The following is a 71782-nucleotide window of genomic DNA, read 5'->3' as shown; positions in this document are numbered from 1 at the left end:
AGCTTATCTAGTTACAGTTGACATCCTAATGTTTCCAACTAAAGCTATTTAGTGCAAAGTTGTTAGCATGTTCACATGTTTGTGCAGTCAACCTGTTTTTATAAGAAAAAAATTGGCAGTATTAGCCATCACTTCCTATTGGGACATTTCCTGTAGGTTTTACACTTTAGACATTTCATCTCTTGGAATCATCACTACGTGTGATCATGGAGAATGGGTCAAGAACCAGCTGTTGCAAGCCTGTGTATAATAGCTAAATACAGAAATAGTTCACTTTTTTTTTAAGGTTTGATTTTAGGGGTTTAGGTTCAGGTGACATTCAGCATCCTGTCACCATTCTGGTTTTATTTACTTCCTGACTTTTATCCATTCTGTTGGATATTTAGAACATCCTGTTGTGATTTGAATTCACCTGTAGCACAGGCTGAATTCTAACCTTGTTCTTCCTGCTTTAGCCTTCGCATTGCAGGGATTACAGACATGAGCCTGAATATGATAGTTATAATTTTATTTGGTATGCTGGTATTTAGGAGACGGAGACAAGAGGATTGCTATTAGTATGAGGTAAACTTAGACTTTGTAGTAATAACAGCAATAATAATTTTCATTTTGCAGTTAGCAGATGGTGCTGATCATCTTTCATGAACCTCTCCAGAAGAGTGCAGGCTCAACTATGTATCTTCTTCACTGAGGCATTTTGCCTGTGGTATCACTTGCCTATTATGAGAAACTACGTATCGATTGGGGTGATAAAGTGCTCACTGGACAAGTATGAGGATCAGAGTTTGGCTCACCAGTACCTAGCTGTAAAAGCTGGATGGACTTAATGACCTACTTGTAATCCTAGTGCCCTCTGTAAGTCTTATCACAGGAGTTCCCCAAGGCAGGCTTGGTAGCTACCGAAATTGACAAACTCCAAGCTCAGAGAGTCTTGTATTAGAAATGGCTTGGCTAGATCCTAAGAGTAAGGCAACTATCTAATCTTCAGCCCATTGAAGGCCTGAGAAGGGAGATAATATTATTTGAGTAGGCAGGAAATGCAGTCAAGCAGCTTCCAAAATGTGCAGTAGAAGACAGAGACAACTGGCTACCTGGGCAGTCACCCACAAGTCTCATTTGCAGTGTTGAAGCAACCAACTTTGGCTAAGGCCTAGTGTAACTGACAGACCATTTTTGGAGGCAGGAAAAATCTTCAAAGCTGTCTTACACGCAAACTCCAAGTGGAGTGTCTTTGATGCTCAACATTCTCTTGTGAATAGATGGGTGTTGCCAGGAGCAATCACTCCTCACTCACTCAACAGAACCCCAAGTTATTTAAATGCCCTGTTTTCTGTCCTACAGATCTGGTAGAGGCTGTCTCACTCCGTCCTCTCTGAAAAGACTCTAAAGCCTGTTCCCACGGCTGTAACTCTGTTTTCTCTGCTGAGGCTCTTGGGTTCTCATTATGTACATAAATTTGTAGAAGCTTCTTATCTCCCATTAAAGGAATCTTATGTGACATTGTAGGGGTTCCTTTTATCCTTTGAGATATTTTGGCCTTAAAACATATTCAACATAAGTTACAGCCTCCTCCCTCCTTCCCCAACTCCCAGCACATTGCTTACAAATTATCTTTTTCTGCTTTTATCTACCTCTAGATAATGTTTTACATTCACTCACTCAATCTGGACGCCTTTTTCATTTTTAGTACTTAAGTTTGATTTCTTACTCAACTACACTTATCTTGGTCTTTTTGTGGTAACAAGCTTCCAGGAGCTGGACAATTTAGAAAGAATAGAAATTTTATTTCTTAGGTTTTTGGAAATTAGAAAGTCCAAGTCAGTGACTTTCCAGCAGAGCCCAGTCAAGTTCTCTGCTTCCACCTGTCTGTTCAGGGTGGAGGGTAGAAGGGTCACTGGCACTAGTCTCCGTGAGACTTCTATCCTTTTGATCTGAAGGCTGCGTTTCCTGGCATCTGGGTTAGGGACAAGGACCAGGTGTCTAACAAGAATTTTATAAGACACACTTAGACAAGACTGTCTTTGTGTGTGTTTCTTCGTTTGTTCATATGTTCATTTCATTCTTGTTATGTAGCCTAAGTTCATCTGGAACTCACTGAAGTTTTTCTTCTCTTTATTGGATTATTTTTCTACCTATAAATTTGGAAATTGTATACTATCGCGGTTTTCTTTGGATTTAGCTGACTTTGCGGTTCAATGATGTTAAACCCACCGAAGCCTATCTTTACATGAGGAGGTGATGATGTAGCGATCTCTCCAGACGTAACTGGACACTCCCGTCCCCGTCCTCCAGGGTTTCTTCCGCGGTGTCCAGTTCTGCTAGCAGTTGTTTTTTCACTTCAGCTTCCACTGAGACTTCTAATGAAATCCACGACATGTTTGGAGTTCTTGAAAGCTGCTTTTTCTGAGGTAGTTTACTCATCATGACACTTCTCTTGTCCTGTTACTAATGCTATGTAATTCGATCTGTAATCCGTAGGTAGCTCCAGGCATGGTGTAAATGGGGACTGACCTCTGAGTTGATACTTTTTCCAGGAGCTATTCCTCAAGATGCTCAGGCAACCTTTGAAAAGAGAACAGGAGTCCTAAGCAGATGAAATGTTTTCAACCTCTAGGAGATCAAACCGGTCAGTTTAAACAGACACAGCATCATCAAGATAAATGCTGACGCCGGGCGGTGGTGGCGCACGCCTTTAATCCCAGCACTCGGGAGGCAGAGGCAGGCGGATCTCTGTGAGTTCGAGACCAGCCTGGTCTACAAGAGCTAGTTCCAGGACAGGCTCCAAAGCCACAGAGAAACCCTGTCTCGAAAAACCAAAAAAAAAAAAAAAAAAAGATAAATGCTGACATCAGTGGTCTTCAGTGGGTACTCTTGCCTGGAGGTGAAAGGATTGTGTGGATTATCTCAGCTCCAGGTCTTTGATTTGTAATGAGGAAATAATGCCGTCTGTTCAGCTGAGGCTAGTTAGATGTTCTGAATAAAATAACATTCAAAATAAAGCACCATGTAATGTAATTTGAAATGGATCGTTAAACCTCACTCATTGACCTAAAGGGGGTTGGGAAGCTGTCATTAATTATAGTTGCTAGTGTGTGCTGTTCACTTGGTGTGTGCTGCTTGCTTTCCATACAGCCCAGTTCCTGTAACTTTCCTAAAGGTTTGGAACACAATGATCACGTGTCTATCCTCCCACCCCAGATTTGTAGATGAAAAGACAGACACATTAGTTTTTCTTGCTCACCCTTTTAGCCATCAAATAGTGGATTGTTTGAGCCAACCGGTGAAGAGCTATTGGAGGTTAAATTTATGTCCATGGGCTCCATATGTTGCAGACTTAGAGATGCCTTCCTTCCTTTTTGTTAGCTTACCTTATCTAGTTGAAGAGATAGGACACCTATACTTAGTGAAACATAGGCCACAGCAGACCAAATGCAGAGAAAACAGTGGAGAAATTTCACCTCAGGTTTTTTTCTCTGCCCGAGGTACACCCTTAAAAAAACTAGAAACTATGTATCCTTCAGAATGCACTTTGACCTTTCTCTGTGATTGGAGCTCTTGGTTAGGAATGGTTGTCTGGCACTGACTGATGACAAATTTCAGATGCTCTGCTGCTCTGTGTTTTGTGACTAAGGGCAGCATTTTGAACCAGACAAATTATCAGTCCAAGTAGAGATACATTTTTATCTTCAACTAAGCATTCTCTCTCTGTTTCATTCTCTTCTACTTTTAGGCATGTATATGGACATATTCTTTAGAATATAGTGCTCATTAAAAACATTAATCACTGGGCATTGGTGGCGTACGCCTTTAATCTTAATCCCAGGAGGCAGAGACAGGCATATCTTTGTGAGTTTGAGGCCAGCCTGGTCTATAAGAGCTAGTTCCAGGACAGACTCCAAAGTTACAGAGAAACCCTGTCTCGAAAAACAACAACAAACCACATTAATCTTCTAGTAGTGGGGGTATAGAGCCTGGAATGGCCATCTTCTGTAACCAAGCAAGGCTTTCAGTGGAGGGATTGGGACACCAACGCAGCCACCAAGCCTTCAACTTGTAATTTGTCCTGCCTGTAAGATGTGCTGGGATAAGGAGTGGCCAACCAAAGACTTGTCTAACTTGAGACCCATCAAAACACAGGGAGCCGATACCTAATTTGTATGGAGGGTCAGGAACCAAAGAATGGATAGCCCATCCTTGGATAGAACCAAATGTCGGGGGGGGGGGGTCCAATGAAATGATTCTTAAGATACTCTGCTATGTTTGTAGATCAGAGCCTAGCATAGTCATCATTAGAGAGGATGTAGCAACTGAGCAAATGCAGAGATTCACAGCCAAACATTAGGCGGAGCTCAGGAAATCCTTTGGAAGTGTGGGGGGGAGGAGCCAGAGGGGCCAAGGATACTGCAAAACACTGCCCACAGAATCAACTTATTAGGGCTCTTAAGGGCATACAGAGACTGAACCAACAGTCATTGAACCTATATGGGCATGACCTTTGTCCTCTGTGTATAAGTTTTGATTGTGCAGCTTGGTGTTCTTCTGGAACACCTTACAATGGGTGGGTGGAGGCTGCCTCTGACTCTTTGCCTGCTTTTTGGGATCCCTTTACTCCTACTGGGTTGCCTTGTCCAGCCATCATATAAGAGGATGTACCTAGTCTTATTGCAACATGATATACCATGCTTAGTTGATATCTCCGGAAGTCCTGTCCTTTTCTGAAGGGAAATAGAGGAGAAGTGGATCTGGGGAAGAGGGGAGGGATGGGGGAAGGACTAAAAGGAGAGGAGCGAGGGGAACTGCCATCGGGAAATAATAAATGAAGAGAAGAATGAATTACAAGAAGGAAAGAAAGCACCCCCTAAATCCGATCACAGGTTTGCATTAGTCAGAATTCATTGAGTTCATTTCTATTCATGTCAAAATATTTTTCATGTGCTCCCAGCCTTAGATCAACATCACAGAGTAACAGTTTAAAAGTACTGTGATTTCTGTGTTGCATCTTTTACCTTCCATCTTTTATCTCCTGACTGATGGTAAAATGTATGATTTCTGCTGATCACAAATGAACATTCTGCACAAGAAAAAAGAAAAAGGAATCCGAGACTTGTTTTTTCCTCCATCTGAAAGAATTTGCTAGAAGTTCAATGCAAATAGCTGGCTCTTTGAAATAGTGTTGAAGCTTACAGTAAAAATTTGATTTTTCTAATTTTTAAGGGATCATAGATACCATATATACATAATAATTATAATTTAAGCCTTTGTCATGTGACATATTACTCTTGGATTTTTGAGGGGCCATCTACTCAGCTCCCAAATGAATCACACACAGAGGCTTTTTCTTAGTTATGAATGCCCAGCCTTAGCTTAGCTTGTTTCTTGACAGCTTTTATTAACTTAAATTATCCCGAATACCATTTGCCTCTGTGCTTTTATCTTTCTCTATTTCTGTATACCTTTCTTTCCTTCTTTCTCCATGGCTTGCTGTATAGCTGGGTGGCTGACCCTGACACCCTCCTCTCCTTGTTCTGTTGCTCTGCTTTGTCTCATTTCTCCCTCTGTTTAGACTCTGCCTGCCAGCCCCGCCTGTCCTTGCTTCTACCTAGCTATTAGCCGTTCAGCTCTTTATTAGGCCTTCAGGTGTTTTAGACAGGCAAAGAGTCACAGTTTCACAGAGTTAAACAAATGAAAAGCAAAAGAAATATTCCCCAATACTTTGTGGCATTTGATAGGAGTTCATTTTGGTTTTTTCTTCTTCTCTCACTTCCCATTTGGGAGTGAATCACTGCAGAAAGCCATTATGAGTAAACTAAAGTTTGGTTGTCTTAGTTTTGCTTCTGTTACTGTGATAAAGTTACCCCTGACTAAAGGAATTTTATGGAGAAAAGGTTTATTTGATACCCAATTCCAGGTAATATTCCCTCATGATAGAGAATGGCTATATTATATACATGTGCAGTCAGAAGATGGGAGTAATAGCTGCATACCTACTGTTGGCTCAGATTATTCTCTCATTATGAAATGTGTCATTCACCTCCAATTCAAATTCTTCATGAAAATGGAGACATGACTCAGGTCAAAGAACCCGTTTCTCTTGACAAAGGACATGAATATAGTTACCAGCTCCCTGACGTGGCAGCTCACAACTGCCTGTAACTCCAACTCCACACACATGTACACATACACAGAGAAACACAGAGTTTTGTTTTTAATACTTTACTGTGTACTTACTGGCCAAACTAATCTAGACAATTTGTTATTGATACTACCTTCCCAGAGGATTCTTCATGTGATAAAACTAGCCAGCACAATTCTATATCTTTTCTCAGTTCTTTAACATGAAATTGTATGTTCTGTGGAATAGTATTTTATTTTGATTATAACAAGGAATGCATCTGTTTGGACCAATAAATATACATACGGATCATGAAATACCACATTGGCGTGGGAGAATTGTCTATATTCTGTCAATTAAGCATTTAAATAAATGCTGATTGGCCAGTAGCCAGGCAGGAAGTATAGGCAGGACAACCAGACAGGAAGTAGAGGCGGGACAATGAGAACAGGAGAATTCTGGGAAAGAGGAAGCCCATTTTTCCCCAGTCCTGTCCAGAAACCGAAGAAGCTAGATGAGATATGTTCTGTTTCCCTGAAAAAGGTACTGAGCCATGTGGCTAACATAGATAAGAATAATAGGCTAATGTAAGTTATAAGAGTTAACAAGAAGCCTGAGCTAATGGGCCAATCAGTTCATAACCTCTGTGTGATTTTCTTTGAGACTTGTCAGCTGTGGGTTACCAGGTGGGACAGAGTAACATGTGTATTGGTGTTTTGCTTACATGTATGTCTGTGTAAGTGTGTCAGATCCTCTGGGACTAGAATTACAGACAATTGTGAGCTGCAGTGTGGGTGCTAGGAATTGAACCCACATCCTTTGAAAGAGCAACCACTGCTCTTAACTACTGAGTCATCTCTGCAGCCTGGGAATAAAAATTCTTAAGTGTCAGCTTGTACTTAGGGATTTATCTGCCTAGTTTTGGTGAAGCTTCAGAAATGTGGTAGAAGGGAAATTTTAAAAAATCAAAAGCATATTTTTCTTAGCATTGTGGGATGAAAGAAGAGAAAGATAGTGGGATAGATGAGTATTACTATGAGGGTAGTGCAGGAAGTTGCTACTTGGTAGTAGCGTCTCTGTGCTGCAGTCACCGTTTCTTTGCTTGTGCTGGGATATCCCAAGGGCACTTGTGCTGGGATATCCCAAGGGCACTTGTGCTGGGATATCCCAAGGGCACTTGTGCTCTAAACTGCACCAATGTTTACTTTTCCCTTCTCATATATCAGAAAAAAATGAATCTTATTTTTAAAGATTATAGAAATATATTTTGAATTCCAAGCCCTGAACTGTTGCTCTGCCTTTCCAGAAACCTATGGTTTTCAGTTGATACCTTGGCTTAGGCGGACTGCTGTACTTTCTCTTCTATCAGGTTATGACTTGTGTTTGTAGACTTGCCTCTTCACAGCTGCCTTGAGCCTTAACCGAGTTGCTAAAAGCTTGAAAGGACTGTATCTGGGGAGACCAGTGAAGAACAAACTGTTGGAGTCAGAGTGGGCCCAGTAATTGGCCATTGTTTTTTTTTCTGTAACATTTTAGTACAGGATTATGAATCCAAAGGCCCTGTTTTACAGCTTTGTGGGTGTGTCATTATGCAGATGATCTGACATATGTGGGACTTGAGACTGCATTTGTCTTCATGCTATTGCTCCGCTGCACAATGATGTCTAGAGGTAGTGTAGGCTGGAGAGAGGAGGGATTGGTGGTGATCTGTACTTTCCTCTGGAAATGTTCTTATTTTTTTTAATGCCATTATCCTCTACTTGCAGTTTTCAGAAATCAGCTGGTGTCACTGCACATATGCTTAGAACTGTTGCTATAGCGACAAGCCTGGCAGCCCACACAGCCCTTCTGGAAGGCCTGGGTGCTGCTTGTGGCATCTGTTCACAGGAGGACACACATCCCTCTGACCTGTGAGAATCTGCCAATTACCGTGTTTCATCTTAAAGCATCTGCTTTCTTTTGATTCCTAGCTATTTTTACCTAGTCAGGATGCCTTGCTTTGTATTTAGTTGAGTGAGAAGCAGAGCCATGAGGATGATTTTGATTCTCTACTTTCTACAGTTGCAGCAGAATCAGTGTTGTTCGTTAGTTTGTGTCATCCAGCCATCAGTGAAAAACTGGATTTGAGCCCTTTACCATGGAAACCTTAAATTTTGGGAGCAATATTTCGTATAAACAACATTTTCTTCAAGTTACTCGGTTATGAGTTACAATTTCCTGGTATATATCAGAAAAGTTTGGAGTCATATTATATCTATCTGTATATTAATAAAACATGATCTATATGAAATTGGATTTGTAAAGCAAATTGTTCTTTCTGTACTTCATTTAGCTATCATCTAATTTCTGTCACTTAGCTACACAATTTAAGAAAAATAGAATGATTTTTTAAAACTTTAATTTTAAGCTCCCTGAAAATTGGGTAAAAGCTGTTGGTCCATCCCGGATGGAAGGCTTTGTATCTTTGGGTGGGGGTTGGGAGACATCAGGGTCTCTCTGTAATGCTGGCTGTTCTGGAACTTACAGAGATCCACCTGCCTCAGTTCTCAAGTGCTAGGAAGCCTGCGCCACTACATCCCACTTGGAGTATCCTATTTAATTTGGGTGTTTTTAGAGCTCTATACTCTGACCCATCCCTCTTTATAGTTGTTATTTTTTCCATAGATAGTGCTTCACTTGAATTTTTGATTATATTTAAAATTGTTCATTATTATTTCTCTGATCGCGTTTCACAGAAGAGCATGTTATATGCAGAGTTCCATGTCCTATTGCTCAGCTAATACCACCTGCCCTCAGGTTTCACTGGTGTTTCTGAGGCTGGCTTAGAATCCAGGCTGTGTCAGTATTGCTACGTTGCTCCTATCTCAGTATCTTGAGTGCTGGGATTGCAAGCTAGAGGTTTCCAATTATCTTGATAATTTTATAACAAAAGACACCTGTTCTGAAGTGGAGAAGGTGTTGTGAGTGATGGTCAGAATGGAAGAAGAGTTTTCCTTAGCTGTGGGCTCATGCAGTCCAGAGTAGCCTTAAACTTATTTTGTAGCCCTCATACTCAGTTTTTATGTGCTAGGGATCAAATCCAGGGTTTTGTATTGCTATATAAGCAGTCTCCCAATGAGCTACACACCTAATGAGTTTCATTAGAATTTTAAAAGCATGTGTGATTCTAATTTCTCTCTATGAAGTGTTTGCCTATATCATCTGAGTGAAAATTGTTGGTGAACAAAATTTTGTGCATGCAAGGTATGGTTAATTAATTTGAAAGTATAGTACTTATTTTCTGTAAACAAATCAGATTATATGAATTGATATGTTTAGTAGAAGTACTGACGTGCAAATAAGCATGACCTCCCTCCCCCCCCCCCCCTTTCCTTTTTTTCAAGACCGGGTTTCTCGGGTAACAGAAACTGCCCTGGAATTCACTTTGTAGACCTGACTGGCCCCAAATTCACAGAAATCCACCTGCGTGCTGCCTCCTAAGTGCTGGAATTAAAGGCGTGCGCTACCACCGCCCAGCATAAGCATGATTTTTTTTAAAAGTTACTTTCTTGAGTCAGTATGCAGTCCCACCTTAATAGTATTGCTTCCTCCCAAAGATAAAGTCCCACCCCCACCCCCCCACCCCCCGTTTTTTGAGACAAGATTTCTCTGTGAAACCCTGTCTGTCCTGGAACCCTCTGTAGACCAGGTTGGACTAGAAGTCAGAAATCACCCGCCTCTGCCTTCCAAGTGCTAGGATTAAAAGCACTGGGCAACAAACTCTCTTTGAAGTATGATTGATTGTTAAAGATTTAAAAAAACCCTCCTCCAGTGCTGGCGGCACGTGCCTTTAATCCTAGCACTTGGGAGGTAGAGGCACACGGGTCTCTTTGAGTTCAGTGTCATCCTGCGCAGCACAGAGAAACCCCATATTCTCCCCCCCGCCCCCACAAAACAACAACAACCAAAAAAAGTAGATAAAGGGCTCTCCTCTAGTCCTGTCTCCCTGACTTTGACTAGACTACAGGGTTCTGGCATACATGACAGTCCAAAGAACCCACTCTCTTGTTTTTGGAATCTGATATGTTGTAGTGAGCCCCTGCCATTGTCGATCCATTATTCTGCACGCTACAAGTGGTAAATGAGGAGACTGGGTCAGCATAGTAGTAAAGGCAAGGCTGCTATATGGAATAGGGAGTAAAAGTTTCTCAAGACAAACATCTTAAACTTCATTCTGTCTTGGAGCCTCAGTGAAGTTGAGGCCAGAAGTCTAGCAGCATTAGTAACTTACACACTAGATGTCAGTTCCTATCCTAATTCCAGCCTGAAAGACTGGATGTAAGGGTCACTGATCAGCACTTATACAAGATGAAGATATAATGGGCCCTGATCCACTTTATTTCTGTATTTTATTGATAGACCTAAACATTTCTGACTACAAATCAGCCATTGTTTCTGAAAACCTGTATCTCATAATGAGAAAAATATTGTCTCTGCAGTACAGCACACACAAGCATAAGTCTACGCAAGCAACACACTAACAGAATGACATTCTTCAATTGATGGATTTATGTTTTCCAGTGTTTCCTATTCTGTTAATTCACTTTTGAGAAAGGGCTTTTCTTCATAATTGCCAAGATTGGAAGCAGCCAAGATTCAGTGGTTGAATGGATAAACACAGCCAGAAAATAGAATATTATTCATTGCTTAAAGCAAACCAGTTTTAACCAAGGAGAAACCACACATACATATTACAGAGTGAAAGAAGCCCATCTTAGGAGCAGTAAGATCATGACTCTGTAGTCTTGTCACCAAGACTGACTTAAGCTGAATCTCCATTACCTATAGTAGAAGAAAAGAACTGACTTCTGATCCCCACATGTGTGCAGTGGCGTGTGTGTGCACCTCCAACACATACACAAGTAAATCAACAAAAAATAAATAAACCTGTCTTGAGAAGCAACATGATATAGAATTCTAGTTCTGTGACATTCTGAGAGAGAAAGAAACTGTTCCACGGCTATCTGACCAGGAGGAAGGGTCAGATGGGCAGAGCACAGATGATGTTTAGAGGAGTGAAATTTGTCTGTGTGGTATGATGTAATAGTGGATACAAGTGATTATATGTTTGTCAGAATTATAGAATATTCAGCACCCAACGTAAACCCTGATGTAAATTACAAACTCTAGAGACTAGTAGTGACAGGTGGGACTACTCTGGTGCAGTGTGTGTGTGTGTGTGTGTGTGTTGTTTACATTTGCGATAACAAATATGTGGCAACTCAGTCCTTTGTATTCAATCTTTCTGGAAACTTAAGACTGCTGTAATGGCTGGTCAGCATACTAAAATAATTTAGGACTGAGATGAAGCATAGCTACATTTAAAGAGTTCTGACAACTGCACACTGTGGTGGGTGGTACTGTATTTCTGTGAGATAGGTCCAGAGGACTTGTAGCAATTTTGTGTGTGGGAAAGGGCCAGGGACATCAGGACTGTTTTTGATTCTGTTGCAGTGCTTGCAATTTGGACACCATTATGTTCAGAATTTTAGCACCTATTGTGGTGAGAACAAAACAGTACTAGAGTTTTGAGGTAGAACGCTGAGTAAAGCCTAGTGGTGGTGGTATAAGCCTCTTTAATCTCAGCACTTGGGAGCCAGAGGCAAGTGGATCTCTGAGTTCGAGGCCATCTTGGTCTACAAAGCAAGTTCCAGGACAGTCAGGATTGTTACACAGAGAAACCCTGTCTCAAAAAACCGAAAAAGAAAATATGAGTAAAAAGAAACTGGAGTTTCTACAGGAGTTAACTTTTGTTTATAAACAAATAGGCAAGACATTATTAGTCACAGTTGCATACCAATAGCTGCCAGTAAGGTGAGGAGAACAAAGCTAGGTGCTGTGACCAATAGTGACTTTTATGGTCTCCAGATCAGGAGCACTGTGCTTAGACCTGAGCCCAGTCACACCCAACTCAACCTTATGACTTAGTGATCTCTTTTTGTCATTCTTTCCTTACCCAAGCCCCCAAGAGTTATTTTACTTTGTACTTAGAACTATATTGCTTATGGTGTCCCTTTTTATGCTGTTTGCCTCCGAGAGGACATGACCCTGTCTTTATAAAAGTTAGGAATTAGGAACCTGTGAGTTTGGTCATTCCTGGAGTGCACATGCCATTTCTATCCCAGGGCTATCTGTTATTCCTTGACTGCATATGTGGACAGCAGAGTGGAGGGTAGTGTCGTATTCTCTGGGATTTGGTTCTCCACTGGAGAGCTGTCTAGCCTTTCCAGTGTCTATGCAAGAGAGACAATGATTTTTAGGAGATGCTTTAGGTATCATAGGTCAAGGAACACATTGCTGTCATTTCTCCTGGGCATTGTCACAGTAGGAAAGTCAGAAACAGATTTAATAAGGAAAAAAAAAATCTTACAAGCGGTATTAAGAGTGTACTCTACAGGCTCTAAAACTACAGTGAAACCCTGTCTCAAAAACAAAAACAAAACAAAACAAAAAACCCCACCAAAAACAGTGTACTCTGTTTTCTGTTACTAAACAAGGAAAAGATGGTGAGCAACTTTGTAGAAGAGGCTTCAAAGCTTCTGCTTCTGGTTCTACCCTGGGGTTTCCTTACCTTAGCATGCCAGAATTTAAGAATTCCTTTAGGACTACATCAGGCTTTAAGACTGATAATCCCAACTGAGGCAGATGGCAGTTCCTATTTGCTGTCTTCTCACCATCTATCTTTCCTTTCTCATTCTCCTAAATTTAACATATTAGAGTTTTGAAGGGCATTCATTTGGTCATGTCACACAACACACTTAGAAGTTCCAGAATAATAGTTGTAATATAACCAGGAACTTTAGGTGTTTGTGTGCTATTGCTGCATTGAGTACGTGCTAGCTGGACTGGCAGGTAAGTGTCTCCACAGATTCAGTCAGTTCTCATCAGCACCACTAAATTATAGGTGTTATTAATAAAATGTACTCATTTAAAATTCTTAGATCAGTAGGTTTAAAAAATATTGATATTTGAGAAACTACCACCAAAATCAAAACAATACAATGTCAATCACCTAGAAGTCTCCTCATCTTGTGTGTTCTCTTCCTAACTTATTTTGTGAACAAACACCTAAGATGTTAGAAAAATGTTTTCGTCCCATGTTTCTCCCACAGTATCTCCCAGAGACAACTACTATGCTGTGCTTTCTATCTGAAGCCAACTAGAAGATTCTGTCAAAGACCACTTGAGAGATAATGCTGTGTTCACACATTGTAGCTGCCTCATAGCCTGTGGAGTTTTTTGTTCCTTTGTATTAATGAAGAGACAGGGTGATGTGAACTGAGTTGAAGGATGTTGTTTGGATGGCTGTTGAAGAGTTTTGCTCCTCCTCCTCCTTACTTTCCCTCCTCTTCTTCTGAGACAGGGTTTCTCTGAATAGTGATGACTGTCCTGAAAGTTGCTCTGTAGACCAGGCTGGCCTTAACTCCTGAGGTGTGTACTAGCACTGTGGGAATTTCTCTCCTTTTGTGTCTTTGTATGCACCCAAGGTTCTGTTTTTTGGGCTAACTGCCCATGAAAGCAGTTGAAGATGTGATGCAATGCCCACACTGCTTTCACAGGGGCAATGCCATTCCATGTTCTCAGTGAGCATGCACCCAGTGAGTTTCCCTGCCTTCTCTGTAGTATTTGATGATGGTATTGTTGTTTTACTAAGTCTTACATGTGTAACTGGAGGTTTCTCTCCTACTTGCTAGTTCCCAAATAACTGTTCTGAGGCTTGATACTATTAACTGGCCTATTAGCTCAGACTTATTCACTAGCTCTTCCAATTGGGCATTAACTCATAACTTGCTACTCCAGCGGCTGCTGGCTTCTCTCTAATTCTGCCTTCTTTCTCCCTCTATCTCTGTTTAGATTTTCTGCCTGGGTCTATTCTGCCCAGCTATTGACCAAACATATTAACAGCATACAGAGGAGCATCCCACATCACACAGGCACATGGTTTTTATGTGTATATATGTGTGCTTGTTCAGATGTCTCTAGAGACCAGAGGGAAACATTAGGTATTGTTACTCCAAAGCCTTTCACCCTTTTCTTTCTCTTCCATTTTGATGGTAAGTTTCATTGACCTGGAACTGAATGAGTAAACTAGACTGACTGGCCAACACGTCCCACAAATCTGCCTGTTTCTATTCCCTGGGTGCTGGGATTACAAATGCATGCCTGTTTGTTCATTTAAGAGAATGGGCCATTGGGATCAGACTCAAGTTGTTTTGCTCAGAAGACAAACACTTTGTTAACTGAGCTTTCTTCACTGTCCTAGATGTGATTTTGAACTTCATTTTCCAAGTAGTCACTGTGTGCTCATCCCCATCTCTTTAATAAAATACACGTTGTCTTAGTTGCGGTTTTTATTACTGCATCGAAACACCATGACTAAAAGCAAATTGGGGAGGAAAGGGTTCATTCAGTTATGCCTCCACATCACAGGAAGTCGGGACAGGAATTCAAGCAGGGCAGGAACCAGTGCAGAAACCATGGAGGAGTGTTGCTCACTCACTGGCTTGCTCCTCAGGGCTTGCTCATCCTGTTTTCTTATGGAGTCCAGAAACACTAACCCAGGGGTGGCCCTACACACAGTGGCCTGGGCCCACCATCAGTCACTAATTAAGAAATGCCCTACAGCTGGATCATATGGCGGCTTTTTCTTTATTGAAGTTTTCTCCTTTCAGTTGTCTCTAGCTTGTGTTTAAGTTGACATAAAAATAGCCAGAACACTTGTGTTCCTCCTCTTCCTATTTTCAGTTGGATTCCTTTTACTGCTTGTTTTCATTGTGCATACAATGACCTGTGGTCTATCCATGGGTTTCCCTGGTTTTACACTTTGTCTTTTCATCCTTTATATCAAGTATTTTACAGAGCAACAGTTTTAAATTTCAGGATATTAATTTTTTGCTCTTTAGGTACTGCTTTGGGTGTCATGTCTAATTTAGAATTCTTCCTCTAATTCAGAAAGATTTTCTCGTTTTACAAGATTTTGCAGGTAGTGTTAATTCCAGCGCTTGGGAAACTGAGGCAGAAAGCTTGCAAGTTTGAGACTAGTCTAAGGTACATAGCAAAACTTTGCCCCAAAAACCCAACCAGTTGGACAGAAAGTCTTTATATACTTATGTTTTTTCTTTGATTGGAGCCTTTTTTTCCCGTTTGCTTCATAGTAATGGGTATGTGGAAACAGAAAAGAATTTTGTATTCTACTATCCTTCTGAACCCTGTCATTTCCAGGAGTTTTTAATGGATTCCTTCTGATTTTCTACATAGGCAATTGTATTTATAAATAGTGATACTTTTTTTTTTTTTAAAGTTTGTTCTTCACGTATACTTTCAATGTAGTATTAACGGTAGTGGAGATGACAGGGAACAGGAAGTTAAAGGATGATGAGGCATCTTTGCTGACTCTCCAGCTGTAGGAAGAAACTCTTACCATTAAGCTAGAGTGTAGTTGTCCTTGAAGAGGTTCCACATAGTGTCTAGGATATTCTTCATTGTCTGTTTTGATTCCATACATACTGAATTTTGTCACGTTTTTTTCTGTATGGATTGTTAATATTATGTGACCTTTATTCTGTAGCCAAATGGACAACAGAGATTGGCTATGCTGAGCTTCCCTTTCATGTCTTCAGACTTACTTTCTTTTTCTTTTTTTTAAGACAGATCTCCTACCCTCCCCCCCCCCCCCTTTCTGGAACTTGCTATGTAGTTCAGGCTGGCCTTGAACTCACAAAGACCTGCAGTAGAATTTCATTTGTATTTTAATAAATAAAGCTTGCCTGATTAAAAACAGCCCCACTGGTCAGCCTTACAGACCAGGCAGTGCAGGCCTTTAATTCCAGCCCTAGAGAGGATTTTATAAAACAAGAGGAAACAGCTCTCAGTCACAGTCTCATTCCGAGATCCTGGAAACAGGATCTCCATGTCAGAGAGTGGCTGGCTGTTTTATTTTTCTGACCTTCCTGTTGAACCCCAATTTCTCTTCTCTGTGTTTTTATTAATTGTGCATCAAAACCCTGCCTGCCTGTGTCTCCTTGAGTGCTTTGATTGGAGGTGTGGGCCACCACTGCCCAACTCAGATTTCTTTTATTGTAAGCACTCCTTCACATCTCTGTACACATCTTTCTGCTACTTCCCTTGATATTACAGATAGCACTCCGTGGTCCATCTGTCCTCAGAATTCCACAGTTCCTAGAAACAGTGTTCAGTTCTTAGTTGCCCTTGTATACAGCTTTTTCTTGTTTATGTGTTTGGAGGCAGTGAATGAATGGATAGTTGTACAGTGATGTCTCCTTCAATGTCCTTTGCCTTCCCTTTACCACCTTCTGCCTTCTTCCATCCCGCCTCTGGATTTGTGTTTTGCCTCCCCTGCTCATTTCCATGTACTGCTAAGCTTTGGAAGGTATCTGTTGACTCATTGCCCTTGATTTGTTTTCCATGTTTCCCGCAATTACTATTTTTAGTCATCGCATCACACCTTTAATATGCATGCCTATATTTCTGTCTTTTCACAATTAATCTCTTTCTGAATTCTTTCTGCTCTTCCTTTTACCCCCAGTCCTCTTTTTATCCATCTTTTCAGAACCGTGCTTCTCTCTCATCAAAGGGAAAAAGTACTTTTTCTACAACTTCTGTGGCTTGTTGTACACTTGTTTTTTTGACTCATTCTAAATTCCATAGAGCCTTGAATTGGGCTCGTGTTGTTTTCCATGCAAATGTGGTTCCTAGGGAACACAACCAGCCACAACTACTTGAGGGGAAATGGGTTGGACTGCAAGTCATTAGCTCCTTCTACTGTCTAGTGTCAGTCCCATCAGGGTGTGATATCTGCCATCCTTTCAGCATTGCTTATTCAGCTTTTTGTTTTTAAATTTGAAAATGAAAATTTCATACTCATGTACAGTAAAATATGATTATCTTGCTTTATTGTTTTTGGTTATGATTTTTCCAAGACAGGGTTTCCAAGACAGTCCCGGCTGTCCTGTAACTTACTCGGTAACCAGGCTGGCCTCAAACTCACAGAGATTCACCTTTCTCTGCCTCTTGAATGCTGGGATTAAAGGCGTGTGCCCCCACTGCTTGGCCCCCTTTTCTCAACTTCATTATGAGATTAATTTCATATTATTTCCTCTGCTGTTTAGTATTCTCTGATAACGTTGTGACTTCATGGCAGCTTGCTACCAGTTTGGACCTTTTGTGGTTTTTTGTTGTTTTTGTTTTGTTTTGTTTTGTTTTTTTGTTTTTGTGTCTCCTCCACCCCCCCACCCCACCCCCAGGGTTTCACTCTTGCTGTCCTGAAATGCACTATGCAGACCAGAATGGCCTTGAACTCATAGATACCTGCCTGCCTCTGACTCCCCACGTACTGGGATTAAAGGCATGCGCCAATACATCCAGCTCATTTTGGACCCTTTATGAACACCAAGTACTGCCTATTGATGCATTTGTACTTGCATTTTTAAAAATGTATTCCAGATTAAATTGGTAGATTATAGGATAACTTTACATTTAATAGGAGTAGTTGGTGACAGATTCTTTCTATTGATTTATGATTCTGAATTGATGACTTTTCTTTACTGTGCCTTTACCAGTACTCAGTATATTAGTTTGGTTTTTGTTTGTATTTTCTGGATAGTGAAGTTGAGAAGTTTTATTTACTCCCTTACCTTAGTCTTGTTGTATTGATTTGTATATATTCTGGGTAAGAGGTTTGGTTTTTTTTGGTTTTTTTTTTTTTTTTTTTTTTTGCCAGATACATGTATAGGAAATATTCCCAGTTTTGCAAGTGACCTCTTTAATAGAAAAACAGTCTTTTAAGTCAGAATTTTTCAGATTTCATTCATAGTAGGTTTTTAAAAATAATTTATTTAAGCAATCTATTTTCAGTTTGTGTCCATTGGTGTTTTACTGGCATGTATGTCTGTGTGAGCCTGCCAGACGCCCTAGAACTGGATTTACAGACAGTCTTGAGCTGCCATGTGGGTGCTGGGAATTGAATCTGGGTCCTCTGGGAGAGCAGCTAGTGCTCTTAACTGCTGAACTGTCTCTCCAATCCCTATATTATGATCATAACAGTAGCAAAATTACAGTTTTGAAGTAGCAGCGACCCAAAGAACTATATTAAAGGGTCATAGCATTAGGAAGGTTGGGAACCATTGCTCTGTGATTTCTGTTTCACTTTCCTACCTGAGTGTCTGTCCTGACTTGTCTTGGTGATTGGTTTTCTATTTCTCCCATATGTTGATTTTGGTTAACAAACAGAAAAACAAACTAGGACAAGCAGTGAGTTTGAAAACCTTACCTCCATTCCATTGCCACCTTCTTTTACAATGTTAGCACCATGGAATGCACACATAGTATCTTAACAGCATCTTGAAAATATGTTGACCTCACACACCCTGAAAAGTAGTCTATTGTGAAGCTTTAAGAACCACTGCACCAGCAGAGGTTATAACAGACTCATAAAGGGCCAGAGAGACTACACAATAGACTTCATGGCAGTTCCAGTTAGGACAGCCTGACAGAAGGCCATGGGGCTAGGATGTAGCTTAGTATTTGGTGCATGCAAGAGACCCCAGTTCTACCTGTGACAAGAAAACCAATGGTGGTGCTAGCTGCAGCTCAGTCAACTGGGTGTCTCTGAAAGCTCGAGTACATACAGTTTTTACATATCACAAGATAGTTTTTATGAATTTTAAGTTTTACAAATGAATTTGTGTGTGTGTGTGTATTAATGGTTTGCCTAATTGTGTGTACATATATATATACTATGTTTGTGCCTAGTGTCTGCTGATGTCAGAAGAGGGTTTTGGATCCCCTGAAACAGGAGTTACAGATAGTTGTGAGCCAACATATGGGTGTTAATAATTGAACCCGGGTCCCCTGGAAGAGCACCAGGTGGTGTCTAGCAACAAGTGCTCTTAATTGCTTAACTATCTTTCCAACCCAGTGTCACAAAATAATAACTTTCTGATCCTTCCCTCTTCGAGCATTAAAGTAACGTATAAAATATATTCTCCGTTTTCATGTATACATAGGAAGCAGGCTGGATCTGACCTGGGGCTCTAATCTGGGGAGCTATGTTAGTAGAACTTTACATCATTCTTCAATAAAGATGAGGCCAAGGGCACACTATACTCTTTGCATTCATGAAAATGTGCCTATTCACTGATTCTTGTTGATAGTGTGGCCAAATTAAACATTTCAGTCTGGAAATATTTTTAGTTTTTATGGCGGTGTGTCCACCCCCAATTTTTGTTTGGGTTTTTTGTTTGTTTGTTTGTTTGTTTGTTTGTTTTTTTTTTTTTTTGGTTTTGTTTTTTCGAGACAGGGTTTCCCCATAGTTTCTAGAGCCTGTCCTGGAACTAGCTCTTGTAGACCAGGCTGGCCTCAAACTCAGAGATCCGCCTGCCTTTGCCTCCCGAGTGCTAGGATTAAAGGCGTGCGCCACCACCGCCCGGCCCCACCCCCAATTTTAACAGTGGCTTATTGACCTTCATTTCTGGTGTCCATGAAAATTCCCATATGATTTTTCTCCCTGTACAGAAGACCTGGCTCCTACTCTCCTGCTGTGTAGCCCCAATCAGACTGTTCACATTTGTGTACTCTGGTGTCTGCTTCTCTGATGGCACTGTCTGTATTAGAGATTGATTTTCTAATACTTAGATATTTTTCCTCTCATGAATTAATTGTTATTGTCGTCTATTTTTCTCTTTTCCTGTTTTTTTGAGACAGGGTTTCTCTGTGTAGCCTTAGCTGTCCTGGAACTCATTCCGTAGTCTAGGATGGCCTCAAACTCAGAGATCTACTACCTCTGCTTCCAGAGTGCTGGGATTAAAGGCATGTCCCACCACCACTTGTCTGTTTGTTAATTTCTCAATCTTTAGACTCCTTAGTGAACTTTCTTGACTATACCAGCACTTGGAGTGGTTTCTGATTCTTGCTTTTTTTTTTTTTTTTTTAAATTGCCCTCTTGTGTTTGTGGACCCATGGCTTAAGCATGAATTTATTTTGGAGTTTGAAATCCTGAATTCTCTATACTATGTTCTTGCATTGTGCGTCATGTTTATGTTGGTGTTCCTCTTAACAGCTCTCTTCCTTTTTATGGCTATATCTCCTATGTATGGCTAACAGACTTTCCTTGGCTGGTGGTGTGTGTAAATAGTATAAGGCACTGGACTTGCTTCCTAGACTGCATCAGCAAAGTTGAGAAGAGCCTTCACCTATCTTGTGAACATGGAGTTCCTCACCCTCTTGAAAATTTCCACAGACTGTGGTTTTTCCACTTTGTCACATACCTAGTTTTGGGGGAGGGGATGTCTTCTTTACCTTTGCTGTCAGAAAGCTGCCTATAGTTTTGTTATTTCTGTGTCGTTGATTATTTCAGGGGAATGGAATTTTGGGACGGTAGGAGGCTAATGCTAATCTTTATTCTATAGCATAATCTCAAGAGCCAGAGGGCTTCTGTTTTCACAGGGTGGAATGGAAGAATGCTTTGTTCATTCTTTCTTGTCAGACCTCAGATCAGAGATAGAGACGTTATTCTCTTCTCTGATGCTATTGCTGTGGAGCCCTTTGCACTGAAATATGTAGCTCAGCAATAGAGCGCTTGCCCAGCTTTGCTAAGCCCAAGTTTGTTCTGTACCACAGAACAAAATGAGTGCTGGGCATGATGGCACACACCTTTAGTTCCATCACTTAGACTGAGGCAGGCAGATCTCCAAGAACCTGTTCTACTTGTGAATTCTACTTAGTGAAACCTTGTCTATAAAAACAAATAAGCAAACAAACAAAAACCAACATCCAAAATCTTGGGTCTCAATTTTTAGCTCCAGTTGGCCTCAATCTCTGCCTGCTTCTGTTTCCCACATACTGAGATTAAGGTATGTACCACCAAGTTGGACCTTACACATCTCACTTTCACAGTAGAAAATGCAGACTGCAGAAATCACAGCTACACATGGAAAAAGACATGCTGTTTCTGACCTCATCCACTGAAGAGACATGGATAGGAGCACCTTGTTCCTGCTGATTGTGTGGTCAGGCAATAGATGGCTTGGCCAGCTTTGTGCCTTACTTTAAATAAAGTTGTTTTTGTTGTTTGAGTTTCTATGCTTGTTAGCTTTTACCAACTTGACACAAATCTGGGAGGAGGGGCCCTCAATTGGGGAATTGCCTCCATCAGATTGGCTTATGGCCATGTCTATGGGGGCATTTTCTTATTGACTCACTGTGGGCAGGTAGTACCACCCCTGGATAGGCAGCCTGGGTTATATAAGAAAGCAAGTGAGGGTGCCATAGAAGAAGCCAGTAAGAAGTGTTCCTCCGTGGTTTGTGCTCTTCAGTTCCTGCCTTAGCAGCCCTTGATGATGAACTGACTGTATGAGATGAAATAAGCTCCTTTCCTGATTAGAGTGTGTGTCGTGCCCATTGAGCCATCCCCCCCCCCCCCCCCCCCCCCCCCCCCCGCCAAAGGTCTTGAGATTTAGAAGCAATCTTTACTACAGGGATAGATCAAAAGCATGACTTTAATAGAGACAGAAGGAACTAGAGAGTGAGGCTGCTATCTATAGGCCCAGATGAATCAATCAGCAAGTGCTTTGACTAGCGTGGCCCTAAATGTCTTACTAAGAGAAGATAGTCCAAAACAATGCATGTGGCTTGGCTGGTTGACAAAAAGGTTTTTATTTTGTTGTGTTGTGTTACTATTGTTTTTATAATGCTTGGGTTTCCATGTGCTAGTTAAACTTTTAAAACATTGTGCCCTTTTTTGACACATGGTCTCATTAAGTTGTCCAGACTGACCTTGAACTAATCTGCAGCCCAATTAGGCCTTGAATTTGTGATCCTCCTGTCTCAGTCTCCACATAGCCTTGTATATGAAGTGTAGGGATACATTGATTCTGAGAAATAAAAAACAAATGTTATTTTCCTTGTCCTGTCAGAATAGCTGAAGCCCCTGGTAGGGAGAAAACACGGAACACATGTAAGGAGTCTGGAAACATGTTCTGAGAGTGTTTCCACAGAGAAAACAGAATGAGGTTTGAGGTGAAAAGTATATTCCATACACAGGCACTAAAGACAGCTGCAGACCCACTGCCCGTCAGAAGGTCCAACAGAGGAGGAAAGCAGGACAGAGCAATCAGGCTCAGCTAGTTTGGATAATTCTCCGAGGAAGGTCTTTGACTGCCTTTGAACTATCCTGAGTGGTTAAGGCAGGGATCTGTTGACTTGTCCTTGAGGGTTGAATGAGGGAGCTGTTGGCTTGCGTAAGCTTTTTAGGATATCAAGTTACAGAAAATAAAGCATGTGTCTTAAGGTATTTTCAGAAGTAGAGACCAGAACCTCAAACCCAGATGAAAGATCTGTCTCCCTGGACATGGAGTAGGGTCTTGAAGCTGCCTGTGCATCTTCTAGGGACTCCCTCATAGTTGTCATTTGTTTATGCCACTCATATTTTATTTGGGAATTACAGGCTTACTGGTTTTTTGTGTTAATGGAAAGTAGAGTGTTTCTCTTTCTACCTTTCACATAGTGGTGTGAAGAACAAGAATGTTTCGAAGTTGATAAGTATCAGATGTTGGAAGTTGAGCTTTGGGGCATTATGATCTGTTGGAATTGAGGGCCAGGGCACTCTCTGCTCTGGGTATTCACCGTCCTTGCCTGTCAGAAAAGACAGTATACAGAGCAAGAACAAAGGGCAGAGTCCCTAGGATCACTAAGCTCCATCCAATTGTGGATTTTTTTCTATTTTAAATGGGTTCAGGTATCATGTACTCATGGCTGTCCCCCAGAATGGACTTTCAGGATCCTAACAGTTCATTTTGTTCTCCTATCATGAGTTCCTCATCTACTTTGCTCTCCATTATGCAGCATAACCAGTGCTCCTATTGATGATAACCTGGGGAACTGCCTCTTGAAATAGCCCTCCTTGCTCAGCTCCCTACCCAGAGTGAAGCTCCTGGCTACTCAGGTCAAAACAACTGCACGTCTTGGTTGAGCAGTCTGTTTGGTACCCCTATGAAATTGGCAAGATTTTATGATTTGGTTTCATTATTATTATTATTATTATTATTATTATTTAATTATTTTCTTTTAAACCTGCTTTCTCTTTTCTTTTTTAAGCAGACAGTTGATGACGAAGCAATGCAGCATAAATGAAGATCAAGTAAGGGGAGGAGAACGATGCCCAAGGGTGGGTGTTCTAAAACACCACAGCAAGAAGACTTTTCTCTCAGCAACGACATGGTGGAGAAACAAACTGGGAAAAAGGTAACACTTGGGCTTGCCCACTTCTTTCCTCTCCTGGATCATTAAGGCTCAGGATAAGGACTAAAGACAGCACTCATATCCATGAGCTCACAGGCCAGCCCATTCTTGGCCTGTTTTGTGGGGCCTTGTCTTTTCAGTAGTGTCCAGTTCTCTTATGACTGGGGATGTAAGGAGCCGTTCACTCACTGAAGAGGCCCTGCTTAAGCTTATCGTAGTCAAGCCCTTTGCAGACTTGAATACAGAAGTTACCCATCTATGTCCTCAGAGCTCTAAGATAGTGAGACAGTTAACTATGTCTTAGTTATACTGGCTATAACTATACTGTGAGACATTTGCTTTCGCATTTTGTCAGTTCAAAACAAGAATAAAACCAGGTGATTGTGGCATACACCTTTAATCCTAGCACTCAGGAGGCAGAGGCAAGTAGATCTCTAAGTTCAAGGCCAGCCTATCTACAGAGAAAGTTCTAGGATAGGTAGGGCTACACTGAGAAATGCTGTCTCAAATAAACAAATCCAAGAATAGAAAAATAGAATGTAACTCTAAATTGCTGTAATTTAATCATTGTGTTGTTGACACTACCTTCTGAATGCATACTTCATAGCACCAAGGGAAGACTCCTTGATGAACAAGAAGTTAGAATTGCCATGTAGATATATATTTTATGTGTTTAGTTTTTTAATATATATATGTGTGTGTATATTTATGTGTGTATATATATGTATGTGTGTATGTATATATACATATATATATATATCATAACTGTTACCAAGTGTATGAGCTGTCCTGGGGCTGAGTTTCTTCTCTGTGGTAGAAGAGCACCTCTTAGCCAATGAGGTGAAGTCCTGACTCACCCTCAGAATTCAGGTCATGTTATTATAAGATGATTTTCTAGTCATAATTCACCTTGATGTAGTTCCTAGTTGCTCTTCCTGAACCTCTTGGTACCTATCCTAACCCATGGCTGTTAATAGGTCCTAGCTCTGCTATGCCTTCAGTCTGTCAGTGCTCCTCCCAGTTTAATTCTTTCTCAATCTTGATAATACTCTCAGTTACTATTAGCAGGTATTCTACATGTAAAGACTAGTGAGCCAGATAATCTGTTTTTTTCAATTTTGGTTGAGCATAAAGTGGCTTGTACACAAGGATATATTAGGTGCTGTTTAGAAATAAAAGATAGATGTGCCTTTGGGACCCTAAATACTCGTGTAGCATGAAACTACTTTTGGGAAAGTTTCACACTGAATAGATGCAAAGACTAGGTTTCAGGTATATGCATGGAAGTTCCCATGCAATAAAATCAGAATTGTTGAGAAAGGAAAGGATAAGGGAAAAGGTTTCACTATCCTCTCAGCCTTCTCTGTGAAGAACTTCCTCACTAAACTGACCTTGGAAACAGGACATACATCTCAGAGCCTGTGGACATTCAAATCAGAGCAGTTCCCTATTTTGTTTAGAGAGGGAGGGAGGGAGAGAGAGAGAGATCTATCAATCTGTGTTGCTTGGCTGTCTTGTTTTGTACAAAAACTTCTTATGGACACACAAGTGATGTAAGTAGGAGTCACAGAATCCCCCCCAAAATGTCTGTAAGAGACCAGGAATTGATTAGGCTTGGGTTTCATGCAGCACCAAGTAGATTTAAGGTGTAGATTGGGGAAAATAAAGATTGGACCTGTCATTGGCAGACTGAGAAAGATGAAGAAGCTGTGCTCAGAATATTTAGTTCTTCTAGTATGTGGGTCTTAGAAGTTGTCGTGGAAGAAGTGATGCCTCTCAGGTGTATGGTTCATGGCCTGATGTGCAGGTGTGAATGGGTAAGAAGGTCTAATCGGGCCCCAGCAAGAGTAGTAGGTTGCAGCAACCCATGATTAAAGCTGTAGAAATTAGGCTCTAACAGCCTTATAACAATAAATAATTCCTGTTGTTTCATGTTGGTTTGGGTTATTGTTAACTGAAGAGACACAAGTTGAGCTGTGTTGAGTTAGTATTGAGACTGCAAAACCTGGATTATGTATTGACCATGAGCAGTGTACATGGATTTGATTTAAGATTTTTTGTTGTTGTTGTTGTTGTTGTTTTTTCTTTTCCAACAAGATAGCCATGTCTTTTTGTTTGTTTGTTTGTTTGATTGATTGCTTACTTATACTATACTGCAAAGGGCCAGATCTTTTCTGGAGATTGATGGTAATTGTGAAATTGCTGTGTAATGTTGCTGGCAGTGCTTAGCGCTAGTGGATTTTTCCTAGCTCATCCGATCATTCAGGGTGGAACCTAGTAAGAGGACTCCACGATGTAGTCTCTTCCTTAAGGAGTACGTAGGATCTCAGGGATCATGAGGGAGGACCTGCTGGTGACAGGACCCTGCAGTGGCTTCAACTATTACCCTGTGAACTCATTTCCTCAGAAACAGTTGCATGTTGTCAAAAGCAACCTATTTTTTCATTTTTATCCCCAAATGAATCATGCCAAGTGAAGTATTTGTGAAAGGAAAGAGCATGTGGTTCTGGTACATATTTTGCTACACACTGATTAGTGGTACAAGCTGGCATGTGGAAAAGATGTACTCAACACCTTTGCAACATCCAAACTGAAGTAGGAACCAGCAAATTCCCTTCCCTGTTGACCATGCTATGTTGAGAGCTATAGGGTTGCTGTGTTAACCAAGACAACTCAGCAAGAAGTGATATCTCTCATCCTAGTTCAGAACCATTCTCATTTTCCTGTGACAGATGGTCATCTGAATCTCAGCATAAACTCTCCCAGAAGAGAGTGAAAAGCAGCCTCTCCTGGAATTCTCCAAGGGCATTCTGGATCAGCTTCTTAGCTGAGAATCTATCTTATACAGACTTGGTGAACATAAGGAGGATCTTTGGGTGGGCACCCCTCAAGGCTAGTACATCCCTTAATTTAAGATCTCTCTCTCTCTCTCTCTGTGTGTGTGTGTGTGTGTGTGTGTGTGTGTGTGTGTGTGTGTGTGTGTACACCCTGTATATGCCATAATATCTAGTGGTCTTTGCAATATCAAAGATCAAAGCTCCTTGTGGAGCCCTAGTATTGCTCCACAACAAACAAAACTGGCCATGCTTTGGATTCTTTCCCAAAACCATTCCTGGGGCTAGCCAGTGCTGTCGGTTAGCAAATCACTAAAAACCTCAGTGGCTTCTCCACTTGGTCCCTTCTGCCCTGTTCATTCCCCACTTCTCCAGGAGTGACACATGTCATGGCTATAGGAGTGCTGAACATTCTTGAGCATATTAGGTCCTCATACAGAAGTCCCCTGGTTGGGTTTTGTTCCACGGGTTCTCATCATCTGTGGAAACAACAGAAGAACCTCTTTTCCAAAGCAACATATCCTTAGACCCAAATTTTTGAAGTCATGATACCTTTATAATATACATGCTGGTTTAGCTTAGCAGCCCATACAATGAAATACCTCTCTGTACTTAGTTCATTCACAGTCAAAACTTCAAATATAACACATACATAATCCAGACTCTCTGCATATTTCATCTTTATGTGGCTTGTTTTTACTCTATTATTTTATTTTCTTTACTCCTTTAATCTATGACTGTCTGTACTCTCTTTAAAGACTTTATTTTTAACCATTTACTTCTTTTCCAACTCTCTGTACTCTTTTTTCTTCTTCCAAGCCTACGTACATTTATCCAACACTGACCCATTTTGAGGTCTCTGATGTCTGAATCTGTCCTAGTGTGTATCTGTAATTCTTTACTGTCCAGGAGCGCTTCTTAAAATGCTAAGTGCTTCTTAAAACTTAAACTGCCCCATTAATAGTGGAAATATGGCACTGCCTGCTTGTCCTGTTCAGGCGGAGCCGCTTGTGCCTTTGAACATTGCACACTGCCCCACTTCCAGGAACACAGCCAGTCCACGTTGCCACCAAGCAAGCGCAGCATGTTACTCACAAACCCCACCCAAATGCTTGGTTTCCCCAAAGAGTCAGAGTTAGTGCTAGCCGTTTCACCCACAGCTGGGAAGCTGCCAAACTTGCCAGCTACTACCGCAGAATCAGTAAGACCTCTCTTAAAGGAGCCACAGCATACCACCTCAAGCAAAGCCAATTGGGGGAGGGGGAGGGGGGAAATGTGGATAAATTTGTTTTTTAGTGTCTAGAATTCCTTTTTAAGCCCTCTCAGGTTTTATGTGGACTATCTGTATCAGTTTGAAAACAAGGCAGAAAGATACCTAGTTTCTCCACTGTTGGAAAGAAACCTAGTATTGTGCTGCCAGGTTTGGCTAGTACAATAGCAAGACTACAGAAGCAAATCTAAGAGATTGGAAAGGAGAGAATAAACTTCCTTTTTTCCCCCAAGATATCTATAGGGAAGTGCCCTAAGAATTTGCACAAAAGCTATAAGACTCAATGATTTGGGCAAGGTTGCAATGCAAACACTTTATATAAAATTCACTTCTTAATGTAATTAATGAAAAGTCAGGGATTGTAATTGTAAAGTATATTTACAGTTGGGTGTGATGATACATCTGTAATCCCACCTCTCAGAAGTATATAGAGTTCAGGCTCAGGCTGTAATTAACAAAGTAAGACCCTTTCTCAAAAACAAACAAATCAGAGACTTATCTTTCTCCTCTGGCCTTTGAGAGCATCTGCATTCATATGAATTATCACACACATACCACATACACTTATAAATAAAATAGATCTTGCCAGGCATGATGGCACATACCTTTAACTTTGACACTCAAGAAGCAGAGAGTGCAGATCTCTGTTTTTGATATCAACCTGGTAAAGTTTGAGACCAGCTAGGGATACAGAATAAGACCTTGTCATTGAAAGAAAAGGGTGGTAGGAAAGAAGTAAATCATTTTTCTTAAAAGCAGGCAGAGTTAATAAAATTGTTTTTAAATAAATTATTTTGGAGGATATGTTGCAAGATGTGTTGTAATAATACCTGTAGCCTGAAATTGCTAAGGTATTATATTAGGAAGACTTTAATAATAGTATTTAATGAATTCAGAAAACTGTAGTAGGAGGGCCGCTTGTTTGTCCCGGCCACCCAGAACTGAAATAATCACACAAAACTGTATTAATTAAATCCTGCTTGGCCCATTAGCTCTAGCTTCTTATTTGCTAACTCTTACATTTTAATTTAACCCATTTCTGTTGATCTGTAGATCACCACGAGGTCGTGGCCTACCAGCAAAGTTTTAGCACATCTATCTCCGGCAGTAGATCCATGGTGTCTCCCTGACTTCATCCTTCTTTCTCCCAGCATTCAGTCCAGTTCTCTCCGTTACCTAAGTTCTGCCCTATCAATGGGTCAAGGCAGTTCTTTATTCATTAATGGTAATTATAGCACACAAAGGGGACTCCCACATCAGAAAATTCATTGTCTTTTAGGTGCTTCCCTTTCCACTTGTACATAAATTCAACATAAAGCCATTGAAATCCTTGTAAGTTCACTTGGATATTCAGAGGACCTTTTGTAATTAAAGTTAAAATTGCCTTGAAAGTTGGAGGGCTTAAGCTCTGATTGTAATATAAAGATGCAGTAGGATCCAGTGACTGGAGCAGAGTCCACTGAAGCACATGTTACAAAAGTGCTAGGGCTACTTTGAGAGGATGGACTTCTCTACAAGAGTATGTAGAATGATTTGGTTCACAAGTTTGGGTTACTGGTGTCCTGTATAGTATTTTGCCCTTACTGAATTTTCTTTTTTTGGTTTTTGATTTTGTTGTTTTTGTTTGTTTGTTTTTTGCTTTTAAGGTCACTGGCCAGTGAATTAAAGTTCCAAATACATTGACTTTATCCTGAAATTTCCTCTCTGCAATTTTTATAATGAAAGTCATGGAATTGATTAAGGCAAGCTTTTCTGTATGTACCATGTGTGCACAGTACAACACATGGTTGAATGGGGTCAGGGCTGTGGCTGTTTCAGGTGCCATGTTGTTGCCACCTTGACCATTTTTAGGACATACTACAGTTTCACAGGAGATGTTGATCAGACTTGGCTCAATTTCAGAAGTAGACATTCTGTGACATTTACAGTTAGTCTCCTTTCTAGTGGGGAATGCTCATACTAGTTGGAACCATGCTGTCTTTTCATAGTTGGAGAACAAAATTTTGAGTCCAGATTCACTCTTCAGAACCTCATTTTTAAGCATTCATTCAGTTCTATGTTGAGCTCTGAATTTGTCTTCAGTAGAGTGCCAGGTGTATTAGTATGACTCCCCACCCCCAATTTTTTTTAAAGTTTTGTTTGTGTGGATGTGGCTCATGTTTTGTTGTTTGGTTTTTTTGTTTGTTGTTCGCACAGGGGTGGCAATGGAAGAGGCTCGCACTTTCAGAGGGTTTAGTCTTTAGTCTTTTTGCCCCACCTCTTTTGGCATGAATGAGGCAGAGAGAGCATCTTGGCAAGAGGGCATAATGCTCGTCTCTAGGTGGGAATAAAGGAGAGGAAGGCAAGACAGACAAGACACTCTCTTAAAAGTTGAACCCCGGGGCTGGAGAAATGGCTCAGAGGTTAAGAGCATTGCTTGCTTTTCCAAAGGTCCTGAGTTCAATTCCCTGCAACCACATGGTGGCTCACAACCATCTGTAATGAGGTCTGGTGCCCACTTCTGGCCTGCAGGCATACACACAGATAGAATATTGTATACATTATAAATAAATAAATATTTTTTTAAAAGTTTAACCCCCAATAACCTGTTTCTTCTAATAGGCCCCAATGTTAAGTGGCCACGGGCAGTAGATCCATGACTGTTTCAGTAACATGGAGGCTTAACCCAGAGAACAGGTGATTGTGTGGCAGCTATTTACCTACACAAAGAGCTGGTAGTTTTTTTAGTTTTTCGAGACAGGGTTTCTTCTGTAGCTTTTGGAGACTGTCCCGGAACTAGCTCTTGTAGCCCAGGTTGGCCTCAAACTCACAGAGATCCACCTGCCTCTGCCTTCCAAGTGCTGGGATTAAAGGCGTGCGCCACCACTGCCCGGCTCGAGCTGGTAGTTTTTATATTTTTTTTAAATGTGAAACTTTCAAGTGACACACAAATACAGCTTCTTTTTCACTGTTTTTTTTTTTTACATTTTTTAATTTTTAAATTAGGTTTATTCATTTTATTTTCTCAGTGAGTGTTTTGCTTGCATTTGTGTCTATGTACCATGTATGTGCTTGGTCAGAGATGGGCACCAGAACCCTGGAATAGGTGTTTTAGGTATTTGTGAACTACCATGTTAGTGGCGGAAGTCAAACCCTAGTCTTCTGCAAGAGCAACAAATGTTCCTAGCCACTGACCCATCTCTCCAGCCCCCTTTATTTCACTTTCAATATGAATGACGTTTACCAGTCAGTCTCAAGTGTGCTGTGTTTGCAGAATGGCCTCTAGGTTCTATCATACCTCAGTGTTCATGTACTCCAGCAGGTATGTGTTGGTGTCTTTGCTGAGGCCCTCTGCTTGGCTGCTATAAAGGATAGCACCATCTGTGAGGGAAGTCAGGGCCAGAGCCCCCCTCTGTGATGAGTGCTGGAGAGGCCAAAGACTCAGAACTGATTGTTCCATGTCCAGTCAAAGTTGTTGATTGGACTTGACAAACCTCACTTGTAGACTCCTTCAGGTCAGCCCGATTCTAGTTCTTCCTGGGTCTGGGTGTAGTGGTCACAGTGCTAACTGTTGCTTTGCCAGACAAGTTGCCCTTTATAGTGTGGATAGCAACACCTGCAACATTTGCAAAGGCACCTCCTGCTCCCACAGTCATGTTCTGTGTGCGCCTGGGTTTTGATGTCTAGCTATTCTTCACGTTTTCCCTGCCTCCATAACTCCATGTTCTGTGTGTGTAAATACCATGTGACCTGAGCCTCAAATACAGACTTGCTTTTGTATGAAACATTTTCAGAATCTACATGGTAGGTGTGCATGTGCAGTGTGTCTAGGTTCCGCTTCTGGAGGGGGGTGCATTACATCTAATCCATACTGGGTTTGTTTGTTTAAAGATGAGTTTCTTTCATGCCATGGCTGTCCTGAAACTCACTTTATAGAAAAGGCTGGCCTCAAACTCACAGAAATCCACCTGCCTTTGCCTCCCAAGTGCTAGGATTAAAGGTATTTGCCCCCATCACCTGGCCCATACTGATTTTTTTGTTTTGTTTTGTTTTTGTTTTTTCGAGACAGGGTTTCCCTGTAGTTTCTAGAGCCTGTCCTGGAGCTAGCTCTTGTAGACCAGGCTGGCCTCAAACTCAGAGATCCGCCTGCCTCTGCCTCCCGAGTGCTGGGATTAAAGGCGTGCGCCACCACCGCCCGGCCCCCATACTGATTTTTTGATGAAACAAATTCTAAACTTACTCATGACCAACCTGGCATTGGCATGTACATGCGTTGTGTGTGTATATATGTGTGGGATTGGGATAAGTGGCCAGAATTATAAAGCTCCTGGGTTAGTACCCTGTAAGAGAGACCCTCTTGCATAGTAGCTATGGTTAGGTACATAGATTTGAATTTTTCTTACCTATAGATATGCTACCTTCCAGTATCTCTGGCCCGGGGTGAGGTAGAAAGTATGGGCAGAGTACATTATATCACCCAGGAGCAGAACTGCGAAGCTGCAATTCAGCCAATGTTCAGTGGGCACAGAAAGGGGATGCAAGGTTGTTGGAGTCACTTTAGGGCTTAACCCTTGGACAAGGTGAGTGTGCACCTTTAAAGGCCCCTTTTTCCATATGAGAGTTACGATGAATAGTTTGATTCCACATTGTAGGGAGAGTTCATTGTTCCTCATTTAATACTTCCTCTAGGGAAATAGTATGGGACAGAAATCAACCTGCTCTTCTTCATTTGCACAGCTTTCAGTTAAAGGATGAGCAGCATGTACTATGGGCCTGTGGTCAATGCCAAACCCCAGTCAGCACTATCTTTTTAGTCCTTGTCACCAACATAGCCCTCCTGGCTTTGCACATGTGGCCAGAAACAGGAGTGGCCGTTAATTGCCCCAGTAACAGATTTGCTTTCTTTGGTACATGAAGCAAAGTCATAACTGATTTGAGGAATTAATTTGGGAATTATATGTGAAAGTATCACTTTCTTTTCTAGGATAAAGATAAAGTTTCTCTAACCAAGACTCCAAAGCTGGACCGCAGTGATGGAGGGAAGGAGGTGAGAGAACGAGCCACCAAGAGGAAGCTGCCCTTCACTGTGGGGGCCAATGGAGAGCAGAAAGACTCGGACACAGGTACCAGACAGGGGCCACTTGTCCCATCCCTTGCCCTTCCCGGTTTAACACTGAATCCATGGAAGAGTCTTGCTGTAGCTGCTGCACCAGCCTTTGCGTGATGGTTCCTCCAAGTTGAGCCCATGTCTTTAACAGAAAAGCCTCATCTGAAGATATCAAACTTGCAAGGGTCCATGTTCCCTGCTATATTTTCCAGAAGTTCATACAGAGCAAAGATGCAGGGCTACCAGGACACTTGAATTAAATTTTATTATTTGTAGCAAAAAACCAGAGAGAATCCTGAACATGAGTCAGCTGGTATATAGTCTTTCCTGAAAATGTTATAGCTCTAAGATTTAGAACAGGAGCATACCTAGGCATGTGTAGAGGTTGGGGTTGTTACCCCTTGTTGTGTATATTCCCAATTTGATTCTGTCTTGGGCTACTCAAGGAAGAACCCTGGTCTCTGCTGCTGGCTTGCAAATCCTCCTGTGTTTGATGATCTTTGTACCCAGACAGTATTCTTCCCCTCTACTGGTCATCTGACTTTTCTTCAGCCCCTTTCCTTCCTTCCTTCCTTCCTTCCTTCCTTCCTTCCTTCCTTCCTTCCTTCCTTCCCTCCCTCCCTCCCTCCCCCTTGCCCCCCCCAAATAAATAACTTATGGGGCAGGAAAACACCAAAATGGCAGAGGCCTGGAGTGAACCTACTGAGAACACTGCCTTTCATCTTTAGTCTCAGGCTCCAGAAATGCATACCGAGGCAGTGTCCTGGGCATGAGACAAGGTTGCTAAAGGTACTGAGATGAGGCTACCTTCTAGGGCAGTACACACTTTTATCTTTGCCTAGGATTTAAGGACATAGTTTGGGTCGATGTGCATGACTCCTGTAATTTATTGGTGTTTGGGAGTGGATGCTTTGTAGAGACGTTAGATGAAGAAGGGACAGAGATGAATGTTCCATTCTCTATCGCAGATGTTTCCAAGGAAAAGCAGAAATATGTGGATATCAGGTTTTCCTCCACCTCTGTTCTGCTGTAATGGAGAGGCTGGGTTGGGTAGAGGGGACATCCTTGGAACTCATAGGGATGTACCCAGAGAAAACCAGATCAAACCTGAATGCCTTTTTCCGTGTGTGTGTGTGTGTGTGTGTGTGTGTGTGTGTGTGTGTGTGTGTGTGTGTGTGTGTGTGTAGAGGGGGAGGACCCTCTCTTGATTTGCTTGTTGCAAAGCATGGTATTCCCTGTTGACTGTTGGTGTTTTAGACAGTGGTTGTGGGGGATTGAAATACAGCCTCTGAAGTGGTCGCACATTCTCTGAAAGTCTTGCTATAAAGTGTTAATGAGGCAAATCTTTGTGCTTCCTAGGAGAGCCCCGTGACTTGTGAAAGGTGATTCATATTGTCATGCTAGAGAGAATTCTTCCTCAGGGGTCATGGGGGTTGGACTTGTGTTTATCAGTGATGAGTCTCTGTCCCCACTGTACTCTGTGGTCATCCTTCAACCTGTGGTGAGGGGGTACTATCAGTCTGTGTATGTTCACACCAGCAGGAGCTCAGCTAGGGAGACTTAGAACATTTTGGAAATATATTTGGAAGTATTTTCAATCAAAACTAAGCTGTAGACATACATATAAAATGTGTGTATGCCCTGATCTAAGTTTACTACTATTTTAAGGGCTAATAACATTTGTGAATCTGCTTCATTAGTATAACACTAGTCATTCCATTGAGATGATACTGTTGTTCGTGTGCAAGGTTGAACTCCCTTGTTTACTAGTTTATTTCTTCACTCATTTTTGTTGCACTGGAAATAGAACCCAGAGCCTATGTATGTAAATCTCTACCCTTGATCTGCATTTCCATCCTTAGATATCTCCATATTTTGCGATGGGTTTTCATAATATTTCCCAGGCTGCTGTCAAACTCTGATCCTTCTGCCTCCATCTCTTAAGTACTGGAATTACAGATGTGCGGTATAGCTTTAGAAGGCTGTGAATCTTTGTCTTCCTCCGGCGAGATCTGCTTACTCACTTTCTTACTCACATGCTTTTCTTCTTAAACTGCCTTTCTCTTCTGCACTTTTTGGTGAGTTAGATACCTAAGATACTCTCCCTCTCCCCCAAAGAAGCATAGAGATGGGGTATGATGGAGTAGAAGGCTGTCACCTATCTGCAGAGGCACCCACCACGTTATTCAGGAATAACCTCCCCACACACCGGGGGAAGTGAGAATTGTATGGTGGGTATTTTTCCCCCATGTAAACGAGTTTTATTTTAGCTCAGAGTTCTAGAAACTGGAAAAGACTTTTAACTTGATAAAATAGAGAATGAGATAGGATTTCTCTGGTTGTCTTCTTAGGGTTTTCAGGCTTCCCTCGAAGTGTTTGGCTTAGTCATACTAAGCACATTCTACCTCTTTGAAATTATGTTATTATGAGTAAGTGCAAACCCCAGGCCAACAGCTTAGCTATTCTTGACCCTACAGTGTCTCTCCAGCGCCCTCTGCTGATAATGTACAATTTAGTACTCATCCTTGATGACATAAGTGGCCTAGCCCAGAAACACAAGGAATACCCCCACTCCCCACCCCAATCAGGATTCCCGGCAGCTTTCTCTGCTGCTCCCTCAAGTGTCAAAATGCTGGCTAGCCTCAGACTACCAAACCATACAAATTGTTTCCCAGACCCTGTTGGATATGACCCAGCCCACTGGAGGTGTGGCCTTCCAGTGCTTAGTCAGGACTGAGGGCAGCCTGCCAAGAACAATACAGTTTTGTCTGTTGTGAGTCAGCCTGGTGAAAAGCTTGCCCTCCCAAGGTTGTACTTCTGTATGGTGGTGCAACATAATTGTCATCACAATACCCGGAAGCTGTGGACAAGAGCATATCCAGAAGCATTGCCTCTTTTAGGGTTGGTAGTGCAGGGGAAGAGACTGGGAAAATACATTTCTGACAGCTAGCAGTGGAACGTCTGACCCTTGTGACACATTGATAAGACTGGAAGCAGATCTAGTTGTCTGTATAAGAAAACCAGGCAGCCCAGAGTCAGTGCCCCATCTTAGAATATAAGACTATCCCCACTCCCTTATGACCTCTTCCAGACCAGATCATGGGACTGACCACAGACACCACCTTGACCTGTTGACAAGCTCTTCCTCCTGCTCCTTTGGTCTGGTCTCAGTTTATAGAGTTCCTGCACCAGAATATTCATGGTGGCCTGGTGTGGTGGCAGGTACTTTCATCCTGGCACTTAGGAGGCAGGTAGATTCTGTGAGTTGTAGGCCATCTAATGCTTGGGGTGTGGGATGGAAAAGCCTTTATTATGGAATTATATGATGTCTGACCCCCATTTTATGTTGGAAAATTTCTTTTTTAAAAAATCACTGTAAATAGCCACTTACCTAACCTTTGTAGGATTCACACAGAAATCACCTGCTCCGTTGCATATGTCATAGTCAAATATTGGAGCCAACAATTGCCTCTTCCCAGTATCCATTGCTTCTTTGGAACAAGGGAGGGAATAAAAGGTATTGCTTATACCTTTGAACAAGACTCTCAGGGTTTGTGCAGCACGTTGACTCATAAGTTCTTAGGCATTCGGTTAGGTGTTTATTCCTCAGGTCTTGTTCCCTCAGTTTTTCTAGTCTCTTGCCATTAACTGTGTAGGAATTCATGAAACTCAGAATGTTTGGTATAAGAGATAGTGAGTTTGGGCTAAGGAGGCTTCTGCACCAAAACTTGTTCACTAGGTGTGGTCATTGCTGTGGGCTGCAAATTGGCAGATGCTGGACCATGGCAAATGAGAGAGTAGAGTCTTCATCCTGTCTACCAAGCCACTGATTCACTAGCCAGAGTCATGGCAGGGGATACTGAGAACATGGGGGTTTCTGGCATACCCCAGCTATGACCTATGGACCAGCAGCCTCAGCCCAGTGCGGAGTCTGAGATGAGCCTAGACTACTTGTGACCAAACAGATCCAAATAAAATATTCTACATAATTGAGAAGTGGTTGGTCTGGTGTATTTCTCAGCCAATTTTCATGTCTAGATCTAGCCTTTTTTTTCCTTTAACAAAGGAGATCATGGACTAGCAAAGAAGGTTCTTTCTGGTTTAAATTCTTTAGTTTTCCAAAATTCAGTGGCAGTTGCTCTGGAGAGCAAACCCATGGCATAACACATCCTTGATACCAAGGCTTGGGGCTTTTGTTTGGCATTTATAGCAAGGAGACAGCAAAATAAGCCAAGGTAACAGGAGAAGTGGCAGGCAAATACAGGAGCCAGGCAGTTTAGTCCTGATTATACACTGTGGGACTTTGAGACTTGCCTTTGCTGCTCTGCCCCAGCCTTCCCATTTGTCAGGTTCTGACTTGTGAAACGCAAACCCCCTTCAATATTGGGAGGGGTATTGCCAATGTTTGGGGTCTAGCCAGGCAGGATTGATAGATGTCTGAACTTGTTGCTTTATTACTTTCTAATCTTCAGCATGTGCTGTATAGTGAGAATAAGTGGCAGGTTTTGAAATTGTCCTGATTGTTCGTTATGTGGATCTCCTCACATTCTGCTGCTGAACTATGCCACAGCAAGCATATGCCTTATGTGAACTATGCCACAGCAAGTATATGCCTTATGTGATTCTGGGAAAATGTGCAGTGAGAGTTTAAATGTTACCCTTGGTTTAGAACTTGAAAAAACAATCTGCAGAGGTCACAAAGGCCAGGACATGGTCTGACTTGTATCCGACCTCACTACCCCCACAGATAGCCATCTAAGAAGGAAGAACAACAATAGAGGAGTCCACTCGGGATAGGAATGCCATAGCGCATAGATGCAAGGGGTCACTTACCACAGCACAGCTATTATGACCCTCACAAAAATGAAAGACAAACACTTATCAGTAAATCAGAAGTGCAGTTAGCAATTACTACCATTACTTAATGTAATGATTGTACTGCAGGTTGGGCTGCTAAGACCAGCACTCTGTAAACCCTCTACATACTATGTAGCCCAAGGTTAGGTATGGTAGATGGAGTTAATTTTTACAACTGATGGCTTAGTGTGTATCTTGTCCACTATTGGGACTTTGTGACCAGAAACACTGTACTTTAAATAAACTAGGTCAAATATTTGGTTGGGGAGGCATGTGTTTTTTTGTGGGTTTGTTGTTGGTGGTGGTGGTGGTTTTGGTTTTTTTTTTTTATGTAAAAACAAGAGTTGTCAAGAGCATTGGTGTTCACTGTACTTTACCCATATCTAGGAATAGTGTGAAACTGTTCCATGGAGAGAGTTTCATTAACACCTATAAGTAATTTACTGCTATTTCAAAATACCACTATGAAAGTTGTTCCTCTACAGAGTAGAATAAAGACTATACTGGCATCTGGATTCTGAAGTTGCTACTAAGAGTTACAATTTCCATAATGAGGTGTACTGGTCTCATTGCAAAAGCCTAGAATTAGAAATGCCAAAAGCAACCCTCACACTGTGAAATGAATAACAGTACCTCACTTAGTAGAGTTACAGGCCCCAGAATTGGACCTCTACCCTGAAGCCAGTCCTCGGACACCACAGAGTGCTTATCCCCACAAAATGACTAAGTCTTTGGATGACATTTGTCTGTCAAGGAAAGATCCCAGTCTTTGCTGATAATTTTAAAGAGGGTTTATAGGCTTTTCTTCTGAAACCTGTCCCTTCCTCTAGTAGGGTTGGATTTGTGCTTCCATACACACTGGCAAGACAGGTTTAAGGTCATTAACGAGGTTCTTGGATGCCTGGCAGAATTATAGACCACAGGGAAGAAAGCTGTTTCAGAAAGCTCTTCGAGGGCTGGATTTAGAATAACACCCTGGAATGTTAACAATGAAAACCAGAAGAATGTAATAGGAGAAAAAAATAAGATCAGACACAAGAAATAAAACAAGTATCAAACAAAGATCCGGATATGAAAATTATCACTAAAATAAATTCAGTGGCCAGACTATAGTTTATTAGATACAATAGAATCAGTGGGAATAAAGCTCTTACTGTACAGATTGAGGATGTGCAAAAGCTAAGTTTGGTGGCACATGTTTCTAACTTCAGAGCTGGAAAGGTGTGAGCAGGTAAATGTCCGGAACTCACTGGCTAACCAGCTTAGCTTACTTGGCAAACAAACCTCAGGCCATTAAGTGACCCTATTGCAAAAAGATGAAATATAAAGATGCACTGTGTCATCATCCAAAGTTGACCTCTGAACTTACACAGACAAACACCCACAAAATAACCAATGAGTTAATTGTAGCTGAACAAATTTCCTGAACTGAGACATAGATGGAAGTAGAACATATGAGAGATAAGAGAAAGTAAGGGTTAAATCTGGTTAGAGCTGCAGGGGAGGAGGCAGGCACAGGGGAGCTGCTGTAAAGGAGCATGAGGGAGAATCATTCAGAATGTGCAGTGAGCTATAAGCAATAAAAGAGTAAGTCTAGATAGGAACATTGGTTATTGGTTCCTGACACTGTTGAATAGCACTGGTAGAGTCATAGACTTCTGCTACGCTCACAGCTGGAAACTGGATGTGTTGCCCCGTCATTCAAGGAATCCTGGGAAAGCAGTCAGTCCTCGCTGCCAAAAACCTGTGCATCTAACAGAGGTAATGGCAGAAAGGTGTCAGTCATAATAGGCTGCCAGTGCATTTGTCCAGTCTCCCTGAAAGCCACACCAGCAGGTCCAGGTGATTGGGAAAAAGAGTCAGTGGGTGACCAATCACAAGTTAGGAAGTTTTCCATCTGAGTGATAGAACACAGCTGTCTTTCCTCCAAGGTCTGGCATGAGACGTGGTGCAGACCGTAGAAAAGTAGAGCACTGTCACCTTCTTTGTTATTAGAGGTGGAAAGTAGGATCATCCAAGTGCATGTCTGCCTAAGAGAACTGCCACAGCTCCCAAGTATTTATTTTCTCAGACTCTCTACCCGTGGGCTCTTCCCAAAACAAGGCCCAAGAAGCAGTTTTAAAGGGGACCCTTGGATCAGCTGGACAGCCTTCCTTCCCCTGCTGCCCTTCTGTAGGCTTAGGTTCTACTTGTGATTCTACCTGCCACTCATTCAACTGTGTCCTAGACTAAATTTTGCCTTGGACTTACCAGTGTTCTACTTAGCAATTTTAGCAAATACCATTTGGAATTTATATGAAGTCTACTTTGTTTCCATTTGAAGAATATAAACAGAAATCAGTATAAAATGTCAGAGGAACTCTGGTTGTCTGTGGAAACTAATAGTTCCTGCTTCCTGCCCTGTTTCCCTCCCACAGACAGGATACAGCTGTTGACAGTGGGAGTGGGGCTGGGTAACCTGAGCACACACTTTAGGTCAGCCAGACTGCCAGGCTCTATTCATGTTGGTACCTTATCCTGCTGCAGGGGCATCTGCAACACAGCCTGTGTCTTTGTCAGGTAGCTCAGCCATTTTTGGACACACTAAACCTGGGTATATTGTGAACCATGGCTTCTTTGGTGTCTCAATCTGGTAGACACTCAAGTTTGCTGGCCTTTGAAGATGGGGAGTAAAATTGGACAGTTGTGGGTGCCAGTTGTTGCATGTGCTTAGAGAAAGTAAGTGCTTTCAGTAAAAGGGTTCAGACTTTGAGGAAAGCACATTTCAGAGCCATCCCTATCTCCCCCCCCCCCCCCCCCCCCACACACACACACTCACACTCACATTTGGACAAGAAAGTGATGATGTTCTAAGATGCTTGACTGTGAGAAGTTGCTGTGCTCCGGAACCAAGTTCTTCGGGGGAGGTGAGGTGAGCAGAGCAGTATTTTAGTAGTGCTGCATGTCTATGAGCATCTTTAAGAGCTCCTCTTGGCTGAGTGAGAGTTAGTGGTCACTGAGCTACAGGGAGGGACAGCAGACCAGCCAGGCAATGGTGGCACTATAATCACAGCACAGAAAGGCGGATATCTATGAGTTTGAGGCCAGCCTTGTCTACAAGAGCTAGTTCCCGGACAGCCAGGGCTGTCAGACAGAGAAACCATGTCTCAACCACCCCCCCCACCCCAAGCCTGTATGTCCCCTGGTTGGCATACTGTTTTGGAGGACAGACAGGTCTTGTGTTCTTAGTTTCCCTACAAGGAAAAATCCCAGGTTGTGCTCCCAGTCACAGAATGCTAGCCTCTTACATCTTTACTAGGTTTCTTTGTTATCTTTAAAATAATAGGTATGTGACCAGGCATGGTAGCAAGCACCTTTACACTCGAAGTAGAGGTAGGCTAAATCTCTTGAATTTAAAGCCACCCTGGTCAAGGACAGTCAGTGCTACATAGTAAGACCCTCTCTCAAACAAAACAAAATGTATAGGTATATCTGTACATGCTTATAATTCCAGCACTTGAGGGATGGAAGCAGGAGGATTGTGAGTTTGAGGCCAGCCTAGGCCTCAAATGTGAGACCATTTCAAACAAATAAAACAAAATGCAGGGTTGGGAGGCTCATTTGAGACTCGGCATAGTGCCAAACTTAAACAAGCAAACAAAAGTGTGCTTTATAATCTGAAGACATACTAATCTGCAGTATATCAACCACATACTACACAAAAGCAGAGCTCACCACAGCTAGGACTATGTGATGCTATGTATAGCCTTTGAGAGTGGCATGATTTTCTGACATTTTGTTCTCGTCATATTCTTAATTTTCCCCCTTTCTCATATTTGTACATCATGGCTTGTTTAAAACTAGCTGATGGTGTCCTGGAGTATTTAGGGGCGTTTGCTATGAGTTGTTAAGCAGGTGAATGTCACTACCTATAGGCTTGTCACATTAAGAATCTTCTAAGTAAGCAAGCCTAACAGTTTGATAGAAAATTGGTAGGATGATTTTGAGGCTAACCTCAACCATGGAAAAGTGCCGATGAAGCCAAACAAGCCAGCTGAAGACCAGAGTTTTCAGTGTCGGGTAGTCATGTCACCCACGGAGGCTGCTTTCTTAGAGCTGTCACCACTGATTGAGAAGCTGGTTTATTCCTGCAGAGGGTTTTCTGGATAGGAAGGGAAGAATACTACTTGCCAGTGAGAGCCTCATCAGCATTTTCCCTTTGGCAAATCTAGGGTGTGTAGCTTGTACCCTGTGACCTGGAGAACCCTAAACCCGTCTTGGCCCTTCTCAGGGGCTTACCCTACAATCTCCACAGCAGTGGAGGTGCTGCCAGGCAAGAGGCAAAGTGAGAACCTTTGTGTTTCCAAACCATGGACTCTGGAGTGTCTTCTCCACATCCCACCTCTTTTAAGAGCAGCAGCAGCACAGTCTTTCCAGTAGAGGTTGGCAGGGCATTTTGTCACCGGTCAGAGGCACCCAGGACCTGCTTGTTAGGAGGCGGTTAAGATGGAACAGCTGAGCTGTTACATCGTTCTTGTTAGTGCTCTGTGTTGATGCCTTTAGATGCCTCCAGCTCAGTCCATGTTGTGGTACTGCAAGGCTGGTACGGTCCTCGAAGCACCATGGCATGAAATGGAGGTTCCTAGAAGCAAGAAGAAAGGTACAGTACTGACAAGTTGGCCTTGATTTATTTACATATATTAAACTGTGTCTGCCATTTTATATCTGCACTGTTTGTTTGGAGGAGGGCTGGGAAGTTTAATTGCAGACACGTGTTAATAATAGAGACTTGTCCCATGTGGGCCAGGTCAGTCGTGTTGAACCATCCTACTGCCTTTGTGTGTGGCGCCTGTAGGGAGCAAATGGTTGGTGGAGACCAAGACTTAGATCCAGTGGGCTGACAGCAGGGCATTTATATATACTGTGTCTCTCACAGCTACTGCTCAGAGTGGGGCAATGTCAGTGTCCCCAGCACTGTCGCTTCCCCCATAGACCTTCCTTGTTGCTCTAAAGCGATCGGGGAGAATGAAGGGGCTCTGTAACATTAATTTAAAATCCAGCTCTGAGGATTGGGCATGAAGTCTCCCCTCCCTTTCTCCCTCACCTGCCACACAGAGAAGCAGGGTCCTGAGCGGAAGCGGATCAAGAAGGAGCCTGTTGCCCGAAAGTCCGGGCTACTATTCGGCATGGGGCTGTCTGGGATCCGAGCTGGATACCCTCTCTCTGAGCGTCAGCAGGTGGCTCTGCTCATGCAGATGACTGCTGAGGAGTCTGCAAATAGCCCAGGTGAGTGAGCCCTCGGCACCAGAGCACGGAGGGAGTGGCTGTACTTGGCAGGGGATCCTGTGTGGGTTTTCTTTCCCTCATGAAAATGGTTGGGTTCCTGAGGTTCCCATGAAATAAAGCTGCCTTCTGAATGTCCTACTTGTTCCCTCCTTGGCTTGCAGTAGACACAACACCAAAGCACCCCTCCCAGTCTACAGTGTGTCAGAAGGGGACCCCCAACTCTGCCTCAAAAACCAAAGATAAGGTAAATAAGAGAAACGAACGAGGAGAGACACGTTTGCATCGAGCAGCCATCAGGGGCGATGCCCGGCGCATCAAGGAGCTCATCAGTGAAGGCGCAGATGTCAATGTCAAGGACTTTGCAGGTAAGTCCTGCCTGGAGGATGGACCTCATGTGATTTGCTGCTGAGTCTCTGGAAAAGTATTTCGGGTCCTTGATTGGTTTTTGTTATTTTTAAGCAAGCAAGGGGGGGCTTTAAATATTTCCCTTCTATGGGTCTGCCACACGGCAGATTCCTGGAGGGTCTTGCTCTGGTGTTTAAAAAGTATCTGCTTTATTCTAGCAGAAGCCACTCTGCTGTAGATTGAGCACTCATGCTGTTTCCTAAAGAGGTTGGAATGGACATAAGTGGGGATAACTCCCCAGATGTGCGATAGGCCAAGACTTTAATTGTTAACTGTGTGATTTTTGTGATTAGAACACGGTCTGCCTTTTTACGATGGGATATCCCACACCATGATGCAACACTGCAGGAGAACTATGTGTTCATGGTGCAATGATAACTGAAAGTATTAGGTCTCAGGGATATGATCAGAATACAGTATAAAATTCTCAAAGAATTTTTTTAAAAGATTGTCTCAGAAGGAAAAAGCAATGGGGGGAGGGTTCAGGCAAAATCACCTTTGTGCGGAACCTTAGTTGCCTAGTTTATAATTGTCTGATTCTGTCTAATTAGAGTTGTTTTAAAGTAACAATTTATGCATTTAAAGTAACTATTTTAAAATAGTTTCCCTTGAGAAAAGTGGGAGCTGCCTGTAATGTCCATATCCCACCCAGCCAGAGCCCAGGGTCCTCCTGAGTGATTGCTCTGGCAGCCAGTGCTGTACATATAAATCTGCAGTTAGCAGCTTAGATATATTCACTGTGCAATGTACCACAAGGAAAAAAAAAGGAAAACCTGCTTTCCAAGAGAGCCACTCCTTAGGAAATAGCAGCATCCCTGCTTCCTTCTCCTGCCCCCCTCCCCCCCACCTGTTGTTATTCACTACAATTTATGCAGGAACCAAGTTTTCAGGGATTACATAACAAATACCCTAAGTTTCTGTTTTCAGGCTGGACTGCACTGCATGAGGCCTGTAACCGGGGCTATTATGACATCGCCAAGCAGCTGTTAGCCGCTGGTGCAGAGGTGAACACTAAGGGGCTGGATGACGACACGCCTTTGCACGATGCCGCCAACAACGGGCACTACAAGGTTGGCATCTCCCTGCGGCCCTGCAGTGGCTGCTCTGTCCTTAACTTCTGGACCATTCTACAGCTTCATGTTTCTCTGTCTTAGCTAGTTTTCACATTTTCTGATACTGGGAAGTGAGTTTTATGTTGTCATTGTTGTCCCCTTCTCAGCCCTAAGGCCTAGCTGTTCATTCTGCCCTACGTCAGTGCCTGGATAACCTCTCAATTCTGATGATTGATAGCACCATATTAAATGTACAGTGTTGGCTCTGTTGATCTGGCTGGATAGCTTCATGATAGCTGCTGCATCCCTATTACCACTGGTACTGATCCCATCCAGAAGGTCAAAATTAGATTACTGTGGTAGGTCAAGACTTCATCTCTTAGGGACAGGGCCTCCTGTAGGCTCACCGCAGGAAACACCTAAGATGTGGTAGAAATAGCTTAGTCTTAGGTTGCAGTAGTGATGTCATTACCAGACTCCCTTTGAGGGGACAGGACAATAAGCAGGATGAAGAGGAAGAGATCTGCCCAAGTTAGCAGCGCTATAAAGCAGCACTATAGATCCAGATTCCCCAAGAACCCAATGGTACACAGTGAGTGAAGCATTGTGGGTTAGGACTTCTGAATGAAAAGATTAATGAGACAGCCCAGAAAAACTGATGCTGATTTATATAAATATATTGAATATTTAGGTGAGATAATGGCATGATGGTTGGTTTGCTTGCAGGTTTTAAGCCCTTTTATAAAAATGTACTGGAAAAGTTTATGTCTGAGACTTGTTAAAAAAAAATGCCCTGACAGGTAGGCAGTTTGAGTAAAGCTGATTGTGAGCTAGCGGGTGATAAAACTGGGGGGCAAGGGCCATTATCTCCATACTTTCGTGAGTTTTACATTTTTATAATTATGTAAAATGTCACAAGCTATGAGGTGAATACAATAGTGACCTCTTAGAAGAGAACATATGGTTGGGGTTGTCCAAAAGGCAGCTTTTGAAAGCCCCTCTTCCTGGCTGGAACAAGGAGATGGAAGAGACATAAAAATAACAGGCCCAGTAGAAACATGGCCTGCATTTCTGGTCTTAGCAGAAATTCGTGGGAGGATACTGATCTCTAACAGCAGAGAAGGAGATCCTTGGTCCCAGGACCACAGGAACCAAATTCTGACGACAGTCTACACAATGAAGGAAGGAGACAGCTTTATCTGTACCTTGATGTAAGCCAGGCAAGTGAAACCGATTCCTTCAGACTGTAAGACAAATTTTGGTGGTTTGTTACAGCAGCAGTAGAAAACTGAAATATGCTAAAAGCTCTCTATGCTGATGATGCAATGCAAAGCATCACCGTGAGGTGGCACACGCTGAGTGACAAAAGTGTGTGTTAAGCCTGAGCTACAGGTGAGGGCAGACTGAGACTGATGTTTGCACTGGAGCTGAGTGAGTTCCTCTCTCAGCCTTATAAACACAGGTTGCTGATTATAAATGGTTGAATAGAGCTGTTGAAATGTCACCTTGAATGTTTCTGTCACCCATGTAACCATCTTTATGCATGTAAAATCAAGCAAGGAGGAGTTATCTTACTTTCTAATGTAAATGAAAATAAAGAAATCAGCTTACAGAAATGTGGTCTTTGTTTCCTCTATTTTCCACACCCCTGTCCTCCAAAGATAACTTCCCCCATGTACCTACCCTTCGGACTTGCACTGCTGACCAGCTCTCTCTTGGTGGTGCGGGAGCTGTATGAGAAGATTTGGGGGAAGAGGTAGCACATCGAGGAGGAGAGATGAAGAAAACATGGAGGAAGTGAACCACTTTTGGAGGGGACCCTCACAAAAGAGGACAGCTCTGCTGGACACCTAGAGACCCTACCACATGGCTCTGCATACACAGCACCCCCACAACAGGGTTTAGAAGGGGCTATAGCTTTCTACAGGCATGGCAGAGTAACTACTTTTCAAATAGTCTGCTAATACCATTATTAATGTTTTGTAGGTGGTGAAGTTGTTGTTACGCTATGGCGGAAACCCTCAACAAAGCAACAGGAAAGGCGAGACACCGTTGAAAGTAGCCAATTCCCCAACGATGGTGAATCTCCTGTTAGGCAAAGGCACATACACTTCCAGTGAGGAGAGCTCCACTGGTAAGCCAGGCAGACAGACCATGTGAGTGGGTGGGCGAGGCTTTGTACTCCCTGTTGGGGGAGCACCCTGCAGTGTCTACATATGACATTCTCCTGCAGATTGTCACACAGGGTTTACAAGGTAACTTGTGCCTTCAGGAACGTCCAGATACAGGAGTTTTCCAGGATGCCTCACTGTCAAGATGCCTGCACTTTACTCACATGCCAGCCTTGTGTCTTACAAAGCCCTGTGGGTTCCTTCTGCCCGTGGTTGGCCTCAGATGTGACTAAAGTGCTTCTTCAGAAGCAAAACCAGCCAGTCTCACCTTCTGGGCAGTCATGCACTGGGAGGCCTGTTCCCTTCACAGCTGCAGAGTATTCTTAGCTGATGCTAGGAAAATGATTCTGACCTGCCTGATGTCTCCTTTCTGTTCCCAACAGAGAGCTCTGAAGAGGAGGACGCCCCATCATTTGCACCTTCTAGCTCCGTCGATGGCAATAACACAGACTCTGAGTTTGAGAAAGGTCTCAAACTTAAGGCTAAGAATCCAGAGCCCCAGAAAACTGTTACCCCTGTCAAGGACGAGTATGAGTTTGATGAGGATGATGAGCAGGACAGGGTTCCTCCAGTGGATGACAAGCACTTGCTGAAGAAAGACTATAGGAAAGAAACTAAGTCAAACAGTTTCATTTCAATACCCAAAATGGAAGTTAAGAGTTACTCAAAAAACAACACGCTTGCACCAAAGAAGGCAGCCCATCGCATCTTGTCAGACACATCAGATGAAGAGGATGTGAGTGTTGCCATGGGGGCTGGAGAGAAACTGAGATTGTCAGCACATACAATGCTACCTAGTAGTAAGGCACGAGAATCTTCTAGTTCTAGGCAGCAAAAAGAAAAAAACAAATTGAAAAAGAAGCGAAAGAAAGAAACAAAAGGAAAGGAAGTTCGGTTTGGAAAGAGGAATGACAAATTTTGTTCCTCGGGGTCAGAAAGTGAGTCCTCAGAGAGTGATGAGGATGACGGGGACTCTGTGGGAAGCACAGGCTGCCTCAAGGGGTCCCCTCTGGTGCTGAAGGACCCTTCCCTATTTAGCTCACTGTCTGCCTCCTCCACCTCGTCTAATGGTAGTGCTGCGGCCCAGAAACATAGCTCTGGCCACACGGACCAGCACACTAAGCACTGGCGCACTGACAATTGGAAAGCCATTTCTTCCCCAGCCTGGTCTGAGGTCAGCTCTTTATCAGACTCCTCAAGGACGGGACTGACAAGTGAGTCTGACTGCTCCTCCGAGGGCTCCAGTGTGGAGTCTCTGAAGCCCACAAGGAGGAAGCAGGAACACCGTAAAAGGGGTGGCCTACAGAGCATGCCACCTGAGAAGAGAAGCACCTTCCACCCTTGTCCAGATGGAGCTGTCCCCAAGATGGACAAGGAAGGGAAAGTAGTCAAAAAACACAAAACAAAACACAAACATAAAAACAAGGAGAAAGGACAATGTTCAGTCACCCAAGAACTTAAATTGAAAAGCTTTACGTACGAGTATGACGACTCCAAACAAAAGCCAGATAAGGCCATCCTCTTAGATAACGACATTTCCACTGAAAATAAGTTGAAAGTATTGAAGCACGACAGAGAGCATTTTAAGAAAGAAGATAAACTTGCTAAGATGAAGTCAGAGGATAAAGAGTGGCTCTTTAAGGATGAAAAGGCACTAAAGAGAATCAAGGATATGAACAAGGACATCAGCAGATCATTCCGGGAAGAAAAAGACCGTCCCAGTAAGGCAGAAAGGGAGAAGTCTACAAAGGAAAAGTCTCCCAAGGAGGAAAAACTGAGACTGTACAAAGAGGAAAGAAAGAAGAGGTCCAAAGACCGACCTTCCAAGTTAGAGAAGAAGAATGACATGAAAGAGGACAAGGTTTCCAAGGAGAAGGACAAGGCCTTCAAAGAGGACAAAGAAAAACTGAAAAAGGACAAGGTGTACAGAGAAGATGCTAATTTTGATGAATATTGTAACAAAAGTCAGTATCTGGAGCACGAGGACACCAAATTCAGCCTTTCTGATGACCAACAAGAGAGGTGGTTTTCTGACCTGTCAGATTCCTCTTTTGATTTCAAAGGAGAGGACAGCTGGGACTCTCCAGTGACAGACTATAGGGACATTAAGGCTGACTCAGTGGCCAAACTTATCCTGGAAACGGTCAAAGAGGAGAATAAGGAAAAGAAGCGTGACAGCAAAGCCCGGGAAAAGCGAGACTTCCGAGACTCTTTCTTCCGAAAGAGAGACAGGGACTATCCAGACAAAAATCCTGAGAAGAGGAGAGACCAAACCGAAAAGCATAAAAGCCTCCCCAGCTATCTCTCTGAAAAAGACAAGAAGAGGCGAGAGTCTGCTGAAGTGGCCCGGGACAGGAGGGATACGCTAGAGGGCTCCCGGGAACGGAGGGACGGGCGAGTGCGACCTGAAGAGGCTCACAGGGAGGACCTAAAGGAGTGTGGCTGTGAGAGCACCTTCAAGGACAAGTCGGACTGTGACTTCACCAAGAACCTGGAACCCTGGGAACGGCCCCATGCAGCTCGGGAAAAAGAGAAAAAGGATGTCCTAGAAAAGGAGAGGAAGGACAAGGGCAGAGCAGAAAAGTACAAAGACAAGTCCAGTGAAAGAGACAGGAGCGAGAAGTCTGTCCTCGAGAAGTGTCAGAAAGACAAAGAGTTTGAAAAATGTTTTAAAGAGAAGAAAGATAGCAAGGAAAAGCATAAAGACATACACAGCAAAGACAGGAAAGCTTCCCTTGACCAAATGAGAGAGAAGAAGGAAAAGATGTTCCCTAGCATCATCTCAGAAGACTTCTCAGAAAAAAAGGACGATAAAAAGGGGAAGGAGAAGAGCTGGTACATTGCAGACATATTCACAGATGAAAGTGAAGATGAGAAAGACGATTACATGACCAGCAGCTTCAAAGTTGGAGAGGCCAGCGACACACAGAGAGTGGATAGCCTCCAGGAGAAGGAAGATGGAAGAGAACATCCCTCAGATAGGCACAGGAAGTCCTCTTCTGACAGGCAGCACACAGAGAAGCCAAGAGACAAAGAGCCCAAGGAAAAGAAGAAAGACAGAGGAGTTGCGGAAGGGGGGAAGGACAAGAAGGAAAAAATCTTTGAGAAACACAAAGAAAAGAAAGATAAAGAGTGTGCAGAAAAATACAAGGACAGGAAAGACAGAGTTTCTGTCGACTCTGCCCAAGACAAGAAAAATAAACAGAAGCTCCCTGAAAAGATGGAGAAGAAACACTTTGCTGAAGACAAGGCCAAGAGTAAGCACAAAGAGAAGCCCGAGAAGGAGCACTCCAGAGAAAGAAAGTCTTCACGAGGCCCTGAAGCGGAGAAGAGCCTACTGGAGAAGCTGGAGGAAGAGGCTCTGAATGACTACCGTGAAGACTCCAATGACAAGATCAGTGAAGTCTCCTCTGACAGTTTTGCTGACCATGGCCAGGAACCCAGCCTAAGCACACTTCTGGAGGTATCCTTTTCTGAGCCACCACCAGAGGACAAGGCCAGGGAGAGTACCTGCCTCTCAGAGAAGTTGAGGGAGAAGGAGAGGCACAGGCATTCCTCATCATCCTCTAAGAAAAGCCATGAGCGTGAGAGAGCCAAGAAGGAAAAGGCGGAGAAGAAAGAAAAGAGTGAAGACTACAAGGAGAGTAGCAGTGGCATCAGGAAGGACTCCAACCAGTATGAAAAAGACTTCTTAGATACAGAAACCTACGGGGTTTCTTACAACACAAAAGCTGACATTGAAGAGGAGCTAGATAAAGCTATTGAATTGTTCTCTTCAGAAAAGAAAGACAGAACTGATTCTGAAAGAGAACCTGCAAAGAAAATAGAAAAGGAACTAAAGCCGTATGGGTCAAGTGCCATCAGCATCCTAAAAGAGAAGAAGAAGAGAGAGAAGCACAGGGAAAAGTGGAGGGAGGAGAAGGAGAAACACCGGGACAAGCATGTAGATGGGTTCCTGAGACATCACAAGGATGAGCCAAAGCCTGTAGCCAAAGATAAGGACAACCCTCCCAACTCCTTTAAGGAGAAGTCTAGGGACGAAAGCCTGAAGCTCAGCGAGACCAAGCTGAAGGAGAAATTCAAGGAGAACACAGAGCGAGAAAAGGGCGACCCCATGAAGATGAGCAATGGGAATGACAAGCTCCTGCCATCTAGAGACTCAAGCAAGAAAGACATCAGGCCCCGCGAGAAGCTCCTGGGAGATGGAGATCTCATGATGACAAGTTTTGAAAGGATGCTATCCCAGAAAGATCTTGAGATTGAGGAACGCCATAAGCGGCACAAGGAACGCATGAAACAGATGGAGAAGATGCGGCATAGGTCTGGAGACCCCAAGCTCAAAGAAAAGAAGCCCACTGATGACGGGCGCAAAAAGAGCGTAGACCTTCCTTCCAAGAAAGCTCTGGGCCTAGATCCCCCTTTTAAAGACAAAAAGCTCAAGGAATCGGCTCCCATGCTGCCCACTGGTGAAAACAAGCCACACAGTGGACCAGGTACAGAATCCAAAGACTGGCTAACTGGGCAACCCTTGAAGGAGGTTCTACCTGCTTCACCCCGGACTGAGCAGGGCCGACCCACTGGGGTGCCTACCCCCACCTCAGTGGTGTCATGCCCCAGCTATGAGGAGGTGATGCACACACCCAGGACCCCATCCTGTAGTGCTGATGATTACCCTGACCTGGTGTTTGACTGCACTGACTCCCAGCATTCAATGCCTGTCTCCACCACATCCACCAGCGCCTGCTCTCCACCCTTTTTTGACAGGTTCTCTGTGGCTTCCAGTGTGGTTTCAGAAAACCCAGGCCAGACACCTACAAGGCCTGTCTCCACAAACCTGTATCGCTCAATCTCTGTGGATATCAGAAGGACACCAGAAGAGGAATTCAGTGTTGGGGACAAGCTGTTCAGGCAACAGAGTGTTCCTGCAGCTTCTAGTTTTGATTCCCCAGTACAGCACTTAATGGAAGAAAAGGCTCCTCTGCCACCTGTTCCTGCAGAGAAGTTTGCCTGCCTGTCCCCTGGGTACTATTCCCCAGACTATGGTATCCCCTCACCCAAGGTGGACACTCTGCACTGTCCACCAACAGCTGTGGTCAGTGCCACACCACCCCCAGACAGCGTCTTCTCCAGCCTACCAGCAAAGTCTTCCCCTTCCCCAAGAGGTGAACTGTTGACCCCAGCCATGGAAGGTTCCCTGCCCTCAGATCTAGGCCTACCTCTGGATGCCACAGAGGACCAGCAGGCCACAGCTGCCATTCTTCCCCGAGAGCCCAGCTATCTGGAGCCCCTGGATGAGGGTCCCTTCAACACGGTGATTACCGAGGAACCTGTTGAGTGGACACACACTGCTGCAGAACAGGCCCTTTCTTCCACCCTTATTGCTAGTGCCTCTGAAAACCCTGTCAGCTGGCCTGTGGGCTCTGAACTTCTGCTAAAGTCTCCACAGAGGTTTGCAGAATCCCCAAAACATTTCTGCCCTGGGGAGTCCCTCCATTCCACTACCCCGGGGCCCTTCAATGCTGCAGAGCCCACATACCCCGTCTCTCCAGTCACTTACCCTTTGCCAGCCCCTGAGTCAGGGTTAGAAGAAGTCAAAGATGGTGGGACAGGAGCAGTCCCAGTGGCCATCTCTGCTGCAGAAGGGGCTGCTCCTTATGCAGCTCCCACCAGGCTGGAGTCCTTCTTCAGCAACTGTAAATCACTCCCAGATGCACCCCTGGACACAGCCCCCGAGCCTACATGTGTAACTACTGTGGCTCAGGTAGAGGCTCTGGGACCCTTAGAGAGCAGCTTCCTAGACAACAATCATAATATATCTGCCCTTAGCCAGGTAGAACCAGTGCCATGGCACGAAGCCTTTACCAGCCCTGAGGATGACCTCGACCTGGGGCCTTTCTCACTGCCAGAGCTCCCTCTCCAGGCCAAAGATACTTCAGATGTTGAGGCAGAAGCTGTGGAGGGCAGTCCTGTTCCTCCAGTAGAGAGCTCTCCAGGCCCCACAGGGGTCCTCAGCAGTGGGGAGGTCTCTGCCTCAGCAGCTGAGGAACAACAAGTCCCACCTCCTGAGGAAACATCACCTCAGGTCTCCACTGAGCCTGAGTCCTCGGAGGAACCAAAGCTGGATGTAGTTCTAGAAGCTGCAGTGGAAACAGAGGTCCTGGTAGATGATAGTACCCCTGAAGCTTCAGTTTCCAACTTGGTGCCGGCACCCAGTCCTCCTGAACAGCATCCCCTGGGAAGTGTTGATGAAGAAACTGAGGCTGAAGAGGCTTCTGCTCCCTGCTGTGCACCTGATGGCCCCACCACAGATGGCTTGATGCAGGCACACAACAGTGCAGAGACCACCTGTGTTGTGGCTGCAGCTGAAGGGCCCCCAGGCAATATTCAGCCAGAGGCTACAGACCCAGAGCCCAAACCTACAACTGAAGCCCCCAAGGCCCCCAAAGTGGAAGAAGTTCCTCAGCGCATGACCAGAAACCGTGCCCAGATGCTTGCAAGCCAGAGCAAGCAGAGTATACTCCCAACAGAGAAGGATCCAATGCCTGCCCCAACCTCTAGAGCCAAGGGCCGTTCCTCTGAGGAGGAAGATGCCCAGGCCCAACACCCCCGCAAGCGTCGCTTCCAACGTTCTAGTCAGCAGCTGCAGCAGCAGCTGAACACATCCACACAGCAGACTCGGGAGGTCATCCAGCAAACACTGGCCGCCATTGTGGATGCTATAAAGCTGGATGCCATTGAACCCTACCACAGCGACAGGTCCAACCCATACTTTGAGTACCTTCAAATACGAAAGAAGATTGAAGAGAAACGCAAGATCCTCTGCTGCATCACTCCGCAGGCACCCCAATGCTATGCCGAGTATGTCACCTACACAGGGTCCTACCTCTTGGATGGCAAGCCACTCAGCAAGCTGCACATCCCTGTGGTGAGTGCTGTGGGATCTGTGTGTGTACAGCACCAGTCAGTAAGTAGGGCAAGAGGGTACTGACGAATAGAGACCTTTGGGGCTGTGTTGGCACCTTTGTCATTAGTGAGGGTCAGTGCGTCCATCTTCTCACTAGCCCTGCATTACATTCACCACCTCCAGCCCAGCTATACAGTGGGTGTGCAGATCGAGACCCTGTCCTCGGTGCTTCCTTTCCTTTCTTCCTGATTCCTTCTACATCTCTTTCACAGTGAATGGTCTCACCTGGTTTATCTCCCTTTCTGTTCTCACCTCTCACCTGTCACGGTTCTTGGGTCTCACTGACTGGCACCCTGACACCTCCCCTCCTTTATTCTTCATTGCCATTCTAAGACATCCATGACTTGTGGTCTGTCTGACAGGGCCATCTGTGTCCTGACCCTGCCTCCTGTAGCACATCCCACATGATCATGCAAATAGCTTCATCTGAGCTCCTCAGCACCTCAGAATTGGCCTGTTTTCACACAGACACATGCCACTTTCTTAACTTTAAGATCTTCATAAAAGCCAAAGGGAAAGCCTTTTTCACCTCACTACTTCCCTACAAGCTTCTCCACTCAGCTGACTTTGTAGCTTGCTCACTTGCTGCTCCCTAATTTGGATGGTCTCACCATTGTACTACTACATAGGGGTGTGTCTAGATGAGCACGAGGCCTGGAAGGCTTACAATATGTTGTCAACATCCCAGAGCCTCTTCCACGGGACCACAGGAATGAGGGTGGGTTCTACTCACTGTTTTAGTGTGGTTGTCTAGTGCCCTGCCCCCCCACCCCTGGCAGTTGTCCAAGGATCTATTTGCACCTCAATTGCATGCACCCTGCTGAGCCCTATTCACTCCACATTCCCACTGTGCTCCCACTGTGCAAGGCACACCTGACTTTTTCCTTGCACAAGGAACACAGCCCTTAGGCGCTCTCTGCCCTGCCTTTTCTGTCACTGTTTATAGGGCAGAGTTCACAAGCAACTCCTGGGTGTTGCTTTTAGATAAGCATCTGGTACCTCTCAGCAGGTTTTTGGGTTTGGGTGGCAAGCTGGAACATGTTTGAATTTTAAGTATGTTCTTTGTAGCTTACCCCTCTCCCCTTATATCTGTAGATCGCACCCCCTCCCTCCCTGGCGGAGCCCCTGAAGGAGCTGTTCAAGCAGCAAGAGGCTGTGCGGGGTAAGCTGCGCCTGCAGCACAGCATAGAAAGGGTAAGTGGAGCCTTGGGCAAGGTGCCTGGTGGCAGTGACTTTAAGTTCACCTGTTCCTCTCCTTCCTCAGGAGAAGCTGATTGTGTCCTGTGAGCAAGAGATACTTCGGGTCCACTGCCGTGCAGCCAGGACCATTGCCAACCAGGCAGTACCATTCAGTGCATGCACAATGCTGCTAGACTCTGAGGTTTATAACATGCCTCTGGAAAGCCAGGTCAGTACACTACCTGGTGTAGGTGCCAGCTTTCAACACCACACCACCACCACCACCCCTAAGCCTCATTCTGCATACCCAAGCCTCTTCCCTGCTCACAGCATGCTTTGGGATCCAAGCACCTAACCCCAGGTTGCCTCAGAAGTTGGGGAGTGTCATCGAAAAGGCCCTCGAGCCTTTCTATTTCAGTCTCTTCAGTATTTCTAAGTCCTCGGGGCACCTGTGTGTGTGCACAAGTAGGCAGCGCACTCTCAGGCTGCAGGGGTGATTGATGGCAGTATGCTTAGATTTGCAGCCCCATCTACAGCTAAAGGGCGACCAAAGCTGTTATGTTAGTGGCCATGATGGGTCAATGATAATTTCAGCAACAAAACATTTGGCTTCAGGCCAATTGTTCCTTTGAGACTACAGAGGCCTAGCCAAGCTTCTTAGCTGGTTTTTATCTGGAGTAGTTGGAGCCACAGGGCCTAGAAGCACTTAGGCTACAGCCCATCTACCTACACTACCCACCAAAGCAGCATTGTAGTGCATTCCTGTCCTAACCTGCCCCTGAGCAGTCCTACTATTGCCCTAAGGAAACTCCTAGCAATCTCTATCTCATAAACATAAATCGAGGTTTCTGTATTTGTGGATCAGACCCAGATAGCACATGCTCTTAACTCTTCTCTGTGACCTCTTCTTGCTCTGCATCATTTCAGATCTTAAGTCTCCTGTAGATAAGCACCCTAACCCCATTCTGCGAGGCTGTGGGTATCTGGGATTGTTTTTTGTCACTGTTGTCTTTGTACTGTGCACAGTCTTATATCAGAGTTACTCCTGGGCTGTGTTCCCTGCTCAGCATGCAGCTGGCTGTTGAGACCTTGGTGATACATCTGTCATCTGTCCTTTTACAAGAGTACTGTAGAGGCCTCTTGCCATGCACCGCATGATGGAGTGGAATTGGATTAAGATCTTTTTTCAGTTCATTAACATACTTGGGGGGAAGGGGGCACACATAGTTTTCCCATTTTGCACAAGTTAACAACAGATATTCTTTTCAGAGACAGAATCTCATGTAGCCTGGGCCAGCTTTGAACTCCTGCCCTGCGTCTACTTCCTAAGTGCTGGGATTGCAGGCGTGTACCACCATGCCTAGCACAAAAAGATATTCTGCCTTTGTCAGCAAACTGGGGCAGATAATTGAGAATTTTGTTTAAATACAAAATACTTGTACTTTTCAAGCATGCTTTTGAAAGTGAAAGACGAGACAATCTCTGCCTGACTCCTTGCTGATGCATATTGGACATTGGATAAAAACTTGGGTCACAGGAGGTCATGGGCCAACTGTTTCAGAACTTTTTAACAGTCTTTGCCCCTGGCATCCAGAGATATAGGTATATCAGAGCAGTCTGTTTTGCTGCAGCCATTCCAGCTCCAGGTTCTCTCCCTTTGTGAGGCAATGTAAAACTTGGTTCTTGTTTGCAAGTTCGTCATATACAAACAAGATCATGTAATGAAAATGAAATGAGGGTCTACTTACAGCTCATGCTGCACACAGAGGGAAAGCCAGTAAGGAAGCTGATCCCAGTCTACAGAACACACCTCAGGCTTTTCAGCTATTCTTTTCAAAGTGGGAAAATTGCTTTTAGCTTCTAAAAAAGAATAAAATATGCTATTGCTAGCTTTATATGATCCTGTAATCCTAAATAATGGAGGACACGGTTTATATAAGGCCTTGATCTGTCCCTCTGAATACACTAGACTCCTACATAGGAAACTGGTTCCACTCAGCCCTACCCTGTAAATATTGACTGAGTCTGTGGCCACCAGTGCCTGAGCTTAAGGGCAAGAGCAAATGGTTGAAACATGTACTGCTAAGATAAGGATACCCTTGTGTTTGCTGATGGATAAAGCAAACATCAGCGGTTTCGCCCTTAGCCTCCAAGAGCTTTTGTGAACATCTGTTTGGTTCTACAGGGTGATGAGAACAAGTCTGTGCGGGATCGCTTCAATGCCCGACAGTTCATCTCTTGGCTGCAGGACGTAGATGACAAGTATGACCGTATGAAGGTGAGTTCTTGTAATGTCAGAGTGCTCTGAGCAAGGGAGGCCATACCACTACCACACATGATCACAAATGATGCTTCTGCATTTCCGCCATTACTGCTGCTGTCAGGGAAAAAAGGTCTTGGGTCTATTGTCTCTTCAGTGTCTTCCCTTCTGTCTACTGACAGGACCTAACCTAACCCTTTTCAGAGGTCACAACATAATCTTCTACACTTGTAGAATTAACTAGTACAGTGGATAGGAGGATGGGTAAAGGGGTAGATCAGCAAGGAAGAAGCAAGTCCCCACCTGTAGCTGTAGAGCCAAACATAGGGTACCATGAGATTCCAGCATGCCATTCACAAAATGTGAAAAAGGAGCTGATACCTCTTTATTTGGTTCCCCATAAATGTTGCTCAAATGCAGAAAAGAGGAGCAATCCAAAGCCTCCTGATTGCTGCCATCAAATGCATGTTGTGACAGTAAGATGTCAGAGTTAGCTGGGTGATAGACAGTTAGCATATCATAACAGTTCATTCAGAGGTGCTGAGAAGACCTTGGGAGAATCAGAGAAGCCCGGTGGCACATGGGCTACAATGTATATACGTCCCTGAGGTGTTTTCCCCATGAGCTTCTACTCCCATCTCCTACTACCATCTCTCTTACATCCCAGAGTCAACTCTAGGCCCTTGACACCTCATCCCAGGTGAGATTATGAGTAATGTTGCCCAGAAGAGACTATGAGAGGAGAAACGGGTTTACAATTTAACCACGTACATTTAAAATACCACATTTTTGTTCCTTAATTGATAATAAAACAGTTCTAAACTTTTCTTTCCCCCTTTGTTGTTTTTCAAGATAGGGTTTCTTTGTAGCTTTGGGAGCCTGTCCTAGCTCTATGTAGACCAGGCTGGCTTCGAACTCACAGAGACAGCCCTGGAAAGAGATAAAATGGCAAATCTTGGTAGAAACATATTCAGTGTTAATGTCTTTTAGAACCAAAATGTGAATGGGTTTCTTCATTCAGAAGACTACGCAGGTATGGGTTGCCTCCCTGTAGTGTGGGAAACATGCCAGCTGGTGGTTTGCATTGAGTAAGTCATGCACCTAAATTAGCAATTTAATTGATTTCAGTCATTCAAAACTTAAGGATATGATGAGCAATGTATTCATTGAGATAATCCAGTCAACTGGACTCCCAAAGCTGTCCACCAGAGTCAGCCACATTACTGTGTCTAGCTTAAGCATCAACTCTGAGCATGGGTGGACTCCCTGGCCCATGCTTAAAATTTGACCCCAAAACGTATCCTACTACATCCAGGTCCCTTATTTATATACATCTGTATATATACTGACGTTTCTACTATGAACACAAAACTATCTCTGTCTCTCCGTCTCTCTCTGTCTCTGTCTCTCTCTCACACACACACCCCAAAATGAAAACTGAAAGCATAGCTGTTTCAGTTCTGGTAAAATGCTACAACTCCTAGAGGTGAGTTAGATGTACCAACAACTGCTGGTAGAGAACTTGAGGGTCAGACTCCAGTCTGATGTGCAGAATTGGGGAGGTCCATCTGCCCAGTGCATCTCACTCACCAGATGGAGGTTCTATGGTTAAAAAAAAAAAAAAAAACAGGGTGGGCTTTGCAATGCTGTGTTGAACCTAGCGGCAATGTGGAAACTGGGGGCTAGCCATCCTCTCACCTTGTATATCCCACAGACATGTTTGCTGATGCGACAGCAGCATGAGGCTGCAGCCCTCAATGCTGTGCAAAGGATGGAGTGGCAGCTGAAGGCCCAGGAGCTGGACCCCGCTGGGCACAAGTCCCTGTGTGTAAATGAGGTGCCATCCTTCTACGTGCCCATGGTTGACGTCAATGATGACTTCGTACTATTGCCAGCATGACATTCAGAGGAGAGGAAGGTCACAGGACACAAACAAGGGCCACATAGGTCGCCCAGTGCTGCCGATGAGTCCCGGCAGCGGAGGAGGGAGCACCATTGAGTGGGAGGAGCCCAGAGACTGCACCTGGCCACTTGTCTCCCGCTTCAGATACCAGTGAGGCAGAATGCATCTCTTTTTACAGTTGCTGTGGGGAGCACAAGGCCTAGACACTGCAGAGCTTTGCCAGCCTTGGGACAAGGAGACCATGGCCGTAGACAAGGTGGCTGTGTTCCAGCCACACCCTCTGGGTTTCCTTGCAGCCAACGACAGGGCACTTGAGGAGTCACAGACCAGATTGTGTTTTTTAATTTCTCGTTCCATTCTGATCAACTAATGGAAATAGACTAAGGCGCCAACCTCGCATAAGCAGTGACCTCCAGGTCAGAGAGGCAGGAAAGTGCTGTCCCGCCACGGGTCCCCGGGACAGGCTTGGACACTGGTGCCGGCAAGGGTCTGGCTGCCACCTGCCTGGACACAGGGACGCAGCCAGGACTCTCCAATAGTGTTTTTAATGGAGTCAAATCCACGTGGTTTGTATATTTTTCCTTTAATCTTGGGCATTTTGTTTCTCTTTCTGAGAACGTAACTTGAAACACTACAGAGCCAATAATCCTATAGAGTGTATCCGCAAACCTGTACAGTTTTATATACATTCACAATGTACTTTTGCTGCCTTCTAGATAATTTATTTTGCAACACATTACTGCACAGTTGTAAATAACTTATGTACTGTAACATCACTTTCAGTTATGTGTAAAGAAATAAATAAATTAATTAAAATGCTCTTTGTACATGCAATGTCCCTTCAGATAGCAGGGTTCCTCCTAGGAGGGGCCTGTGTATTAATTAACACATAAAGTACTTGTGCTTCCAGGGGACAGCTTGAAAGCAGAATCCTGTGCTTCAGCCGCATCGTTCATCCCTGTGTTTCACATAGACAGACAGGATAGACACCCAGAACCCCAGAACTTGCCCCTAAGCAGCCTGTCAACTAGGGGAACCTGTTTTCTAAACAAAGTTCCCCTGTCCCTAAATCATGGAACTTAATCGTGAAACACTTCTTTATAGCTCCATTTTCCACCATAAAGAAAAAAATGCATTATCTTATTTTCGCCAAGCATCCTTAGAACCATCCATTTTATCCCATAGGGACAAATCACAAACTCTTATCACCCTACGCATAAGACTTCTTGCAACTCTGCACAAGTCTGATGTATTGCTGCCAGAGCCTGCCATAAAGATAGCTGACATAAATGCATAGAGAGTATTTACAGACACACATCTTCTATTGGTCTGAGAAGCCAGACCAAAATCCATGAGAGCTTTCTGTATTTCTGGTATCTCTAAAACCTAAGACTACCCGTATATCAGTGGCCTGCCAACCTGAGAGACTTTGAGCTGAGCTTCAGGTAAGGAGATTTCTGCTACCAGAGAGCCAGGAGCCTCATGTACACGAAACCCAGCTCTGAAACACACGATGCCTGCAGAACATGTTCAGACTTCTAGACAACATAGAGACAGCATTTTTCAATACCCCACCTCCAACACACACAAACATGGCAGATAACTAGCCGAGGGTGCCAGGCTAGGCTAGAAAAAGGGAAAGATGTGGAACACTGATGGCAGCACTTCTTCAACCTGTAAATGCCAGTTTTCATAGAAAACTCAGGAGCAGCTTCCCTCCTGCACAGATGGCTCTTGGGAGCATTAGGACCACTGGGTCCTAGGTTGGCCTAAAGACAGAGAGCTCCACGTAGGAGTTTCCTGTCCAGGTAGCACCTGGTGAGGGCTTTATCCTGGAGAACCAGAGTAGTTCCCTCCCTACAAGTGTCTTCCATCTTCCAAAAAGAAGCTGATTTCTGTCTTATACTGGAGATAGGGAAGGCACATAGCAGAGTGGAGAGAATGAGAAACTTAAACCAGAGGGGGCAGTAGGAGTCAGCCAGGATGGGCTGAAACAGGCACACATAGTAACTACACCTTACTCTAGACATTGGGAGTTTGCCACCTCAGTGTTGCTGAAGTCTGATTAGGTGGAGGCAGTCCTTAACACTGAACTGCCAACTAATGAATGTCCAACAACATGCCTGGCCCCCATGTGGAAAGTGCCACTTGTCCCTCCACACACATTGTGACAACCAGCAAGGTCTCAACTGATTCCAGATGACAATTTACAGAGGAATTGAAGGCCATAAAATAACACCTGTATGCAAAACAATTGGATTTGTGTAAAATCTAAAACAGAAGTAAGCTTTGTGCCCTGGGGCTGGTGATGTTCTGGTCCTTGAACTGGGGTTGACTCTTATTTATATTTCACAAATAAATTTAGGAGAAAATTGCAAATAGGAGCCATATCTCCATTTTCACAAGGCACCAGAAATGATAAGTCACAAACACCCTACCACAAAGTAATTCAGTGCAATTTACTTTCCAAAAAAGTCCCGAAACATGAGAACAAATGCAAAGCGGTGGTTTATAGGTCATAATCCTCTGAGGAGATGAAGTAGGGAATATTAGTTTGATAGGAAATGGTTAAGATTTCAAAGCAGCCAAGTACCTCCAAGATTCTGCTCCTTCAGCTAGTCAACAGACACTGTTGACTTGCTACTCCAGTACTGCAGAAACTACTACACAGGTTTCTGAAATACATGGTCTACTCATTCAAGAAAGTAACTGAGATGTGAGAATAATGACGTCAGTGTCATCTAGTCTATCATACCCCACTGGCTCTGGTGCCTTGAGAATGCCTGCAGCCAGCTGGGAGGGATCCCTACTTAGAGCCTATGACCATCTGGTCTACCTGACAGCTCCCTGAGAAAGCAACTGGTACTGGTTTGTCATTACTGGACTTCAAATGAATTAAAAGGAATTCCCTCTTCTTCCCACAGCATTGGTCAGAAACACCTCAGTAACACATGAGCCAATACATGGAGAAAGGTGTGTCATGGGCATCCTGAAAGCTTTAATGGACGCACTCCTGGGGGAGGGAAAGCTGTAACAGGCTTGTGCGCATGCCCAGAAAGCATCTGAGAACGTTTTCTTATCTCTACCTGAGATTGATCTCACGCATGCAAACTGCTCATGCAAATAGCAAATGAAGTCTAAAGTAGCATTGTAACCTGTCAGAGCCACTGGAGAAAACCCTAGGGATGAGAAACTGATTCTTACTAGACAAAGACTAAAAACCAATGTAGAAGTGTTAACGAAAAAAAAAACATGTCTAAAGAATTATAACATGGCTGGCGATATAAAAATTGTGTCTCACTCGCCAGAACAAGTTGCTTTAGAGAATGAAATGGACATTCTGATAAATGATGAAGGGGTTGAATTTGAGTTGGAAGCCAGTGCTCTGGGAAGCAGCTTGTTGAGAATCAAATTTAAGAGAGAAAAAGACTGAAGGAAAATAAAGCCTCGCTTCTGCAGGTCCAGGGCCAGTGTGCAGTGCCTGAAGGGGGAGTCCTTGAAGGAGGAAGGAATAATGAAGGAATGGTCAGAAGTTGCCCAAATTTGGTTTAAGAAAAAATTAAGCTCAATAAATTTAAATAGATACAGTGTCAAAGCGTAAGAAAGCAGGAGAGACCACTGCAGCCAAAGGAAGGACCAGCAGCCAGGACTAGACAGCAGAGGCATGAAGGTTAGAGGCAGCTGGCTGGCCTCCCAGAGTGTGCCAAGCATGACTGAAAAACTATCCCCTGAAATTGAGGAATAGAAGACATTTCTGGGTCAATAAAAAATTGTCTTAACTGCTAACAGATCAGCTCTTTTTGGGGAAATGTTAGCATCCCCCCCCCCCATATGGATCAGACAGGCAGAAAGTCATCACAAACCAATGATGTCTTTTGGTATCCATGCAGCGTGCACCCAGCAATAGCAAACTGCCTGCTGTCTATTGCATGTGGGTTACGCTCCAAGGAGAACAAGTAATAGGGCCAGAAGTCAGTCTCAGCAAATATAAAAGGATTGAAATGGCACAACATTGTGACTCTGGAATGAAGGGAATCTGGGTGATTGAGGAACATGAAAATGTATCATCCTCCTAAGCAGCCCAGTAGCTTAGCAAGGAAGTCACAAGGGAACAGTCTGAGGGAGAATGGCCCAATTCAGAAGTCCTCAAGACCAGGGCAACTCCACCATGCTTTTTGCTATGGGTCGCACAGGACTGGTACCAACATCATTCACAGCCGTTCCAGATCTGTGTCTCACCTAGAGGGCCAAAAAGGGAGTCCCAGAAGAGCCAAAGGTCACAGCTCACTTGTTCTTTAAGAGGGCCCAACCTGCACCAGCACAGATACAGTCTCTGATCCAGACTGAGCATGAGTATGAGAACTGGGCTGAGGTCTGGAAATAGAGCTTTTCAGCGTACCATTTGCCTGGTTTCCATCCCCAGTAATGAGGTTCATGTCATCTATTCTATCATATACCCCATTGGCTCTGGCGCCTTGAGAAGCAGCCAAACTGACCTTAAGACTATGGGTGGGTGAGAGAGAAAAGAGTAGACAACAGGAACTGGCAAGACCATAGCCTGATGAAGCAAAGTAAGTCTTCACAGATTTGAAGCAAGTCATAATCCTGGATACAAGGAAAAGTTACTAAGCAGACAAAAACAAACCAAAGTTCATTCGCCTGGGAAGACCCTACAGATGCCTATGCCTCAACAACAGCGTTGGATGCAGCAAATCTAACAGTCTTTAGGCTACTTGAAATACACAACTTGTGAAAGAAACAGAAGACATAAAGAATACCCAGGGCTGGAGAGATGGCTCAGAGGCTAAGAGTACTAACTGCTCTTCCAGAGGTCCTCTGAGTTCAATTCCCAGCAACTACATGGTGGCTCACAGCCATCTATAATGAGATCTGGTGCCCTCTTCTGGCCTGCAAGCATACATGGAAGGAATGCTGTATACATAATAAATAAATAAATAAATCTTTTGCCCAGCAAAATCCCAGCAAAATTCTTCAAAGACCTCGAAAGAACAGTGCTCAATTTCATTTGGAAAAGCAAAAAACACAGGATAGCCAAAACAATCCTGGGCAATAAAAGAACTTCTGGAGGCATCACAATCCCTGACTTCAAACTCTACTACATAGCTACAATACTGAAAACAGCCTGGTACTGGCATAAGAACAGACAGGAGGACCAATGGAACCGAATAGAAGACCCGGATATCAATCCACACATCTTTGAACACCTGATATTTGATAAAGAAGCCAAAAATATCAAATGGAAAAAAGAAAGCATATTTAACAAGTGGTGCTGGCATAACTCGATATCAACATGTAGAATGAAAATAGACCAATATCTATCACCATGCACAAAACTCAAGTCCAAATGGATCAAAGACCTCAACATAAAGCTAGCCACACTGAACCTTACAGAAGAAGAAAGTGGGAAGTGCACTTGAACGCATTCGCACAGGAGAGCACTTCCTAAATATAACCCCAAGCCGCACGGACACTGAGAGAAACAATTAATAAATGGGACCTCCTGAAACTGAAAAGCTTCTGTAAAGCAAAGGACACGGTCAACAAGACAAAACGACAGGCTACAGAATGGGAAAAGATCTTCACCAACCCCACATCAGAGAGAGATCTGATCTCCAAAATATACAAAGAACTCAAGAAACTAGTCACCAAAAGAACACATAATCCAATAAAAAAAAATGGAGTAAAGACCTAAACAGAGAACTCTCAACAGAGGGATCTAAAATGGCTGAAAGACACTTAAGGAAATGTTCAACATCCTTAGTCAACAGAGAAATGCAAATCAAAACAACTCTGAGATTCCATCTTACATCTGTAAGAATGGCCAAGATCAAAAACACTGATGACAACTTATGCTGGAGAGGTTGGGGGGAAAAGGGAACACTCCTGCATTGCTGGTGGGAATGCAAGCTGGTACAACCCGTTTGGATGTCAGTGTGGCGATTTCTCAGAAAAAAACAACCTTCCTCAAGACCCAATAATACCACTTTTGGGTATATATCCAAAGAATGCTCAATCGTACCACAAGGACATGTGCTCAACTATGTTCATAGCAGCATTGTTTGTCATAGCCAGAACCTGGAAATAACTAAATGCCCCTCGATCGAAGAATGGGAAAAAAATTTACACAAGGGAGTACTACACATCAGAAAAAAATGACAGCTTGAATTTTGCAGGAAAATGGATGGAGCTAGAAAACATTATTTTGAGTGAGATAACTCAGACACAGACAATTACCATATGTACTCACTCATAGGTGGTTTTTAAACATAAAGCAAAGAAAGCCAGCCTACAAACCACAATCCCAGAGAACTTAGACAACAATGCGGACACTAAGAGAGACTTATAGATATAATCTACATGGGAAGTAGAAAGTAGAAAAAGACAAGATCTCCTGAGTAAATTGGGAGCATGGGGACCTTGGGGGAGGATTGAAGGCGGGAGGGGAGAGGTAGGAAGGGGAGCAGAGAAAAATGTAGAGCTCAATAAATATCGTGGAAAAAAAAGAGTACCCAAATGGCTGACTCTGTGTGTGTGTGTGTGTGTGTGTGTGTGTGTGTGTATGGTAGTTCATGACTGTGGTCCCAGCCATGGGAGACTTAAGGCCACCCTACCCTGGGCTGTGTCGTGACTTCCAAGGCAAGAAACAGCACACTTGGCATACACTTGTACAGACATATATAAATAACAATAAGAAAATGTAAGAGTCAGGCACACACCTTTAATCCCAACACTCAGAGTCAGAGGCAGGCAGCTTTCTGAGAATTCAAGGCCAGCCCACTCTGCATACTGAGTTCCAGGTCAGCCAGTGCTGTTACACAGTGAATCCCTCTCATGAAAAAACAAAAAAAACAACAAAAAAAAAAAAAAAAACAAATGAACAAAAAAAAAGATAAAGAAAATTTAAGACTTAGAAAAGAAGAAAAAACACAGATCTGCATAAAGAAAGGAAGAGCAACCAAGTATAAGGGCACACACCCACAGTCTTCATCCACACTCAGAAGGCCGGAGGAGGAAGACCCCAACCAGGGCATCATAGCAAGATCGTGTCTCAACCCCCACACCAAGAAAACATGAAGAAAAATATAAACAAACTTTTTGTTTAGCCTTCGTGGTCTCGTTCTCCAGTCTTCCATTCTCTTCTCCCATGCCCTCCACCTCAAAGGCATGCACAAAGTACGTTGGTCATTGCCTGGGAGGCTTTGGCGTATTTCATGGAGTTCTCGGGCTCAGGTGCCTGGTTCCTAGGGACTGTTCTGGAGCATGGAGGTGACAGCTGCTAGCCAGGCCCCCTTACCTTCGAAGTAAAATTAAGACACCAGACCAAACATGGGGAGGCACAAAGGACACCTAGCCCATAAATGCGATAAGACTACAACTGATCTAGGCTTTGCAGGGCAACCTGTAATTCCAGTCCTCAGTGGGTTTAAGGCTAGTCTGGTCAATATAAGAAGACCCCATCTAAAAACAAAGCCAAGAATGGTGGTTCATGTGTGTACGCTCAACTCTGGAGGTAGAGGCAGTAGCACATTGAGACTTTGAGGCCAGCCTAGGCTATAGTATGAGACAGTGCCTCAAGATAAAAAAAATGCTATATTGAGAGAGAGAGAGAGAGAGAGAGAATGTGCTAGAGGAGACACTGACAGGCCTAGCATCCCAATCAGACTTCAGCACCATCAGAAGTCATTCCAGTGGGCATGGCAGGGCTCCTCTAGGGTCCTAGTGTTTGGAGGTAGAGGCAGAAAGATCAGGAATTCGGGAGATCCACAGTCGCATTATGAGTCTGAGGCCGGAAGGAAGGAAAGGAGAGGGAGCTGAAGGAAGAGAATGAATGGCAGAGGTACTGACATCATGGTGTGAGTAGCACCCACATCTGGATGCAGCTGACTACACAGACTGCATCAACAGCAGAACAACTTCTCAGGCTTACATGGAGCACGTGGGGAAGCACAGTCCGACCCTCACAGATTTCAAGGGAATCATGCCAGGTCTGTTCTTAGACCACAACGGATTAAAGTAGAAGTAAAAGAAAGACAGAGAAGTCCCAAAACTCTTCTAGATAACACAAGGGTCAAAGATGAAACATTTGACTTTTTTTCTTCTTGGCAGGGAGCGGGCAGGGTCTTACTATATAGCCCTGGCTGGCCTGAAACTCACTATGTGTACCAAGTTGACCTGGCTGTACATTCATAGAGATCTACCTGCCTCTCTCGTGCTGGGATTAAAAGTGTATGTTACCACACTAGCTAAAAGTTTTTGAATTAATTTATTTTTTTAATTTCATGTGCATTGCTGTTTTGCCTGCATATGTCTGTGTGACAGTGTTGGATCCCCTGGAACTGGAGTTACAGACAGTTGTGAGCTGCTATGTGGGTGCTGGGAGCTGAATTCAGGTCTTCTGGAAGGGCAGCTCTTAACCGCTGAGCCACCTCTCCAGCCCCTTAAAAGCTTTTGTTTTATTTCTTCAAGATGGGGTTTCTCTGTGTAGCCCTGGCTGTCCTAGAACTCCTTTGTAGACCAGGCTAACCTGGAACTCACAGGGATCCTCCTGCCTCTGCCTTCTGAGCGCTGGGATTAAAGGCGTGAGCCACCACCACCGGCTTAAAAGTTTTAAATTAAAGCTTTTATAATTACATTTATTTTTATTCATTTATTTATTTACTGTGTGTGAGAGAGAAAGAAAGAGAGAGAGAGAGAGAGAGAGAGAGAGAGAGAGAGAGCGCTCATGTATGGAGGTCAGAGGACAGCTTTTGAGAGTCATTTCTCTCTTACCACGTGGGTCCTGGGGAATCAAACTCAGGTCTTAAGTCTTAGTGGCAAGCGTCTCTCCCTGCTGATTCATCTCATCAGCCCTTTAAATAATTTTAATTTACTGAGAATAAAACAACTTTCAAGGGCTAGAGAGAAAGTATGGAGATTCTTGTTTGTGCTTTATCCAAGTTTCCCTGGAGACCAGAGTGCAGAGCTAATCACTGGTTAACCACAAAGGACAGGCAAGGTGGAACACACCTTCAATCCCAACAGTGGAAAGGAAGCAGCAGGAAGCTAGGAGTTCAAGGCCACCCTGGGGTGTGCGAGATTTAACCAGTCTAAAAGAGACACAGAGCTCACACCTTTGATCCCAGCACTAGGGAAGTGGAGACAGGAGTGATATGGCTGGGCAGAGAGAGAGAGGGAGAAGACAGGAGCTCAGCCCGAATTAGTCCGAGAATTTGTAGAGGTAAAAACTCTCTAGTGGCTGGCTGCTCTGCTTCTCTGATCTTTCTGCTTTCACCTTCGATATCTAAACTGCAGGTTTTTATGATTAAGACCAAGTAGATTTCGTGCTACGAGAAAGCTTGATCTGAGTTTGGAACCTAGCACCCTATCAGGCATCTCATAACCACCCATAACTCCGGCTCCAGGGGATCTTGTCACCGTCTTCTAGCCTCCACAGGCACTGTCTCAAAAAAAAAAAACAAATAAAATAGCCAATCTGTTCTTAAAAACATCAGAATTTGCAGGATGCAGCAAAAGTCATGCTGAGAGGGAAATGTAGAGCCTCTCAGATACACAACAAATGACCATAAACTCAATAACCTGACTTTCCAACCTAGGAAACTAGGAAAGGAGGAGTGGACGGATCCAAAGCCAGCAGAAAAGTCTGTGAGAAAGGCTGGAGCAGAAGCCAGTGAAGCTGTGCAGGGCATCGGTGGAGGGAACCATCAGAGCCAAACCTGGCTCTCTGAAAAGACCATTCCTAGAACAGGAGAACTGAGACAAGATTTAGAAGTAAAAGAGAGCTGGGCGCTGGTGGCGCACACCCTTCAGTCCCAGCACTTGGGAGGCAGAGGCAGGCAGATCTCTGTGAGTTCCAGGCCAGCCAGGGCTACACAGAGAAACCCTGTCTCAAAAAACAGAACAAATCAACAACAACAGAAGTGAGGGCTGGAGAGATGGCTCAACTTGTTAGAGCACTGGCTGCTCTCCCAGAGGACTGGGAGTCCACTTCCAGCACCCACGGAGAAGTTCACAATGTTCTCTCTAGGTGACTTGACACCCTCTTCCTTAGACACCAGGCGTGCACACACTGCACAGACACACACGCAGGCAAACGTCCAAACACATAAAAGAAAGCAAAAAATGACAGGCAAAGAGAAGACTAAAGCTGGATGCTGAACTGGTTCCAAAGTGAGGACCTGTCTCAATTCAATCAACCAATCAATAAATAAATCAAAAAAGAAGTAAAAATGTGGAGGGGTAAGGAGAGTCAAATTCAGTACTGTCATGATGTCATCTTTCAAAGCTGATGTAAAAATCAAGATTCTGAAAAGATTAAGTTGATGATGCAGGTGTAGGGGAGTGGTAGGTCAGTTGACAGAATACTTGCCTCGCAGGCACGAAGCTCTGGGTTTGTTCCCCACCCTACCCCCAAAATTGATAAGCCTGGGTGTGGTAGCTCAGGCCTAATCCTAGAGGCAGAAGCGAGATTTCCGTATTTCTAGGCCATCCTGGACACAATGAGAACCTTCTCGTCAACACCCGTCCCCCCCCCCAAAAAAAAAAAGTATACGGGGAGGCGAAAAACCAAGAATAGCCAACAGGGTTCTGAAGAGCAAAGCTGGAGGACTGACTTGAGCCTGAGACAGGATGACTAAAGCTGTGGCCACCTGGGCGGCGAGGTGCCGGGAAGAGCAGGGGTGGGGGTGGCGCACGCCTTTAATCCCAGCACCCGGGAGGCAGAGGCGGGTCTGAGTTCAAGGCCAGCCTGGTCTACTGAGCTAGTTCCAAGGCAGGCTCCACAGCTACTGAGAAATCCTGTCTCCCAGAACAAAACAAAAGGAGTGGGGAGATAGAATCGGCAGCACAGAAACAGACCAACTCTCTATTAACACAGGCAACTAATCTTTGCCAAAAAAAACTAAGGCACGTTGATGGTGTGTGTGTACCACCGCTGCCCAGCTTTTGATGGGCTTAGTTTTTAAGAGCCTTTCCAGAGGACCTGAGTTCAGTTCCTAGCACACACGCCAGCTTTCAAACATCAGTAACTCCAGTCCCAGGAGATCCTTCTCTCCTGGCCCTACCGGCACCAGGCCAACATCAGATGTTCACACATGTATTTAAGCAAAACATCTATGCATATAAAATGAATATAAACTTTTTTTTGATACAGGGTTTCTCTGTGTAACAGCCCTAGCTGTCCTGGAACTTGTTTTGTAGACCAGGCTGGCCTGGAACTCACAGAGATCCACCTGCCTCTGCCTCCCAAGTGCTGGGATTAAAGGCATGTGCCATCCCCCCAACCCCATTCCCCAGCACATATAAATCCTTGAATCTACTTTTAAATAAAAACAAATGGGCTGGGGGAAAGAATGGCTCAGAAGTGAAGAGCACTGGATGCTCTTCCAGAGGACCTTGATTCCCAGAACCCATGTGGTGGTTCACAAACATCCAAAACTGCCGGGCGGTGGTGGCGCACGCCTTTAATCCCAGCACTCGGGAGGCAGAGGCAGGCGGATCTCTGAGTTCGAGGCCAGTCTGGTCTACAAGAACTAGTTCCAGGATAGGCTCCAAAACCACAGAGAAACCCTGTCTTGAAAAACAAAAAACAAACAAACAAAAAAATCCAAAACTCAGTTCCAGGGGATCTGATGAATTCCATAGGCACCAGGCACCTCATGTCATACACAGACATACATGTAGGTAAACATTCTTATCCATAAGATCAAAAAGGAATGTTAAAAAACTTGAAAAATAGTAAATAAATAAAATTAATAAATAAACCAAAACACTGTAAAAGCACAGACAATACCACAGGATGACATGTAGATGACCCGAGTCTGAGCTTGACAATGACTTGTAGACACAGCACCAGGGTCCAGCCCGCGAGGAAGATGCCAAGTCCACCACAGTACCCACCCAAATTAAGGAAGACAGGTTCTGGGAAACGGCAGAGTGAAGTCAACTGCTTTAAATCCAAAGTAGAGTGTTGCACCTTTAGTTAGCCTTGCTCCAGCCCATCGGGCAGATCACACCTGTCATCCCAGCTCTCAGCAAGCTGAGGTAGGAGGACTCTGTTAGATGCCAGCCTGGACCACATCACGTGACAGACACTGTCTCAAAGAGGAAAACAAAATCTTTATGGTCGCCTCAAGGAAGACTGACAGGCTGTATACAGAAAGAAATGAGAAAAGAACCCAACCACAAGACGGTGATTCAGGAAATGCAAACAAACCACACTGTACAGAAAATAACCGGCACATGGCAGAAATCCTTTCTCGGCAATAACTATGAAGATTAAACTCTCCATTCAAAGACAAGGACTGGGATTCTTAAGCTAAAAGCCTCTAAACGACTCTTTCCATGAGAAAAACGCAACGTAACAATGGCAGGACAAAATCCAGAGATGAGAAAGAAGACATAAGAAACCAAGAAAGAAGGCTGGAGCATGGTATCAAATGTCTCGGAAAGCCGGCGGTGGTGGCGCACGCCTTTAATCCCAGCACTCGGGAGGCAGAGGCAGGCGGATCTCTGAGTTCGAGGCCAGTCTGGTCTACAAGAGCTAGTTCCAGAACAGGCTCTAAAGCTGCAGAGAAACCCTGTCTCGAAAAACCAAAAAAAAAAAAAAAAAAAAAAAAAAAATGTCTCGGAAAGCCCAAAGATCTGAATTCAGTACCCGGAACTCATATCTTAGAACGAGAGAGCCAATTCCTGCAAGTAGGCCTCTGTGCCATGGCACAGACACATACCTCCCCGCACAAAGCAGAAAATCCAATAGTTTCTTTAAAAGGAGTAGCTAAAAAGCACCCAAAACAAGTGACACAGAAAAGCTAATTAAAAATGACAGTTTCATGGAACATACACCTAGTCATTTGTTGTTGTTGTTGTTAGACAGGGTTTCTCTGTAGTTTTTCTGTAGTGCTGGGATTAAAGGAGTATGCCACCGCCTGGCCTAGCCGTCAGTTTAGAAAGACCAAAGGAGGCTGAGAATTTAGAGAATGTAGTCAGTTGGTAGAGCCAGTGTACACAAACAGGGCGTGGAAATACACACCTGAAATCCCAGCACTCTCCCTTGGGAGGTGGGTGAAGGCAGAGGGGTCAGAAGTTCAAGGTTATCTGTGGCTACTCAGGG

At 43.9% G+C, this 71782-nt stretch overlaps 1 protein-coding gene across 3 annotated transcripts; it reads left to right on the top strand.

The window, feature by feature from the left end:
* Positions 1-23269: 23269 nt before the first annotated feature.
* Ankrd11 (ankyrin repeat domain 11) lies at positions 23270-59480 on the top strand. Of its 3 annotated transcripts, XM_038312201.1 has the most exons (12): positions 23277-23410; positions 32475-32613; positions 41997-42093; positions 42549-42719; positions 42881-43084; positions 44052-44194; positions 46163-46310; positions 46731-53272; positions 54407-54505; positions 54576-54719; positions 56676-56768; positions 58465-59480. In XM_038312201.1, exons 2-12 carry the CDS (start codon positions 32587-32589, stop codon positions 58648-58650), a joined length of 7854 nt encoding a protein of 2617 aa, XP_038168129.1. In that variant the 5' UTR covers positions 23277-23410; positions 32475-32586; the 3' UTR covers positions 58651-59480. The 3 variants fall into 3 exon arrangements, with proteins under 3 accessions (XP_038168128.1, XP_038168126.1, XP_038168129.1); XM_038312200.1 differs by lacking the exon at positions 41997-42093 and having other exon boundaries at positions 23270-23410; positions 42884-43084; XM_038312198.1 differs by lacking the exon at positions 41997-42093 and having other exon boundaries at positions 23270-23410.
* Positions 59481-71782: the final 12302 nt, after the last annotated feature.

This window comes from Arvicola amphibius, chromosome 15, assembly GCF_903992535.2.
Source record: "Arvicola amphibius chromosome 15, mArvAmp1.2, whole genome shotgun sequence".
Lineage (NCBI taxonomy): Eukaryota > Metazoa > Chordata > Mammalia > Rodentia > Cricetidae > Arvicola > Arvicola amphibius.
This window is presented reverse-complemented; position numbering and strand designations above follow the sequence as displayed.

Coding starts and splice junctions, on each gene's coding strand:
- Ankrd11 (XM_038312198.1), top strand. CDS start 23,324: ATGCCCAAGGGTGGGTGTTCTAAAACACCACAGCAAGAAGACTTTTCT. Junction 54,506..54,575: donor TGCAGCACAGCATAGAAAGG/GTAAGTGGAGCC, acceptor CTCCTTCCTCAG/GAGAAGCTGATTGTGTCCTG. Junction 56,769..58,464: donor ACAAGTATGACCGTATGAAG/GTGAGTTCTTGT, acceptor TATATCCCACAG/ACATGTTTGCTGATGCGACA.